The sequence below is a fragment of the Pongo pygmaeus genome, chromosome 18, assembly GCF_028885625.2.
Source record: "Pongo pygmaeus isolate AG05252 chromosome 18, NHGRI_mPonPyg2-v2.0_pri, whole genome shotgun sequence".
Taxonomy (NCBI): domain Eukaryota; kingdom Metazoa; phylum Chordata; class Mammalia; order Primates; family Hominidae; genus Pongo; species Pongo pygmaeus.
This window is the reverse complement of record NC_072391.2, coordinates 42,688,261-42,760,349: the sequence shown is the minus strand read 5'-3', so window position 1 is coordinate 42,760,349 and position 72,089 is coordinate 42,688,261. Positions and strand designations below refer to the sequence as shown.

The 72,089-nt window shown below is 39.3% G+C and overlaps 1 long non-coding RNA gene and 1 pseudogene across 1 annotated transcript; one reads left to right on the top strand and one right to left on the bottom strand.

Moving 5' to 3' along the window:
* Positions 1–18,036: 18,036 nt before the first annotated feature.
* LOC134738544 (uncharacterized) lies at positions 18,037–69,729 on the bottom strand. The gene is made up of 3 exons (XR_010124304.1): positions 69,586–69,729; positions 19,842–19,975; positions 18,037–19,007 (listed from the first exon to the last, which is right to left on the bottom strand). It is a non-coding gene; the product is annotated as an uncharacterized LOC134738544 (long non-coding RNA).
* Positions 44,991–46,139, top strand: LOC129015144 (angiogenic factor with G patch and FHA domains 1-like; annotated as a pseudogene).
* Positions 69,730–72,089: the final 2,360 nt, after the last annotated feature.

The following is a 72,089-nucleotide window of genomic DNA, read 5'->3' as shown; positions in this document are numbered from 1 at the left end:
CATAGTCATTGAAGATGTTCTTTGTCCTTGCTTTTGTTTTCCTTTTATTCATCAGCTTAGGATCTGATGGCATATGCTTTACATACTGAGAACATGTGATTTCTATATACACTTGACCCATAATGAGAAGGGTTGGGGAAAATGGCATCACGCGGTACTACACAGTGCTACACAGCACTAACTGGACCATTTTGCTCCATGAGGTGGGTCCCAATAGTCTCTTTAGCAGTACAAAGGGACAATCATAAGAGGTTGTACTTTATAAAACTAAAATCACAGAGTCTTTCATATATCCCTTGCAATGGACTATAAGGCCATGTAGTGAATACCATAGGGGAACAAATATGTTCCTCACTGATTCCCTTCCTTTCGGGAATTAGTTTGAATACAGTGTATATTATTATAGCATGGCTCATCTACATCCAAATTCTCTATTATGAGAAATGCCAAGAGAATCAAAATGTTTTGGTTTACATCAAGTGAGAAAGAATTTTTTTCTTTCACTAGAGACAGTGATAACTCTTGGCAAATTTGGGTAGCTTGAGTGAGTTGATAATTTTATTTTAATATTTATTTATATTTCCCTCTTAAGCTTCTCTCTGAATAAGTGGTAGGGTTCAGAGTGCGCAAACTCTTAAGGAGGTGATCTTTTCAGTAGTTCTTTCCATGGGAGGGAAAATGTTAAGTAAATTTGAACCTTGTTTGTATCACACATAGGGCAGAGAAATTAACTAGAACTAAGTAAATTTAACTAGCCTCTTTCCCAGAAGAGGGTTAGTGAGAGTGATCACATTGAGTTGTCTTGAGCTCTTCTCCACTGGCAGCTGAAAGTGATTTGCAAGAATCTTTGTCTCTGGTCTATTTTCTATGTTTTGCCATAAAACATAGTATGATGTCCACAGACCTAGCTTCCTTGTGATAGTGCATTTTATTCTAAACTAAAGCATTTTAACTGAAGAGCTGGAGAAGCTATGTTGTATGGCAACAAAATAAGTACAATTGTCTCCCTTTACCCATGGGGGGTATGTTCCAAGACCTGCAGTGAATGCCTGAGAGTTTGCACAGTACCAAACCCTATATATGCAATGTTTTTTCTATATATACATATCTGTGATAAAGTTTAATGTAAGATTTAGGCACAGTCTGAGCTTAACAACAATAACTAATAATAAAATAGAATGATGATAACAATATACTGTCATAGGGGAGTACCAACTATCTGGGCCAGTGGCATGGCGGTAAAATAATTTTCCAAGACAGTTAGAGAAAGGCAGATTCATTACAGAAGGTATGAAAATATGTTGCAAGAAGGCAATGGGCAGCCTGCAAAAGAAAAGCCTACTGCCAGGGATCAAAGGCTTGCTGGAAATTTTATAGGATGGTTCTTAGGCTGGCTGATAATGCCAAGGTAGCAGGGAAGGGATCTAACTTGCATTCTTCTGTCAGCTGAGGGGTTTGATACATTAAAGTGTTTGACGGTAAGCAGGAAATTTGTGACTTATATACGTTATCTGTGCTGGAGGGCCATATGTCCTGGGCCATAAAGAAAATGAGACCTATAACTTATTTGGTTCCTCTTTTTAAAAATAATTTCTGGACCATGAAAAAAGGAAGACATAGCTTATTTGTTGTATCTCTTTGCTTTCTTCTGGCCCTGCCAGCCTGACTCTTTTTTTTTTTTTCTAATCAGGACTTCACATATGCTATAAAAAAGTTTATATATATATATATATATATATTCTCCCTCAAACTATCTTCTTGTACTGTACTCACGCTTCTTATGAAGATGATGTGAGGTGATAAAATGCCTCTGTAATGGGATGAAGTGAGGTGAATGATATAGGCATGTGATGTAGTGTAAGGCTACCATTAACCTTCAGAAGGAGGATCATCTGCTTCCGGTAATCCTGGATTACTGAGCCTTGATGATGTCGTTGGTTGGATGTCAGGAGGAGATGAAGTCAGTGACTAATGGGCACATAGCATATACAGTGTAGATACACTAGATAAAGGGATGATTCATGTTGTGGATGGGAGTGAATGGGTTAGCTGGAGAGTCTATCATGCTACTCAAAACAGCACACAATATAAAACTTATGAATTGCTTATTGCTGGAATTTACCATTTAATATTTTTGGACCATGGGTGATGTATTAGTTTTTCTCACACTACTAATAAAGACATACCCAAGACTGGGTAATTTATAAAGGAAAGAGGTTTAATTGACTTGCAGTTCTTCAGGGCTGGGGAGGCCTCAGGAAACTTACAATCATGGTGGAAGGGGAAGCAAACACATCCTTTTTCACATGGCAAGAACAAGGAGAAGTGCAGAGCAAAGGGTAGAAAAAGCCCCTCATAGAACAATCAGATCTTGTGAGAACTCACTCACTCTCATGAGAACGAACAGCATGATAACTGCCCCCATGATTCAATTACCTCCCACAGGGTCCCTCCCATGACACATGGGGATTATGGGAACTACCGTTCTCAATGAGATTTGGGTGGGGACAGAGCGAAACTGTATCAGGTGACCATGCGTAACTAAAACCACGGAAAACAAAACCATAGATGTGATACTGTGAAATATGTATTTGATCTTTGAACCCTTTTCTTGGCATACAACTCCTAAAATCCTTTGAATCCCCAAAGTGATGTCCCTTTGTATGTGAATGATTCATTATGGCTGGCAGCCCCTAATGAGCTTCAGGATGGGGGCTGGTCACCAGAAAGACCAAGGCGTGATTAGAGGGTTAGGACTTCCAGCCCTGCCCTCCAACCCTCCAATCTCATGGGAAGAGGCGGGGGGTGCGAAGTTTAGTTGATCACCAATGATGAATGATTTATTCAGTCATGCCTATGTAATGAAACTTCTATAAAAATCCAAAAGGACTGGATCCAGAGAGCTTCTAGGTAGCTGAATATGTGGAGGTTACTGGAGGGTGGTGTACCCTTGGAGGGTAGGGAACTCTGCGCCCCTTCTCCCATGCTTCGCCCTATGAAATTCCTCATCTACATCCTTTGTAATATCCTTTACAATAAGCAGGAAATGTAAGTAAGTGGTTCCCTAAGTCCTGTGAACTACTCAAGCAAATTAATCAAACCCAAGGTGGAGGTTGTGAGAACCTTTAAGATAGTTGGTCAGAAGTTCTGAAACCCCAGGCTTGTGACTGGTTTGGGGAGGGGACAGCCTTGGGGACTGAGCCTTCAACGGTGGGATCTGACACTATCTCCAGCTAGACAACTTGGGAATGGAATTAGAAGACACCCAGCTGGTGTCTGCTGCAGAACTGATTGCTTGCTTGTTGGTGGGGATAAATCCCCCCTGCTCAACATTTGGTCAGAGATGTCTTCTGTGTTGGTGATTGTTGTTGTGGTGTGACAGCAGAGGAAAAATATGTTAAGTGTGTTTTTCACACATATCATGGATATGGGAGCATTACTGTATACTCTGTTCTAACTACTACTAGTTAATTAGTCCAGAAAGCATGTTCTTGAAGTTTGACTCAGTTTGTTAGTGATGCTAGTCAGTCTGATAGGGTTTGGTTAGCATTATGATTATTGTACACAGCAATTCATTTGTAGGTATCACATTTTGGCAAATCCCATTCTCTTTTTAATTTGACCGATACAAAGGAGGAGAAGTAAGAATTCTTAATGTAGTAACTGCCTGCCAATAGTAAATCAATATTAATTCTAGTATAGTCTCAAGGTATGGTCCTAAAAGAATACTTTGTGAAAAAAAAAAGAAAAGCCTAACGGATGCACAAAAGTGTACATGATTTCTTTTAATGAAGGCTGAGTCTCACTATGTTGCCCAGGCTGGTCGCAAACTCGTGAGCTACTTAAGTGATCCTCTGGCATCAGCCTCCTGAGTAGTTGGGATTACATGCATGTGCCACTGGGCCCTCTTATACTTTCAATATTCCGTGTTTTTCTATTGTTGACTTAAAATGCATTTTTTTCTTTAATAGTGGATGAGATTCCTGGAAATCCTGTAAAAAGGTAGGACTTACAGATTTTAAAAATATTATATGTTACCTGAGGGAATATAGAGAAAAGAAACTAATATCTGTTGAGTGTTGCACTCTGGGGTAGACACTATTTTATGTCCTTATCTCATCTCATATAGTTATCACAGCAGCTTTGAAAGGTTCTCTGTTATTATAACCTACTTTTTCCTAATTAGCTAACTGGTTCAGAGAGGTTGATTAATTGCCCCATGTCCCCATAGTTAACAAATAGCTGGCCCATGATTTGGCTGGCAGCCTGCCTGGCTCCCAAATCCCTTCTCTTGCCCCTCTGCATAGATTGGCAGAGAACTGTACGGCACTGGAATCAAGGTACGGGTCCAAACCATTTCAATTCAGAAAGTCAAATTTAGTGAACTCTCATTTATAGTTTTTCTTAGAAACCTGATTAGTCTAAGAGTTTGTTTTAATATATTTGGCAATTTCAGTGGTAATCAGTATCTTGTTTTTACCATCAAATATTTTAGGGCAGATCTCACTTAGCTATGGCCACAAGAGCATGGGTTTTACATAGACAAGACCAGTCACGTCCTAGAGAGGAATTATTTTGTTGTAAGTGAAGGCTATTTATGTTACATTTACTTATTATGTTAGTTATATTTAGCATCTAAATAGAGCCCATTTCTAATTGATTTCTCTACTTATTGACTCCCTAGTTTAGTTTCCCCTTTAGGCCACTACCCTGCCTAATTCTATGGGCTTTTTTTAAAGAGTCTTTTTTCTTCTTCCATGACTTTTCTATAATCTTTTCTTTAGTTGTTAACTTTCTTCTCTGCTTTCTGAGGTGTTTCTTTTGTTCTATTATGTTTCCATTTCTGCCAGCTAAGTATTCCCCATTTTTATATAGACAGAATCAAAAGCACACACAATTTCAGGATTTTAAGGAATCTTAGTGACTAATCAAAATACCCTCTAGTACTTCAACCTGTGTTTAACATTCTGGTGAAGTGGTTGTTCAGATGGAGAATCTGAAACTCAAAGAGATTAAGATGACTTATTTGGATATAGGAAGTGGCAGAAATGAGATTTGAACTCATTTCAAAGCCCATTACTCTTCCTTCTTTATCATCCTGTTAGTGAGTGTTCTAATAATAGAGAGGGGAAGTGGATCTAGTGAACACAGTGGATGAGCCTAGGAAGGGAATTATCTGGGGAAGCCAATGGAAGAGGAGAATTAAATTAATAGGGGAACACCATGTTTGAAGAGAAATGACACTGGGTTGGGTAGGAATAAGATTTTTAGAAAAGAGAAGTGAATATTGGGGTTTATGACAAGTTTTATAAAGATAAATTATAGTAATGAAGAAGACAGGATGTTGGGAGTTATCTAGAAAGGCATGTTTAAGTAGGTGGTTCAAGAGAGTCCTGAACAGGTTGCTGCTCTTTTGATTGTTTAATTAGAGTGACTGAGCAACTTCAAAGTTTCTATTGAGAGGTGTTAAAAGAATTTGAGCCATTGGGAAGAGTCTCTATAGCAGATTGAATTGTAGTATTATCTACTTCCACCCCAACTTATAGAGGGATGGCTCAGAGTCCCTTCAGTACTAGAGGACTGAAGATTCCTGCACTATATAGATCTGTGCCTCAGAGCATGTATCCTCTTACCTCTGCCTCCTTTCCCAATTCACCAATTGTCCTTCCCATTTCCATGTAAGGTAGGGCTGGGGTCAGATTGTCTGGCAAATCAGTCATGGACCTTCAGTTTGGTAGTTGATAACATGCCTATGCTGGGGAAGATGACTGAAATTCCATTTAGCTTGTTTTCTAGGAGCAGTAAAATTGAGAGCTCTGTCTTTTGGTCATTTTAGCCCACTCTTTTAGGAATTTGTGCTTTTACTGGCTGAAGATTTAAAGGTTGGAGACTGCCATAGAGACCTGCAGAAGGGAATCTGGAAGTGGGAGCCCATAGTAAGGAAGATATTTAGATCTTAGGGAAATACAGATACAACTACCAGGACTCTGTTTTTCCGGAAGTCTCTCTCCTTTGGTATCTGAGTGCCTATGGAGGCTTTTAAGGGCTTAGTACTTTATGTGACCCTGAACTTGGTAGAGTCTATATAGGGAAAATAATCAGATTTTATAATTAAGTTTTAATATTTCTGGGAAGAGTATTTTTAATAACAACATATACATTTGTCCTTTGACATTCATACATTTAGCTTTCAAGTATTTTAGGTGTGTCAGGGAAGATTCTGTACTATTTTAGGGAAAAGGGAAGCAATGGTGGCCTGCTTAAGTGGTTTCGAAGCAGAAGAACCAAGACTGCCATTTTCAAGTGACACAGATTTGACTTTGGACCAGAGATAGATCATGAAGAAGGTACAGTGGATCTTTTTACCTTATTTTAAGTTATCAGGTTTCTTCCAGTTCAGGTAACAAAAGTTATGTCAGCTGTTACTTGGATTTTAAGTTCTGCCTCCAGGACAAATAATTTGTGAAGCCCAATTATTCTCAGGCTCTACCAATATATTAGCTGTCATGATTTTTTTATGAAACTAAGGGTGAGTCTTCATGGACTGTTCCATAATTTTGGAGAGGAGGAAGTAGAAATAGGTAATTAAGATCTTTTCCACAACAGAAGCCAAATTTTAATTATATTAAGAGACATTATTTTAAATACAGATAGTTGTCGTTCCACAAGATTTACTCTTGATTTTTGTTTTGTTTTGGGAGGGCACCCAAGTATGAACCTTCAAATTGCTTAAAGAAATGAACGCACTCATTTTTGTAGTATATTTTTATTCCAAAGGCTTTTCAACAAACCATCTATTGACAACTCACGACCTATGGCAGCTAATGAAGAATTTGATTTTGATATTGAGATAAAGAGGTCTCTTGCAAAATTAATTTTCTCATTCTGAATCTAATTTTCTGTAACATTTACTCTTGAAATTTAGTAGTAATCTACTTATAATCGTATTATGTTGGTTATGGGAAGTTCATTAGAGAAAACTAGATGACTAAACATTTTTGAACCTTTTTTACTTTGATAAATAACAAAGACTTGGCAAGTATGTAGCGGGAGTGGAGGTGAAAAAAAGAATGGGCTCTAAAATACATAGTGACAGGAAAATTATATTAGGCAAAGCTTTCTCATAATAGAGCAAATTTGAAATTTGGTCAAGGTTGATTTGAATAAGTGTTCTCACTGTGTGTGGTTTTTAAATTGTACTAAGATGGCTTTTATAATACTTATGCCTAAGTAAATCTTTAATGGATCTAATTACTTATTATAGTAATCATGGAATCTCCTTGATGCCTTTTGGTTCAAAAACTGTACAGCAGATAGCATATACTTTTCTTTCTTAGACACATCATCTTAGTATTATATAGATAGTTTTCAGGTGTGAGCTTTTTTTCCTATTTCTGTCCTTGGTCATGTAACCAGACTAAAATAATATTAGAAATTGTGAAAATTTAGCTGGGTATGGTGGTGCATGCCTGCAGTCCAAGCTATTCAGGAGGCTGAGGTGGCAGAATTGCTTGAGCCCAGGAGTCTGAGACCAGCCTGGGCAACATGGCAAGAACCTGCCTCTGGTTTTTAAAAAATTGTGGAAATCTAGAAATTTACATTTTCTTCTCAAAATCTTTATTACAATGAGATTCCACTGTGTTTTCTATGTCATTTCATTAAGACTATATTTAAAGTTCTTCACCTAATTGAAGAATAGTTGCTTTTTCCAAAATAACAAGCAGTTCTAGAAGCACAGACTCTTAATAACCATATGGTGGGACTTAATTTCAGAATTATTTGTATTGTAGTTCTTAAAAATATCCAAACGAAATCTACATCACATACTAAAATTTCAAATTTCAGAAGTTTTTGTATTTATTTAGTAATCATTTAAAAACTCTTTTATTACTATGAGCTACTGGAGATTAGGGAACTTTTTTTGTATCCTGGAGTACTATGAATGAACAGACAAATGCATTTCTATATAATGGAATGTTAGCAATAATATAATATGCCTAACACATCTAATAAACCCATTCATTTATAAGATATAGCCTAAGTTTATATTCACTTTTAATATTTAGGATGTATAAATTCAGATGAGTTATGTTGAAAAATGTGTCATAAATAAGAAAATAAATTAGAAATAGATTATCAATAGGAAAGAGGGTTAAAGTGTTAGTATATTTTCTAGCGTCTTCCAGCTGTAAGCATAAATTAAGATTTTAGATTTAAAGTATTTAAACTTTTAAAAGCCCCAACCCATGTTCTACTAAATATATATTTTCAATCCATATATTACTGCTTAGAATTCTGATTAGTATTTTTCCTCCAAGTAGAAAGTTGATGGAATGTTTCTTTTTTCATTTTTCTCTCTCTGAGGTAGTAATGTTCCAGCTTTTAGGTAGTGATAGATGATCATGCTTAACTAATTGAATGTCTCATTTTACAGTATACAATTCAATTCTGTATCACAGAAATGTTTACCAAAAGCTAGTTATAAATACTACTCAGTATTATTGGAAATATACTATGAACCAAAGTCTCTGTTATACATCTACATTTCTCCATGTACCTTACTGTATGTGATGTTTTTTCCTTTTCCTTGGCTTTGGCTTTGTTCCTTGGCTTTCTTTCAAGCTCTTACCTGATCAATTGGTCAGGTTATGTCTTTTTGTTTGTTCCTTTCTTTCTCCCTCCTCCCCAGTCTTTTAAAAATGATTTATCCCAACCTATGTTTTTCCTCCTAGAAAACATTCTCTACAATATGTCTTCTTTCAATCCATGTGTGTCTTCACTGCCAGCATACTTAGTGTATCTTTCTACATAGTAGCATAGTAGCTATGTGAGTCTTTTATTCATCTATCATTGCCCTACAAGATTTGTTCTTTGTTTCTCTGTTTCTTGGAAGAAGTTGAATTTATACAATCATTTGTCCTTAGCTTTTTGAGAAACAGAATAGAAACAACTTATACTAAAGAATTAGAAAGCAACCCACAACAGCAGCTTAACAAATATGAAACTGAAGAGGGGGATGAAGGGGAAGAATTTATTACAGAGAGGCAAGATAAATGTAAAGATTGAGTAACAGAGTCAAGTTGAGTCAAATTATTATAAAAACACATCAGAAACTGTGAGATTTAATGAGCGCAGGAACTCGTTACATTATAAAATATGTTAGAAATTATTTTAAATGCAAATTAAGAAAAGAAAGACAGGTAATGAAAAAAAATTGCTGAGATTCCTCTGAATGTCTTATAGCTGATTTTTATGAAGAACTGAAAGAAAATATAAGGATGACTATGGTTAACATTAATCTACTATACATTTAAAAGAAAAGATAACTGAGGTGATGGGTACCCCAATTACCCTGATCTGACTATATGAATATATCAAATTATCACATTTACTTCAAAAATACACACATCTATTATGTGTCCATTTTTAAAAAGGAAATTTTTATCCTCACATCTTTGAATTTAGCAAAGTTATGTCTTATATTTGATCTAGTAAAAATTTGTTTATAAATAATGCACAGTGAAATCTGTTTTAGGCCTTATCAGATTTATTATGAATTCTTAATTTTTGACTCTTGCTTCTTGTTTAAGCTTTCTGACTTAGTGTTTGGCATATCCATGACTTAACTAATTTATCTTACTCTTTCATATAATCTTGATAGCTGTTTTAGATGTTTCTGACAATAAAGAAAGAAAATAAATAAATACATTTAATCTTTTCATTGGTTAAAACTTCTGGTTATATAAAGGTTAATTTTATCCATTCGATGAGAAAATAAATTTCAAGGTGTAATCCTCTTAAATAAATTCAGGGAAGAAGATGGAGGAATAGAAATTCCACTGTTCCCCACCACCACAAGGACACCAAGTTAACAACTATCTACACAGGGAAAAACAACTTCATAAGACCCAAAAGTAGGGTGAACATTCACAGTACTTAGTTTTAACTTCATGTCACTGAAAGAGGCACTGAAGAGATTTTTTAAAGTCCTGAATGGCTGACATCACCCCTCCCCCATCCCTAGCAGCCTGACATAGTGTGGATAGTGTCTCTGAGGGCTGGGGGAGGGAGAACACAGCAAGTGTGAGGCTGTGAACTCAGTGCTGTTCTGTTAGAGCAAAAAGGAAAATTAGACCAAACTCAGCTGATGTCCACCCATGGAGGGAGCATTTAAACCAGCCCTAGCCAGACGAAAATCACCAGTCCCAGTGGTCGGAACTTGAGTGCCTGTAAACCTTGCCACCAAGGGCTACAGCACTCTGTGTCTCCAAGCAACGTCAAAAGGCAGTCTAGTCCATAAGGACTGCAACTCACAGGGGTGTCCTAGTGCTGAACTAGGCCAAGAGACAACAAACTGGGTGGGGAAGATATGCCATATTGCGATACCAGCTGGGGTAGCCAAGAGAGTGTTGACATCAGCCCTCCCCTAACCTCAGGCTGCACAGCTGACAGCTCCGAAAAAGGCCTCTTCCTTCTGCTTGAGGAGAAGAGAGGAAAGAGTGTAGAGCACTTTGTTTTACATCTAAGATACCAGCTGAGCCACAGCAGCAAGATAGGGCACTGGTCAGAGTTGGGAGGCCCCCATTCCAGGCCCTGGCTCTCTGACAACATTTCTAGACACACCCTCGGCCAGAAGGGAACCCGCTGCCTTGAAAGAAAGGACCCAGTCCTGGATTGGCAGCATTCCTCACCTGCTGATTGAAGAGCACTTAGGCCCTTAATAACCAACGGTGACACCCAGGTACCACATCGAAGGCCTTGGGTGAGCCTCTGTGACTTGCTGGCCTGAGGTGAGACTCAGCATATAACCAACTGTGGTGGCTATGGGGCAAAATCTTTTCTGCTTAAGAAAAGCAGAAGGAAAAATAAAGGGGACTTTGTCTTGCACCTTAGGCACCAGCACGGCCATGGGGGTGGGGGGTAGAGCACCAAGTGGGCTCTCGAAATTCCCTGATTCTAAGAATTGACTCTTGGATGGCATTTTTGGACATGCTCTGGTCCAGAGGGGAGCCCACAGCCTTGAAGGGTGAGTCCCAGGCCAGGCAGCATTTATGACAAGCTGACTTGAGAGACCTTGGGCCTTAAGAGAACATGGACAGTAGTCTAGCAATACTTCTCATGGCCTGAGGTAATGGTGGCTATGGGGTGAGGCTCCCCCCAACTCTTTCCATGCCTTGGGACATGGGCCATGGGTTTTCAAGATAGAGAGACCAGTGAGGAAGCACCTTTTCCTGCAGCACCTACTGCTGTCCTGGCCACTCAGTAGTCATTACTCATGAGCCTCACACAGCAGCTGGCAGAGATGTGGCAATTTGACAGATCTGCCCATATCCTCAATAAACCACTAATGTTCATCTTTATTAGAGCCAGTCTTATAAAAACTGAATTTCATCTATTTTAAGAAATATCGGCTGGATGTGGTGGCTTAAGCCTGTCATCCTGGCACTTTTGTAGGCCAAGGAAGGTGGATCACCTGAGTCCAAGAGTTTGAGACCAGCCTGGTCAACATGGTGAAACCCCATCTCTACTAAAAGTACAAAAATTAGCCAGGTGTGGTGACACATGCCTGTAGTCCCAGCTACTTGGGAGGCTGAGGTATAACAATCACTTGAATCTGGGAGGTGGAGGTTGCGGTGAGCTGAAATCACACCACTGCAATCCAGTCTGGGCAAAAGAGTGAGACTCGATCTCAAAAAAAAAAAAGGAAAGAAAGAAAGTTTTTTTCAATGGGATAATAACAGAGAACTTTTTAAACCTGGAGAAAGATATTAATATCCAAGTCCAAGAAGGTCATAGAATATCAAGCAGATTTAACCTGAAGAAGACTATCTCAGAGTATTTATTAACCAAACTGCCAAAGGTCAAGGATAAAGAAAGGATTGTCAAAGCAAGAAGAGAAAAGAAACAACAGATAATGGAGCTGCAATGCATCTGGAATCTGATTTTTCAGTGGAAACCTCCTTACAGGCCATGAGAGTGTGGCATGACATATTTAAAGTGCAAAAATCCTCAATGGAATATTTGCAAACTGAATTCAACAATATATTAGAAATATCATTTATCACAACCAAGTGGGATTCATCCCTGAGATGCAAGGATGGTTCAACATATGCAAATCAATCAACAGAATGAAGGATAAAAACCATATGATAATTTTAATTGATGCCAAAAAAGCATTTTGTAAAATTCAACATCCCTTCATGATAAAAACCCTCAACTGGATATGGAAGGAGCATACCTCAACAATAAAAGCCATATGTGACAGACCCACAGCTAGTATCATACTGAATGGGGAACCTAAATTTGGGTTTCCTTTAAGATGTGGAACACGACAAGAATGCTCACTGTCATCACTGTTATTCAAAATAGTACTGGAAGTTCTAGCCAGCGCGATCAGACAAGAGAAAGATATAAAGGACATCCAATTGAAAAGGAGAAAGTCAAATTATCCTTGTTTATAGATGATATGATCTTATATGTGACAAAACCTAAAGATTCCACAAGTAAACTGTTAGAACTGATAAATGAATTCAGTAAAGTTGCAGGATACAAAAATGGGTAGCATTTCTAGACGCCAACAGTGAACAGTATGAAACAGAAATAAGAAAGTAATCTTATTTACAACAGCTACATGTAAAATTAAATACCTAGGAACTAACTTAACCCAAGAAGTGAAATATATCTACAAGGAAAACTGTAAAACATTGGTAAAAAAATGGAATAGAACACCAAAAAATGGAAAATATTCTATGTTCATGAATTGGAAGAAACAATATTGTTAAAAGTTTCATACTACCCCAAAGAATCTACAGATTCAATCCAATTCTCATCAAATTATCAATTACATTCCTCATAGAAATAGAAAAAACTAACCTAAAATTTGTATGGAACCATAAAAGACCCAGAGTAGCCAAAGCTATCCTATGTAAAAATAAGAAATGTGGAGAAATCACATTACCTGACTTTAAATTATACTGTAGAGCTATAGTAATCAAAACATCATAGTACTGTCATAAAAGCAGACACATGGTATTGTCATAAAAGCAGACAAATGCAACAGAATAGAGAACCCAGAAACAAAGCCACATACCTACAGTGAACATATATTTGAAAAAGGCACCAAGAACATACATTGGGGGAAAAGGCAGTCTCTTCAATAAATGGTGCTGGGAAAACTGGGTATCTATATGCAGAAGAATGAAACTAGACCACTATGTTTTTTGTTTGTTTGTTTTTGTTTTTTGTCTTGTTTTGTTTGTTTTTGAGATGGAGTCTGGATCTGTCACCCAGGATGGAGTTCAGTGGTGCAATCTCAGCTCACTGCAACCTCTGCCTCCCAGGTTCAAGTGATTTTCTTGCCTCAGCCTCCCAAGTAGCTGGGATTAGAGGCACCCACCACTATGCCTGGCTAATTTTTCCATTTTTAGTAGAGAAGGGGTTTCACCATGTTGGTCAGGCTGGTGTCAAACTCCTGACCTCAGGTAATCTGCCCTCCTCAGCCTCTCAAAATGCTGGGATTACAGGCGTGAGCCACTGCACCTGGCCTAGACCCCTATCTCTCACCATATACAAAAGCCAAATAAAAATGGATTAAATACTTAAATCTAAGACCTCAAACTATGAAACTGGTATAAGAAAACATTGGGGAAATCTCTAGGACAATAGTCTAAGTAAAAATTTCTTGAGCAATACCCCACAAGCACAGGCAACAAAAGCAAAAAAGGACAAATGTGATCATATCAAGTTAAACAACTTCTGCACAGCAAAGGATACAGTCAACAAAATGAAGAGACAATTCACAGAATGGGAGAAAATGTTTGCAAACTATGCATCTGACAAGGGATTAATAACCAGAATATGTAAGAAGTTCAAACAACTCTATAGAAAAAAAATGTAATAATCCAATCAAAAAATGGGCAAAAGATTTGAACAAACATTTCTCAAAAGAAAACATACAAATGGAAAAGTGGCATATTAAAAGGTACTCAGCATCATTGATCATCAGAGAAATGTAAATCAAAACTACAATGAGATATTATTTCACCTAGGCTCAAATGGCTTATATCCTAAAGACAGGCAACAACAAATGCTGGTGAGGATGTGAAGAAAAGGGAACCCTTGTACACTATAGATGGGAATGTAAATTAGTACGACCACTATGGAGAACAGTTCAGACATGCATCAAAAAAAGTAAAAATTGAGCTACAATGTGATCCAGCAATCCCACTGCTGTGTATATATCCAAAAGAAAGGAAATCAGCATATCAAAGAGATAGCTGCACTCCTATATTTGTTGCAGCACAATTTACAACAGCTAAGATTTGGAAGCAACCTAAGATTCCATCAACAGATGAATGGATAAAGAAAATATGGTACAGATATACAATGGAGTACTATTTAGCCATAAAAAAGAATGAGATCCAGTCATTTGCAACATCGTGGATGGAACTGGAAATTGTTAAGTGAAAGAAGCCTGACACAGAAAGACAAACAAACATTGGAGGTTTTCACTTGTTTCTGGGTTCTAAAAATCAAAACAATTGAACTTGTGGGCATAGAGTAGAAGGATGTTTACCAGAGGCTGGGAAGGGTAGTGGGGTTTGGCAGGAGTTGGTGATGGTTAATGGGTACAAAAAATAGAAAGGATGAATATGACCTACTATTGTTAGCACAATAAGGTGAGTATAGTCAATAATAATTGTATATTTTTAAATAACTTAAAGAATGTAATTGGATTGCCTATAACTCACAGGATAAATGCTTGAGAGGACAGTTACTCCATTTTCCATGATGTGCTTATTTCACATTGCATGCCTGTATCAAAACATCTCATGTACCTTATAAATACGTATTGATATGTGCATAATGTACCTATTACGTACCCACAAAAATAAATAAAAATGTTAAAGTAAATGAAATAAATTTAGAAATTATTTCTGTAGGTATTCTGATTTCTAATAATACTGGTATATAATAGACACACACGCACACATCAAAATGCAACCAAAATTTATGATCTTCTAAAATAAACTACCTGTTATCATAGGATTATAAGAAAGTTGAGATTTCCAAGAAAGTATGAACAGTTATCTCTAGAAGATGATTTTCTAATTTTAAAAATATCTCTGGCAATAAAACATTTTGTGTTATTGTCACGAAGTTGTATTAACTTTAGCATTCATTAGTTGTTAAATCTTATACATAAATTCTTGTATCTGTAAAACTCAGGAATTCTGCTAACTTAATTTTTGTGTGTGGAGAATGGGGTCTTACTATGTTGCCCAGGGAGGTCTCAAACACCTGGACTCAAGCTATCCTCTCGCCTCTGCCTCCATAAGTGTTGGGATTAAAGATGTGAGCCACCATGCCTGGCCTGACTTGATTTTTTTAGTCCCCGTTTTCCCTTCTCACGTGAATATGGGGTCCTGCTTGAGCAGCATCTTGAGTTGATGTTTTAGAATTACATCTTTTCATTCAATTTAAAATGCATATTACCATAATATTTCAGAAATAAATATTTGCATATATTAGTAAAAGTATATTTTATATCCTTGAAACAAATGTTGAAATATATAATTGAAATTTTGAATCCCAAGATTTTTTTCTCCTCTTGCTTTCATTTTCAAAATTTCAGAGAAGGTATAGTTTTGCATGATTTAATTCTGTGAGTTTAGTATAATTTAAAAATATTCCGCCTCTTCACATTATATGCTTTTCTTGAGTAAGGTCATCCACTCTTGCTTTCTGGGTGCCTCAAATTTGTTATGTCCCACACTGAAGACATTGTCCTTGACCCTTTCCTGATGTTTTGTAATCTACTCTGTCATCTGGTTTCATCATCCTAAGAAATAACACCTAGTAAGTAGCACCAAAACATTGAAGCAGGAAAATTTCTACATTTCAGCCCTTTCTCAAACCATCAGTTCAGTCACTTGCAAATTCTGTATTTTCTACCTGCTTAACATTTTTTATATCTCATTATCATAATCCAGTCTCTGACTCATAATTTTGAAATACTCTTGTTTAATTTCCCCCACGCCATGTTCATCTCTATCTTTTTGTTGCTGCCATGGGGACTTTTACAAAAATATATTTATAATGATATATAACTCATCTTCTTTTGAGTGGTTTCCCATTACATGATGGGGAAAGTTCACACTCATGTGTGGCCCATATCTTTTGTGGTTTGGCCTGATTCTCGCATTTTATATCTCCATTCCATTCCCTCTGACTATGTTCCACTTTTACTGCATTATTTTGGTAAACTTCATTTGCCCTATCATTTCATGCCTCATCTTTTTGAGCATGCTTCTCTGTCTAGAAACGCTTCCTACTCTCACTGTGTACTTGGTCTATGTTTCAAAATATGACTCTATCTTTGCAGCATTTCCTGAGCTTCCCAAGTAGAACTGACTGTTCTCTTCCTTGTGCCTGTACTGTACTACATTCACTTTAGTTGTAGAACTCATGGATTACACTTTTCTTTTTTTATTACCTTTTATATATCTCTACCCTCACTGAAATATAAGGCAGGATCTGACTTTTGTTTATATTTTTAGCTTCTCCCCATATATTGCTTATGATTTGATAAACACAGCACATTTTTGTTGTCTTACTGACAGAGTGGGTGAGTGAGTAAATACAATGTTTTCTGAAGTTGCTGTTCTTTTCTTTCTAATAGGAGAAAGCAACAGAGCCAGCAAATGGAAAAAGACAAAATGGTATGGGTATTGTTAAGAGTGCTCCACAAGATCACACAAATAATGAAAATTTAATTTTGATTCAAAAAATGTTAGAGGTGGTAAGTTAGTGAATATCTCTGAAAAAAGTGTATTAAGTATTTTCAATAGAAAAACCACCAAACTATGAAGATCCAAACATAATATTCATTTCTTTTCCACAATTTTTTTCTATCTTTTTTTGTACTACCAACTTTTCCCTGAAACTACTTCAGTTCCTCAATTCCCTGGAATTCTTTTTTCTTTTTCTTTTTGCTATTACTTTTGTTTCACTGAAATATTTATGGGTGAAGACAAACTTGTATAGGTATATAAAATTCATAGTGATAAATTTTCTCATGAATGTATCTGTGTATAACATTTTATAGATATGTCATTCACAGTAAAATCTGGACAAAAGGAAGATATACAATCACATTTGGACAGCAAGGTATTATCTATTGTTATTGCTGCAGTTATTATTTTAGAAAAGAAGCATTCAGTGATGTTACAACATGAAAGAGAATGCTTTCACTTCACTTTTGCACCTCTGCATATGCCCATAAATAATTATTTTCTGGCCAGGCACGGTGGTTGATGCTTGTAATCCCAGCACTTTGGGAGCCCAAGGCGGGTGGATCACCTGAGGTCATGAGTTCAAGACCAGCCTGGTCAACATGGCAAAACCCAGTCTCTACTAAAAAAAAATACAAAAATTAGCTGGATGTAGTGGTGTGCACCTGTAATCCCAGCTAACTGGGAGGCTGAGGCAGAAGAATCACTTGAATTCAGGAGATGGAGGTTGCAGTGAGCCGAGATTGCGCCACTGCACTCCAGCCTGGTCAACAAAGAAAGACTCTGTCTCAAAAAAAATATTTTCTTCCATTATCAGCCCATAATTAGTACAGTAATTATGTATAAAGTATATCACAGCTGCATAGTACAATTCTGTTAATTTGGAGGATTTATGCAAAAAGCCAGTGTCATATAGTGCAAAAAAGATAAGGGTTAGAAGTCACAAGGAATCAATTTGGGCTTTAAGGTTAAGTTTATCTAGAAACTCAAAAAATTGTTCCATGTCAATATATGGCCAAATGTATGATTCTATGTTCTACTTGGATGTGTAAAAGTGCTAATGAGATTCAGAGAGAAAGAGTTTGGACTGTAGTTTTGTACAACTTGAAATCTGAAAAGACAATGCCTGGGACTTAAACTACTACTGTATTTGGACTGACTAGTATAGATCTGAAAAAAAAAATTCAGAAGAAGCAAAAGCATTGGGAGTTGTAAATAAGTGAAGCTATAAACACAGTAGTTTGGTTTAGTGGTGTTTTATTAAGTATAAATCATATTCCAAAAAAGAAAACTTTGAGTAGCTTTATGGTACTCAATAGAAGACTATTCTAAGGTGACAACAGTAGAAAGAGATGAAGGGGCCTGGCTCCTTAGGAGCAGTTGCTGTATCGTGATACCAGTACCAAGTTGGTCAAAAGACATGTTGTTATCCTCATGCTTTTACTTACTAGCTATGAATTTCTGGTAAAAATTATTTAACCTATTTGAATGTCGAGTGATGCCCTTCATATAAAGAGTACTAGTATGTACCTCTTAGGCATGTGTAATGAATAAATGCACTAAAAATTGGAAAGCATTTGGTAAACCTGAAAGTGTGTACACTAATGTATAATAAAGTGATCCACAGGGGTATTCGGTGGCTCAATAAGTATTGAGGATGCTTCATGTAAACCTGGAGGACAATAAAATGACAGTAGCATCAAGAAAAGTTTGGGAAAGTCAAAGTGGGCATGTGGATTTCTAGTTTGGGGAACATGGAGTTTCAGCAGACTATTACTAGAGAAATCTAGGAATCTAGTGGTTTGGTGCTTGAGACATTCCCATGGGAATTTAAGTGTTTTTGACCTTGAGTGAATTTCTGCTGTTGAGCACCAACTCTGCTAGGCAACTAGAGACTGAATATAGATGATGGGGGCTTAGGTTACAGCAGCAAGAAGAGAAAAACAAGTAAATAACCCAGTCTTATAAGTTGAATGTGCTCCCTATAAAGAAAACAGAGAAGACAGATTAGAGATTATTGGAGAGGTTTGTAGTTAGCACGGGGATGGGAGTGGCAGTAAAGTTCTGTAGTCAGAGGAGATGTTTCTGCATGTGACATTGAAACTGTCAACTAAAGGATGAAAGGAGCCAGCCATGGGAAAGTCTAGGAGGAGGACATTCTGGATGGAGAGGAAACAATGGATCTCATCTGTTCATCATTTTCTTGTTAACATCCTGGAATGACCAGAAAGTGGGGTTACCATCATCATCTTCATCATCATCATTATTTTTATTAGTATAATGTGTAGAAAAGAAAATGTGAAATTTAGTTGCCTGGCACATTTTAAATGCTTTACAAATGAATGTTCTGAATGTTCCTGTTCTGCTTTTCTTTTTTTTTTTTTGAGACGGAGTTTCACTCTTCTCGCCCAGGCTGGAGTGCAATGGAACAATCTCGGCTCACTGCACTCTCTGCCTCCCAGGTTCAGGGGATTCTCCTACCTCAGCCTCCAGAGTAGCTGGGATTACAGGAGCGTGCCACCACACCCAGCTAATTTTTATATTTTTAGTAGAGGCAGGGTTTTGCCATGTTGGCCTGGCGGGTCTCGAACTCCTGACCACAGGTGATCCACCCACCTTGGCCTCCCAAAGTGCTGAGATTACAGGCATGAGCCACCACCCCCAGCCTTGTTCTGCTTTTTATACTAAAGCTTGATATACTTTGTTGAAGCTTTTTTTCATTGAGATAGTGTTGCTTACTATATCTAATATTTGCTTACTTATATGTAGACATAAACTAAAGGTTTTCTCATCGCTTTGTTGTTTTATTCAACCATCTTTTCTATCAGTAAAAATAATATCAAAGACTGTGTGGATTTCTCCAACCCTTTGTTTACCTAAATTAATTGGCTTCTACCATGCTCTGTTTAAACACAACATGACACATGCCACAGTTTCTTATTGTGCTGTCTTAACATTTACATTTTCTGTAACTAGAAATCTTTTAAATATTTAATGCATTAAGTGTAATACCAAGTGTATTATGTAGCATTTTAAATGGTCTCTTACCTTTGGTTGGAAATGTAGGGTAGAGTTAGGTATTTTGAAGTTAGTCTCTTGCTGCAATGGGCACATAAGTTATTATTTGGTCTGTGAATATATTTCTTGTAGCCTTTTAGTCTGGGTGTGCAGAGGCAGTAGCCCTGTGAAGATAAAAGATAAGGTTGATTTAGAGAGCCTATCTAGGTAAGCTTCTCTATTGAATAATTTAGGTTCTCAACACATGCTTTTCTTATTTTGAAGTTATCTGAATGAAAAACACCTTCTTTAAAAGAAAGTGTTTGGGAAATCTTTATGTAACTACTACTTCTTTTTCATCTTCTTGAAACTCATTGTTGTTATTAATTTTTACAGAAGATCTCCAAGAGTCACACAGAGAACGGTGGCAGTCATGTATCTGGGGCTATAGACTGTAAGACAAAACATATAGTAAATGGGCAAGAAGAAGGTAAAAACTGTATATCATAGAATAAGTCAATTGACAGTATGTCTCTTTAAAAACACGAGCACTAGTATATTCTAATAGCCAGAGAAAACTTCTTAAAATGACTTCTTCTTTTTTTATATTTTTTTGAGATGGAATTTCACTCTTATTGCCCGGGCTGAAGTGCGATGGTGCGTTCTCAGCTCACCGCCACCCCCACCTCCCAGGTTCAAGCGATTGTCCTGCCTCAGCCTTCCGAGTAGTTGGGATTACAGGCACACGCCACCATGCCTGGCTAATTTTTTTGGTATTTTTTTCTATATGCTTCATTTTCATTCTTTAAGCCCTAGTGCCTGACACATAGCAGAACTCCATAAATAATTGCTAGGTAAAATACATAAAGGCTGGTTATACGAAGATGATTTGCAAGTTGTCTCCTATTGTGTAGGAGCAAAGGGGACAGTCATGTAAAGCAATAATGTACAGTTCAGGTGGTAAAGATGCAGTAGAAAAATCAATAAAATACTAAGGCAGCCCCAAGGAAAGAGACACCTGTTTATCTGGGGAATAAAGATATTAATTTAAAAAATCACCAGAATCAAGGAAGACTTCACATAGCCACCTATTTTAAAAGAAGAAAATAAATTTGTCAGAATAGTAAAGGAATACATTTCACATATTAGGAACAAGGTGCACATCGATAAAAGTGTAAACAGTCATTTTGGAAATCATCAATAAGGTACTACCATGAAGTAGAGAATAATATACCACATTACTATGTAAGGATGTTTCTACTAAATTTTTAAGTATATTTTTAATTTTTAATTTTTTGTGTACAAGGTACGTGTATATATGGAGTACATGAGATATTTTGATACAGGCATACAAGGTATCATAATCACATCACGGTAAATAGGATATCCATCACTTCAAGGATTTATCCTTTGTGTTAAAAACAATCCAATTATCGTGTTTTAGTTATTTTTAAATGTACAATTAAGTTCCTATTGACTTTAGCCACACTGTTGAGCTGTCAAATACTAGATCTTATTCATTCTATTTTTTGGCGCCCATTAACCATCCCCTCATCCTCCCCCAACACTGCCCCACCATCCTTCACAGCCTGTGGTAATCATTATTATACTCTATCTCCATTAGTTCAATTGTTTTAATTTTTAGTTTTCAAAAATAAATGAAAATATGCAAAGTTGGTTCTTCTGTGCCTTGCTTATTTCAGTCAGCATAATGACCACCAGTTCCATCCATGCTGTTGTAAATGACAGGATGTAATTGTTTTTCATGGCCAATTAGTACTATATTGTGTATATGTACCACAATTTCTTTTATTTTATTTTATTATTATTATATTTTAAGTTTTAGGGTACATGTGCACAATGTGCAGGTTAGTTACATATGTATACATGTGCCATGCTGGTGTGCTGCACCCATTAACTCGTCATTTAGCATTAGGTATATCTCCTAATGCTATCCCTCCCCCCTCCCCCCACCCCACAACAGTCCCCAGAGTGTGATGTTCCCCTTCCTGTGTCCATGTGTTCTCATTGTTCAATTCCCACCTATGAGTGAGAATACGCGGTGTTTGGTTTTTTGTTCTTGCGATAGTTTACTGAGAATGATGATTTCCAATTTCATCCATGTCCCTACAAAGGACATGAACTCATCATTTTTTATGGCTGCATAGTATTCCATGGTGTATATGTGCCACATTTTCTTAATCCAGTCTATCATTGTTGGCCATTTGGGTTGGTTCCAAGTCTTTGCTATTGTGAATAGTGCCACAATAAACATATGTGTGCATGTGTCTTTATAGCAGCATGATTTATAGTTCAGGAAACGACAGGTGTACCACAATTTCTTTATCCATTTGTCTGTTGTGAAAGACTTAGGTTGCTTCCAAATCTTGCCTATTGTGAATGGTGCTGCAATAAACATGGGAGTGCAGATATCTCTTTGATATACTCACTTCCTTTCTTTTGGGTATATACCCAGCAGTGAGATGGCTGGATCATATGGTAGCTCTACTTTTAGTATTCTGAGGAACCTCCAAACTATTGTTCATAGTCGTTGTACTAATTTACATTCCCACCAACAGCATACAAGGTTTCCTTTTTCTCCACATCCGCATCAGCATTTGCTATTGCCTGTCTTTTCGCTATAAGCCATGTTAGCTGGGGTGAGATGACATCTCATTGTAGTTTTGATTTGCATCTCTCTGATGTTGAGAACATTTTCATATGCATGTTTGCCATTTGTATGTCTTCTTTTGAAAAATGTCTATTCAGATCTTTTGCCCTTTTTTAAATTGAATTATTAGATTTTTCCCATAGAGTCATTTGAGCTCTTTGTGTATTCCGGTTATTAATCCCTTGTCAGATAGGTAGTTTGCAAATATTTTCTCCCATTCTGCGGGTTGTCTGTTCCCTTTGTTGATTGTATCCTTTACTGTACAGAAGCATTTTAACTTGATGTGATCCCATTTATCTCTTTTTGCTTTTGTTGTCTGTGCTTGTAGGATATTACTGAAAAAATGCCCACAATGATGTCCTGGAGAGTTTCCCCAATGTTTTCTTCTAGTAGTTTTATAGCTCGAAGTCTTAGTTTTAAGTCTTTAATCCATTTTGATTTGCTTTTTGTATAGGGTGAGAGATAGGGGTCTAGTTTCATTCTTCCGCATATGGATATCCAGTTTTCCCAGCACCATTTATTGAAGAGACTGTCTTCTTCCCCAGTGTGTGAACTCAAACATGAGTTCACTGTAGGTATGTGGATTTGTTTCTGGCGTCTGGCTTCTGTACTGTGTTGTGTTGGTCTATATGTCTGTTTTTAGGCCAGTGCCATGCTGTTTTGGTTACTATAGCTCTGCAGTATAATTTGGAGTCAGGTAATGTGATTCCTCCAGTTTCTTTCTTTTTGCTCTAGATAGCTTTGGCAATCCTGGGCCTTTTGTGGTTCCATATACATTTTAGGACAGTTTTTTCTATTGCTATGAGGAATGTCATTGGTATTTTAATAGGGATTGCATTGAATCTGTAGATTGCTTTGGGTAGTATGAACATTTTAAAAATACTGATTCTTCCAGTTTATGAACATGAAATATCTTTTCATTATTTGGTGTTTGCTCAGTTTCTTTCACCAAAGACTTACAGTTTTCATTGTAGAGATCTTGCACTTCTTTGATTATGTTAATTCTTAGGTATTTAATTTTATTTGTAGCTCTTGTAAATGAGATAGATTACTTACTTGATTTTATTTTCAGATTGTTCACTTTTGGCATCTAAAAATGCTACTGATTTTTGTATGTTGATTTTGTATCCCGCAACTTTATTGAGTTTATCAGTTCTAATAGTTTTTAATGAAGTGTTTAGGTTTTCCAAATGTAAGATTATATCATTATATCATTTGACTTCTTCCTTTCCTATTTAGATGTTATTCATTTCTATCTCTTGTCTAGTTGCTCTAGCTAGAACTTCCAGTACTACATTGGTGACAGTGGACATTATTGTCATGTTCCAGATCTTAGAGGAAAGACTTTCAGGATTTCCCCTTTATGATACTAGCTATGGGTCTGTTGTATATGACTTTTGTTGTGTTGAGGTATGTTCTTTCTATATACCCAGTTTTTTGAGGGTTTTTATTATAAGAGGATGTTGAATTTTTACCAAATGCTTTTTTGTGTATCAGTTGAAATGATCATGTGATTGTCATTCTTCATTCTATTGATATGCTATATCACACTGATTGATTTGCATATATTGAATCATCTTTTCATTCCTGAGATACATTTTACATGGTTATGAAGAATAATTTTTGAAATCTGTTGTTGAATTTGTTTTGCTAGTATTGGTTGAGGATTTTTTGCATCGATGTTTATCAGAGATATTGGTGTGTAGTTTTCTTTTTTTGATGTGTGTTTGTCTCATTTTGGTATCAGGGTAATACTGGCATTGTATAATGGGTTTGGAATTATTCCCTTCACTTCTGTCTTTCAGAATAGCTTGAGTAGCATTGGTATTACTTCTTCTTTAAATGCTTGGTAATATTTAGCAGTGAAGCCATCAGGTCCCAGGCTTTGCTGGGAGACTTTGCTGGGTCCCCTAGACTTTGCTGGCTTCAATTGCATTACTTAGTCTGTTCAGGTTTTGAATTTCTTCATGGTTCAATCTTGGCGGGTCATGTGTGTCTAGGGATTTATTCATTTATTATAGGTTTTCCAATTTATTGGCATATAGTTTTTCACAGTAACCTCTAACGATCTTTGAATTTCTGCAGTATCAGTTGTAATGACTGCTTTTCCTTTTTATTTTTTTTTAATTTTAAGTTCTGGGATACATGTGGAGAATGTGCAGGTTTGTTACATAGGTAAATGTGTGCCATGGTGGTTTGCTGCACCTATGAAGCTGTCACCTAGGTATTAAGCCCTGCATGCATTAGCCATTTGTCCTGATGCACTCCCTCCTGTCCTCCTGCTGAGAGGCCCTGGTGTGTGTTGTTCCCCTCCCTGTGTCCATGTGTTCTCATTGTTTAACTTCCACTTATGAGTAAGAACATGCGATGTTTGGTTTTCTCTGTCTGTGTTAGTTTGCTGAGGATAATGGCTTCCAGCTTCATCCAGGTCCCTGCAAAGGACACAATCTCATTCCTTTTTCTGGCTGCATAGTGCTTCATGGCATATATATACCACATTTTCTTTATCCAGTCTATCACTGATGGGCATTTGCATAGGTTTCATGTCTTTGCTATTGTGAATAATGCTGCAGTAAACATACATGTGCATGTATCTTTATAAAAGAATGATTTGTGTTCCTTTGAGTATTTACCCAGTAACGAGATTGCTGGGTCAAGTGGTATTTCTGGTTCTAGATCCTCGAGGAATCACCACACTGTCTTCCACAGGGGCTGAACTAATTTGCATTCCCACCAACGGTGTAAAAGTGTTCCTATTTCTCTGCAGTCTTGCCAGCATCTGTTGTTTCTTGACTTTTTAATAATTGCCATTCTAACTGGCATGAGATGGTATCTCATTGTGGTTTTGATTTGTATTTCTCTAATGATCAGTGATGTTGAGCTTTTATTTCCTATGTTTGTTGGCTGCATAAATGTCTTCTTTTGAGAAACATGTGTTCATGTTCTTTGCCCACTTTTTGATGGGGCTGTTTTTTCTTATAAGTTTGTTTAAGTCCCTTGTAAATTCTGGATATTAGACCTTTGTCAGATGGGTAGATTGCAAAAATTTTCTCCCATTCTGTAGGTTGCCTGTTCATCTGATGATAGTTTCTTCTGCTGTGCAGAAGCTCTTTAGTTTAATTAGATCCCATTTGTCAATTTTAGCTTTTGTTGCAATTGCTTTTGGTGATTTCATCATAAAATTTTTGCCCATGCCTATTTCCTGAATGGTGTTGCCTAGATTTTCTTCCAGGGTTTTTATAGTTTTGGGTGTTACATTTAAGCTCAATACATTTACATTAAGCTCAATAATGCGTACAGTTGGATATAGAGACTGGAAAAATAGACACTGGAGACTCAGAAAGATGGGAGGTTGGTAGATGGGTTAGAAATGAGAAAATTCCTAATTGGGAGAATGAGCACCGTTCAGATGATTGTTATACCAAAAGCCCATACTTCATCACTACGCAATATGTCCCTGACATGAAACTTCATTTGTACTGTCTAACATATTAATAAAGAGAAAAAAACTAACTTTTATCAAGACAGTGGAATGAATAAACCTTATAATTTTCATAAATACTCAGGCAGAAAATTAATGTTAATAAAAATAAAACAATAAAAATTTTAATAAAAATTTAATAAAAATAAATAAAAATTAATATATGTATATATACGAGCCAGAGTCTCGCTCTGTCACCCTGGCTGGAGTGCAGTGACATGATCTTGGCTTACTGCAACCTCTGCCTCCTGAGTTCAAGTGATTCTCCTGCCTCAGCCTTCTGAGTAGCTGGGATTACAGGCGCCTGCCACCTTACCAAGCTAATTTTTGTATTTTTAGTAGAGACAGGGTTTCATCATATTGGTCAGGCTGGTCTCAAACTCCTGACCTCAGGTAATCCACCTGCCTCAGTCTCCCAAAGTGCTGGGATTACAGGCATGAGCCACCGTGCCTGACCAATAATATTGTATTTTAAGAACGGTATAAAAAGATAATTTTATGAATTAGTTAGTACTTAGCACAGAAAATATGCAACGCAAGCTTCTAAGCCATTAGATATTTGTAGACAGAATATCTAACAGTGTAAAATAAATAAGCCATTAGATATTTGTAGACAGAATATCTAACAGTGTAAAATAAGATTCATTGGCAATGACAAATTGACATATTTTCAATCATATTAGATGATATTAAAACCATTATAACGTTTACTGTTTTGTTGCATAATAAAGGATCATAATTTTAAATAACTTCATTAAAAATTTGACAAATTAGGCATATAGATAAATGGGCAGCATGTTGACCAGTAAACACAGGATACACATTATTTTCAAACCACACAAAATTATTTTATTTTTATTTATTTATTTATTTTTGGTGGGGGGAGTAGCTTTATTGGCTGGGGATATACTGGGTTCCTCTCCCTGGGAGGTGGGGTCCTCCCCTGGTCACCCGCGGCAGTGATCCAGGAGGCGCCATGCAATTCAGTGCTGGGGTCAGTTGGGGACCGGGCCTTGGAAAAGGCTAACTGTGCAGGGAAGCAGTAGCTGCGGCGTCCTCACCGCCCTCTCCGCCCTGCTGCACTGGGTCTCCTGGTGCTCGGAGCCTGCGTCTCTATAGGGCAATGACCCATCAGGCTCGGAACCTTCGCAGAACCTAGTTTGACGCAGGCCAGACATCTCCGCTTCCTTCCCTTGGAATGGACTTCGCACTCCTGTTTCTTCCAGACCTTCCTCCTGCCGCTTGTCTGCCTGAGCTTAAATTCCAGTTTCAAAGTGTTCCAGCTGGGAAGAGCGTATCCACGTCGCTGTCCACACGATTCTCCTGGAAGGCCCCCTGCCCCGGGCGGGTGGATTCCTCCAGGGCCACCTGCAGGCCCCGCCTGCGCTGGGCTCCGGGAGCTCTGCCCCGCCCACGCTCCCGCGCCCACCCACAGGGCCAGCAGGATCCGTAGCTATCGCTTGCTTCCACTGTGGGTCACCCCGGCCCTGCCAAGCGCATGTGCGCCCCTCAGCTCTCCGAGCCCTCCGGGAGCTGCCTCCTCCCCTGCCCTTCCCCTGGGTGGCTATGCCGGCAGAACTTTGGGCAGACATCAAAGAACCGGGAAATGTCTCTTTCTCCAAATTCACTTTGGTGTCTCCACTCCCTCCCATCCTGCCTTCACTGTTCCCTGGGGACTGCAGTTTTAGCAAAGTTCTCGGCCCCGGGAGGGAAGCCGTCCTGTTTCCCACTCCCACCCTTCAACCCTTTTCTGGCCCATTGTCTCTCCCCACTGGGTCTTCCACACGACACCTTATCCTCCCTACTGTCCCTGGAGCCCTTCTCTTATTCTTCCGCTCAGCCTCTTCCCTGACTGTTTCTCCCTCCCCATCCTGAATCTGCCAGTTCCCACTGAGTGCTCCCCCCATCCCGGGGCCCAGGCAAAACCCACACAATCATTTTAAATGGGAACATTTGAATTCCACTGAATTCATGAAAGCAGAAACCCATCTGGTTATATTTTAAAGGATTATGAATTGATAATAGCAGCTATCAATTTAAAGTTTAACCAGGGTAAAGAATACCCACCATTTTAACAACAACAACAATGAAACCCTAGCTAACAACTAGCTAACAAACTAGATCAGTAAAATTGCAGGATACAATATTAACATGAAAATCAGTTTCAGTTTTACACAGTAACAACAAAATACCTGAAAAAGCAATAAAGAAAACAATTCCATTTAAAATATTATGAAATAGAATGGAATAATTAATTCATTAAATAGAATGAGTTTAACCAAGAAAATTAAAGATCTGCATACTGGGCCAGGCGCGGTGGCTCACGCCTGTAATCCCAGCACTTTGGGACGCCGAGGCGGGTGGATCATGAGGTCAGGAGTTCGAGACCAGCCTGACCAACATGGGGAAACCCCGTCTCTACTAAAAATACAAAAATTAGCCGGTGGTGGTGGTCTCTGTCCTGTAATCCTAGCCACTCAGGAGGCTGAGGCAGGAGAATCACTTGAACCCGGGAGGCAGAGGTTGCAGTGAGCTGAGATTGGACCACTGCACTCCAGCCTGGGTGACAGACCTAGACATCGTCTCAAAAAAAAAAAAAAAAAAAATTCTGCATACTGAACACTATAAAATGTTGATGAAAGAAATAGAAGAATACAAAATGGGAACTATATCTTGTGTTCATGGATTCTAAAAATTAATATTGTTAAAATATCTATACTGGACAAAGTCATCTACAAAGTTAAAGAAATTTCTATCAAAATTTTAATGCCTTTAAAATAAATGTAGGATAAACAATCCTAAAATTAGTATGGAGCCATGAAAGACTCCAAATAGCCAAATACTGTGAAGAACAAAAAGGCTGAAAGCCTGAAACTTCCTGATTTCAAACTATATTACAAAGCTATAGTCATTTAAATAGTATAGAGCCTACTTAAGAACCAATGAAACAGAATAGAGGACCCAGAAATAAACTCACACATGTACAGTCAACTGATCCTACAGAATTAGGAAAAGATAGACACATCAAGAAATGCTGTAGAAAAAACTAGGTATGCACACACAAAAAGTGAACCCTTTTCTTGTATCATCACAAAAATGAGTTTAAAATAAAGACTTAAACATAATAACTGAAATCACGAATCCTCTTAAAAAAAATTAGGGAAAAAGCTCCTTGACACTGGTTGTGGCAATGATGTTTTGGATTGTACTACACAAAGAACACAAGCAACAAAAGCAAAAATTAAAAAAATGGTACTATATCAAAGTAAGAAGTTTCTGAATGATAAAAGAAAGAATCAACAAAATATAAAGACAATATATGGGATGGGAGAAAATATTTGTAAACCATATGTAGGATAATATGTTACTATTCAAAATATATATAATGCTAATCAATATCCAAAAAAACACCTACAGCACAACAAAACAAAAACTAATTCCCTGATTAATTGGGTAAAATATCCATTTTTCCAAAGACATACAAATGGCCAGCAGGTATATAAAAAGTTTCTCAACATCACTAATTATCAGAATAATTAAAATCAAAATCAAAATGAGAAATTACCTTATCATGGTGTTGGGATAGCTCTTATCAAGGTGTCAAAAGAACAAAGTATTAGGGTGCACAGAAAGGAGAATATTTGCACACAGTTACTGAGCATGTCCATTGGTGCAGCCTTCATAAAACAAACAAACAAACAAAAAACAGTATGGAGTTTCCTTAACATTTTTAAAGTAGAAGTACCATTAATCCCAATTTGGAGTATATAGCCAACGGAAATAAAATAAGTATAGCAAAGGGCATCTGCACTCCTCTGATACAAATAAATGGATAAACTGTAAGAGAGAGATAATTTCAGCTTTAATAAGGAATGGAATGCTTTCATTTACAACAATATTGATGAACCTTGAAGACCTAAATGAGATAAGCAAAATACAGAAAGAAAAATATTGCATGATCTCATTTGTATGTAGAATTTTTCTTTCTTACAAAAAAGAAAGAAACAGAGAAGAAAGTAGTTAGGATGGGCTAGGAAATGGGGAAAGGCAGAGTGATAACCATTGAAGGGTGCAAGCCTTCAGTTATATAATGAAAAACTGCTGGGGACCTAATGTGCAGAATGGTGACTATAGTTAATAATAACTATACATTAGTTAAAATTTGTTACTAAAGTAGACCTCAGGTGCTTTCACCACACACACACTGAAATGTATAAAGTAACTATGTGAGGTGTTAGATATGTTAACCAGCTTCATTGAGATAATTTAAAGATGTATACACATCTCAAAGCACTCTATTGTACATCCTAAATAGATACACTTTTCAATGTGTAAATCATAGCTCAACAAATGTGGAAAAAAATTAAGAGTAATCCGCAGGTCACATCTAGCCACAGGTAAACTTTATTTAAAACTCTCTTGGCCACTGTTTCTGGCTCAACCCCGGAATGACCAGAGCACTTCTGGCCCCTTGACTTTGATGCTCTTCCTGCTGTTCCTGTACCCACGGATGGCCAGGCACGGTGGCTCACGCCTGTAATCCCAGCACTTTGGGAGGCCAAGGTGGGCGGATCACCTGAGGTCAGGAGTTGAAGACCAGCCAGGCAAACATGGCGAAATCCTGTCTCTACTAAAATTATAAAAATTAGCCAGGCCTGGTGGCATGTGCCTGTAATCCCAGCTACTCAAGAGGCTGAGACAAGAGAATCGCTTGAACCCAGGAAGCAGAGATTACAGTGAGCCGATATCGAACCACTGCATTCCAGCTTGGGTGACAGAGTGAGATTCTGTCTCAAAAAAATAAAAAATAAAAAAAAATAAAAGCCAAAGGTTTAAAACACTTGATCAAAATAGGATCACAGATCACCATGAAGTAATAGTCATTCACTTAGCCAAAATGATAATTTAAAAAAAAAAATTTTAAACAAAGTCCTTTTTTTTTTTATAGAAAAGATTAAGTTTTCTAGTCAAAAGACCTGAGTAAGAAAGCATGAGCCATATTATATGTCCTCTCTACTTTCTCATTATTTAAATTTATTCAAAAGGTGAGCAAAAATATTATACTGTGTTATTAATACTACATAAAATTTTTGTTGAAAAGAAAATCAAATTTTACTTTTTTATTAATGTATTATGAATATTAAAGCTAATTTTAATAAAATCTTATAAAAAATCTGTCATTTTTGACCACACTAGTTTTCCATAATTATTTTAAAATCTCTTTTAATTAAATTTTATAATTATATTTTAGTTTTATCTACGTTCATTTTATTCTTTCAATCTGAAACAACCTTTAAGTAATTTCAAACTGGACAAAAATATTATAAAAACACATTTTATGCCTTTATAACTTTATTCATCAAAAATATATCTTGCTTTTATCTTTTTTTTTTCTTTTTTTTGAGACGAAGTCTCGCTCTGTTGACCAAGCTGGAGTGAACTGGCACAATCCCTGCTCTCTGCGACCTCCACCTCCAGGGTTCAAGCAATTCTCATGCTTCAGCCTCCCTCCCGAGTACCTGGGATTACAGGAGCCCAACACTACGCCCGGCTAATTTTTGTATTTTTAGTAGAGACAGGGTTTCACCATGTTGGCCAGGCTGGTCTTGAAGTCCTGACCTCAAGTCATCTGCCTGCCTCAGCCTCCCAAAGTGCTGGGATGAGAGGGGTGAGCCACCGCACACGACCTTTTTTTTTTTTAATCTACTCTTTATGCAGACTTATTCTTCTTACATTTAGTGGTTTTAATTATATTTAGGAATTACATTAACTATTAATTATCCAAATTTTTAGTGAAATGTCTAGGAAGTAATTTTGAACTTTTATGTGTCAGTATTTGCAGATAAAAAAATTTATATTATTTAAAAACATTTTTTCCCTTTTTCTTTTTCTTTTTTAAATGGAATTTTGCTCTTATTGCCTAGGCTGGAGTGCAATGGCGCCATCTCAGCTCACCGCAACCTCCGCCTCCTGGGTTCAAGTGATTCTCCTGCCTCAGCCTCCCGATTAGCTGTGATTACAGGCATGTGCCACCATGCCCGGCTACTAAAATTCTATATTTTTAGTAGAGACAGGGTTTCTCCATGTTGGTCAGGCTGGTCTCGAACTCTCGACCTCAGGTGATTCACCCGCCTCGGCCTCCCAAAGTGCTGAGATTACAGGCGTGAGCCACTGTGCCTGGCAGAAAAAAAAAAAAAAAAAAAATTATTAAATTTTCTACTTACTAACTTACATAATTATATTTAGCTTTTTAAATACTAGATAAAAATACGATGCTAGCCAGGCACAGTGGCTCATGTTTCATGTCCTCTTTCTCAGTCCCAGATTTCTGGGAGGCCAAAGCAGACAGATTGCTTAAGCTTAAGATTACAAGAACAGCCTTGGCAAAATGGTGAGACCCTATCTCTATAAATAATTCAAAAATTAGCTAGGTGTGGTGGTGTGTGCCTTTAGTCCCAACTACTCAGCAGGCTGAGCTGAAAGGATCAACTGAGTCCAGGAGGTAGAGACTGCAGTGGGCTGTAATCATGCCACTGTACTTCAACCTTGGCGACAGAGACCCTGTCTCAAGAAAAAAGATGCCAAAGCATAGAAACTTAAACTTACATTTAATAATTCATGTTTTAGGCTGAGCGTGACGGCTCACGCCTGTAATCCCGGAACTTTGGGATGCCAAGGTGGGTGGATCACCTGAGGTCAGGAGTTTGAGACCAGCCTGGCCAACTTGGTGAAACTCCATCTCTACTAAAAATACAAACATTAGCTGGGCATGGTGGCAGGTGCCTGTAATCACAACTACTGGGGAAGCTGAGGCAGGAGAATCACTCGAGCCTTGGAGGCAGAAGTTGCAGTAAGCTGAGATCACACCATTGCACTCCAGCCTGGGTGACAGAGTGAGACTCCATCTCAAAAAAAAAAAAAAAAAAAAAAAAAAATTAAGGTTTCGGTATTTTAACATACAAATGACTCATAGATTTTATGATCATTATTAAATTAACATAACATTACTTTAAGACTTTAAGATTCTAAATTATTAAAAAAGATTTTGAAACTATGACATAGGTACCCTTTCTAATGCTTTTCCCAGTCATCTTGGGTCTCAAGTAGGCATGTGACACATAAAATGGCTCCGAAGGTCAGCGCCTGGCAGAGTCCTACATTTACATACTAGGTATAGCGCTCAGGATAGAAGCTGGATCCAACCTCTTAAAGAATAGCCAGAAGGCAAAGCTGGGAAAGAGAAGAAGAGGCCATATTAGCCTTCATTGTCTTGTAGCTGCTGGTCTAGGCACTGAGAACTTGTTACCAGGTCTCAACATGGCTACCTATCCTGACACCTAAATCCAGAGGTTCAAAACCAAAAATTTAAGTTCACAGTCAAATCAAGCAAGTATCAAATTACATATAACTGATTATTTTGAAGTCATTTCTACTTTTGCCAACAATTTAAAAGCTGGCTTTAGCCGGGTGCAGTGGCTCACGCCTGTAATCCCAGCACTTTGGGAGACTGAGGGGGGCAGATCACCTGATCACCTGAGGTCAGGAGTTTGAGACCAGCCTAACCAATATGGAGAAACCCCCGTCTCTACTAAAAATATAAAATTAGCCAGGTGTGGTGGCGCATGCCTGTAATCCGAGCTACTTGGGAGGCTGAGGCAGGAGAATCACTTGAACCGGGGAGGCAGATGTTGCAATGAGCCGAGATGGCACTGTTGCACTCCATCCTGGGCAACAGGAGAGAAACTCCATCTCAAAAAAAAAAAAAGAAAAACTTGCCGTATTTACCAAATATTGTCACATTTATGTAACACATATAGACATAAAAACACACAGATAGAGGCAGATCTTATAGCTTACCCAAGCAATTCACATTTGCTGGCTTTTAAATACTTTGCTTTTCCCATTCAGCATATCAGTCTTCCAATTACCTGTCTCATTGCTCTATGTAATTGTTAACTAGGCAACAAACTTGGTGTTTCTAAAGGAACAACTCAGGTGAAACAAAAAAAAATGTATATTTCAAAAGCACAGAGCTAACACTTTAGGCTAAAATGCTGTATCATTTGTTCAACCAAATAACATGGTGTAAGTAAAAGTATAGTTAAGACAAGATGGTCAGGAAAGTACCATGTCATGTATAAATTTAAAACAGTAGTACATGTTTCTAATGTAAGGTAGGCACCTTCCAAATAGAGATTTCCTTTACAGGTGTAAATTTCTTTTACAAAAAGATTTCAGGACAGCCAGTTAAATTCCAGAAAGACATGTATTAGTTTAATAGGTAGGATTTCTGACCTAGCTACTGTTTCTTAGCTATAATTTTATGGAGTTTAGGGTGAAGCCCATTAAGGTATAGAGCAAGGAAACTAATTCTCTTTCTCTGAACTCAGCATGAATAAATATGAAAAATAAGCAAGCCTACTTTAGCTGAGGGTCTACTTTTTACAAACACTTTATCTAGCTTAGCTTTCTTTTCACATTCAGAGAGAAACTACAATGAAGCAAAAAGTTCAGCATATTTGCTTTTTTTTTTTTTGTATTTTTAGTAGAGACGAGGTTTCACCACATTAGCCAGGATGATCTCGATCTCCTGACCTCGTGATCCACCCACCTCGGTCTCCCAAAGTGCTGGGATTAGAGGCGTGAGCCACTGCGCCCGGCTGCTTTTTTTTTTTGGAGACAAAGTTTCGCTCTTGTTGCCCAAGCTGTAGTGCAATGGTGCGATCTTGTCCTCTGGAGTAGCTGGGATTACTGGTGCGTGGCACCACACCGGGCTAATTTTTTGTATTTTTAGTAGAAAGGGGATTTCACAATGTTAGCCAGGCTGGTCTTGGACTCCTGACCTCAGATGATCCGCCCACCTCAGCCTCAAAAAGTGCTGAGATTACAGGCATGAGCCAACGCATATGGCCCATATTTGCTTTTTTAAAATCAATTAGTCTCTTAAGCCTTTAATTTGCCTTTTATAAAGCCTTTTTTTAAAAAAATGCAATAAAACTATTGGAATTTCTTCAAGCTTCTGTACATCAACAGTTAACCTTTTTAAAGTCCTCATTTTCAAACACACTCCTTACAAAACAATGTTGTTTATTCGGAACATTCCATTGAAATTTTAGATTACCTTTAGTAAGATTTTGCCATTTTTATAAATGTTTGCTGCTTCTGTGGCAGGCCAGGTCTCCAGGTTGCTAAAACCAGAGCAGTCAGCCTTCACCAACACCTTACTGTAACTCTGATGAATGTATAAGTTAAACATTAAAGAACTGGAGAAATTGGTGCCTCAGTTCAAAGGCTAGAATGTAAAAACAATTCTACAAATACCTTGCCTGGGCTTTCTCAGACTTTAGAGTTTAATTTAAATAATGGAAGCATTCTTGCACACCTTGTACCGGGACCCATTTTAGAGTAAGTAATTGTTTCTAAGCTCTGAAGTAATTTTCCAGACCACAGGCCCTACTTAAAAATTAGAAAGAGTGAAACACTTTAGCTTGTAGGTGCACTTCCGCATATAGGCATATGGTTTGAATGTATATAAGCATTGGCGAAGAAGCCTGTAACTTCGAGTTGGTCTAGTGAGTTACTCTGACTGTCTCTCTGTAGCCGGTTGTAGAAATAAGCTCTTCTTTCTCCGTTTTTCTGCATCTCGTTATTGGACCATGAGAACAAGCAACCAGATCCCTGTTTAGTCTGGGAAATCTTCCAGGGTCTAATAGTTATAAAAGTAAATGTATTCATAGCTGAAAGGTAAACTACTCAATCCTTAAAAAATTAAAAATTTCATTGTACCTTAAATTGTAACTGCCCAAGGGGTTCTTTCTGCCCACTTCACAAAGACCACTGCACTGTAGTAAAGAAAGTGCCCAATAGACACGAGGCAGTCATTCTACATAGGAGACAGAGTTTGTACTTATCATCTCATCTAGGCGGGCGCGTTGGCTCACGCCTGTAATGCCAGCACTTTGGGAGGTCAAGGCGTGTGGATCACCTGAGGTCAGGAGTTTGAGACCAGCCTGGCGAAACTCAAAAAAAAAAAAAAAATCATGTCATCTAAATCCTATAGGTGAAGGTTTTTTTTTGTTTGTATTTTTTGTTTTTTGAGATGGAGTTTCACTCTTGTCGCCCAGGCTACAGTGCAACGGCACGATATCCGCTCACTGCAACCTCCGCCTCCCAGGTTAAAGCGATTCTCCTGCCTCAGCCTCCAGAGTACCTGAGATTACAGGCACCCGCCACCACAAGCGTGATTTTTGTATTTTTAGTAGAGATGGGGTTTCCTCGTGTTAACCAGGTTGGTCTCCAGCTCCTGACCTCAGGTGATTCGCCTGCCTCGGCCTCCCAAAGTGCTGGGATTACAGGCGTGAGCCACTGCGCCAAGCCGTGAGTCGTCTTTCAAAGGCAGTTTCGATAAAGAGTAAGTTGGTCAGGTAATGGGTGCTTGCTGCTGATTAGCTGGAGTGGAGATAAAATTAAAGGAGGTCAAAAATATAAGAGGTCAAAGCTGTCTTTCTGTAGGTTGAATAGCTTGTGGGTGGGGCCACAGGAGCTGGGTTGGTTAGTCTAGGAGAAACCATCAGGACCAGATGAAACCATGGGGATAAGACATGCATAAAACTTGTAGAGATATCTCAAAAGGCCAGTCTTAAGTTCTATAGCAGTGACGATGTTTGCAGGAGCAATTGGGGATGTTGCATATTTTATAACCTCCAGAATAATGGCTGACTTCCTTCATGTCTGAGCCCTGGCAGGACACAGGCTTCCCTCTTCCCACCAAGCCTGATGGCCTCCCATTAGCTTTACAAAAGTTGAGTTCAGGGCCAAGAACTATAAGAATTTTATAAGAAATTTCATAAGAAAATTGAGTTAAATTTTGTAACTCAATTTTCTTATAAAATTACCTAACAAAATTTTATGTTATTATATATAATAACATCTGAATTATGATACAATACATTGTGATGTCACAATACATGCAAATTATGATGTCATAATATTTTGTGGTGTCGCAATATGTACAAATTATGTTGTAATATATTGTGATGTCAAGATACATATGAATAATGTCATAACATTATAAAGTTACAATACATACAAATTATGATGTCATATTTTGTGATATCATCATATATACAAACTATGATGTTATAATATACTGTGATGTCATAATACATATGAATTAGTATGCCATAATATATTATGATGTCATAATATATATAAATTATGATATAATGTATTGTGATGTCATATCGTTTATTTATTATATTTTTGATGTTACAATAACAAAATTTTGTCAGGTAATTTCATAAGAATTGATACAATTTCATAAGAATATACAATTTCATAAGAATTGTAATACAATTAGCATATAAAGACGCTTACAATCATCGTGAAAGATGATGGAGGAGCAGGCATCTCATATGGTAGGAATGGGAACAAGAAAGACGGGGGAGGAATATGCCTCACATTTAAACCACCAGATCTCGTGAGTACTCACCATGACAAAGACAGCAGAGAGCCATGAGGAATCCACATCCCCATTACTCAACCACATCCCACTAGGCCCCACCTGTACCATTAGGGACTAAAATTCAATAGGAGATTTTGTGGGGACCGCTAAACTATATCATATGACCATTATCAAAACAGATGAGACATTCATGGTTTCTACTATTTGGATGCTTTCATTCCAGAGCAAATGGATAAATGATTGAATCCAGCATTCTGTGGTCAGAAGAGAGAAGGAAGGTGTACAGGGGACTTTTGCTGTATTTGTTCCACTTCCCGTATGTTGTTGTTGTGAGTTCTGATGTTACCACCTGAAGGGCTATTCATGGACAGAAGAATTACTGCTATTATTGTGATTATTCCTATTTTTTTACCTTAGTAAAAACATATATTTTAGAAAATATAAATTTTTTAATAAAAATGTAATTTTCATAAAAAACCCTAAGAGTTTTGGTTAAATTCCTTGTTATTGTGTGTTATAAAAAGTGACAGGGTAATGGCTAAAATAGATTGAAATTACAAAAACTCTAGGAGTCAAGTTTCTACTGGGCAGGCTTAGGAAAGAAAAAACTGGAAATACTTCACCAGCATAGACATCAGGAATATGGGGCTCACTTTCTGTCCCAGCCCTGCCCAGATTCACCCTTTTCTAAGGCCTCATCTAGGTCTGGCCTCATCCTAGAATCTCTTCTTACAGAACTAATTAAAGGAGACCAGAAATTTGAGTGCTGACTCCTGCTGCCTCTCCTGAGCTGGGGTCCACAATTTCCTGAAAATAAAAAGCAGATAAATGAGAGCAAATAATTATCTATTTGTGGGCCACAATTTCTTTTTCATTGAAGCCAGTGCTTCTAGAGATATCCCACCAAGCTGATTTCTGCAGATCCAGTACTTGTTCTACAAGGCACAAGAAAATCAATATAAATAACAAAATTCCCTCTGAATAGTTCACCGTTTCTTTCTGTATCCCTGTCATGTGTCTATATAGCTTTTAGTCTACACATTTTCTTTTTAAAGCCAATAATTTTAAAAATGAAAGAAAAAAATAGAAATGCTGGGCCCTTCATTTAAATCCTAAGAATTAAAGAACACTTAGCACCCAACTCCCAGGGAGCTATGAGGATTAACTCACATCATGTGATGTTTCCAGCACAGTGCTCTGTAACAGACTTCTGAACACATAGTACACGCTCAACAAACTTTGTATTAACTCATGTGTACATGTTTTCCAAATGCAGACTTAGTCAAACATTGATGCCTTCTCTAGCATCAATGTAAACTTTAAAGAGACAGCAGAGAATAACATGGTTGTCAATGGCGATGGGTGGTTTCCACTTTGGTCAAAAATTATTTATCTTGTGGCAAGAGTGCTGGGTGTCAGGCACTCTGTGTGCTGTACCTACTTTCTCTAGCTGAGTGCTACTACAATGGATGTAATGGAAGAAACATCAGCATTAAAAGGAAACTTTTTAAAGAAGCCAATTCATGGACCCCTTCCAAACCTGCAGAATCACATTACTAAGAGAGAGGCCTAGAATCAGAAATGATTTATATGTACATTGAAACTTGAGAGCCAATGCTTAGCTGAGTGGCTCTCAGCCTAGGCAGCCAACCAAAATCACATGACCGCTTTAAAGAAATACCATCACCTGTGCCCTCCCAACAGATTCTGTCTGTTGATCTTGGTGGGAGCATCCATATGGTTTTAATTAGGAAGTCAAATTGTCCCTCTTTGATGATTACATAATGTATCTAGAAAAATCTAAAGACCACCAAAAAACTTTTAGATTGGATAAATAAATTCAATAATATTTCAGGATACAAAAATCAATGTAAAAAAAAAAGTAGTAGCATTTTTGTACACTAATAATGAACAAACTGAGAACCAGATTAAAAAGTCTATTCTTTTTACAATAACTACAAAAAAGGTAAAATAACTAGAAATACAATTAATCAACTAGGCTGAAGATTTCTACAAGGAAAACTACAAAACACTGATGAAATAAATTGTCCATGACACAGACAAATGAGAAAAACATTTCATGCTCATGGATTGGAAGAATTATTACCATTAAAATGACCATACTGCCCCAAACAATCTACATATTAAATGCAATTGCTACAAAAGTGCCAATGTTATTTTTCATAGAATTAGAAAAAAATTAAATTCATATGGAACCATATACTAGAAGGCGTTAATAACCAAAACAGCATGGTACTGATATAAATAGATGCATAGATCAATGTGATAGAGAACCTAGAAATAAAGCCACATACCTACACACAACTGGTCTTTTACAAAGTTGACAAAAACATATGCTGAAAAAATGACATCCTATTCAATATATTGTACTGGAAAAAATTATATTGCCATATGCAGAAGTATGAAATTGAACCCCTCACTCTCACCACGTACAAAAATCAACTCAATATGGATTAAAACACTAAAGCATAAGACCCAAAATGATAAAAATTCTAGAAGAAACCCTATGATAAACTGTTCTGGACATTGACCTGGACAAAGAATTCATGACTAAGATATCAAAAGCAGATGCAACAATAACAAATATACACAAATGGAACTTAATTAAACTAAAAAGCTCCCGAAAAGAAGCTTTTAATTAACAGGTGAGCGGACAATTTATAGAATTAAAAAAAAATTGTGAACTATGCATGTGACAAAGAACTAATGTCCAAAATATACAAGGAAATCAAACAACAAGAATAAAACAAGTAACCACATTAAAAAGCAGGCAAAGACCAGGAGCAGGTAATTTTCAAAAAGAAGACAATGATGGCCAAGAAGCACGTAAAAAATGTTCAACATTGCCAATGATCAGTGAAATGCCAATTAAAAACCACAATGACATACCATTTTACACCATTCATAATGGCTAATTATTAAAGTGCAGAAAAATGACATATATTGGCAAGGATACACAGAAAATATATCATTTATACATTGTTTATGGGATTGTAAATTTCTACAACCTCTACGGAAAACAGTATGGAGATTTCTCAAAAAACTAAAAATAGAACTTTCATTTGACCCAGCACTCCCTCTACTTGGTATATAACCAAAGAAAAATAATCCAATACATAAAGAAGATACACACATTCATATATTTATTTCAGCACTATTCACAATAGCAAGGATATGGAGTCAATTTATATTTATCAATTGATGATTGAATAAAGAAAATGTGTCATACATTTATGCCATGGAACATTACTCAGTTATAAAGAATAAAATCAAGTATTTTGCAGCAAAGTGAATGGAACTGGAGGCCATTATTGTAAGTGAAATAACTCAGAAAATCAAATACTGCATTTTCTCACTTATAAGTGGGAGCTCAATAATGCGTACACTTGGATATAGAGACTGAAAAAATAGACACCGGAGACTCAGAAAGATGGGAGGTTTCTCACTTATAAGTGGGAGCTCAATAATGCGTACGCTTGGATATAGAGACTGAAAAAATAGACACCGGAGACTCAGAAAGATGGGAGGTTGGTAGAGGAGTTAGAAATGAGAAAATACCTAATAGGGACAATAAGCACTGTTCAGATGATTGTTACACCAAAAACCCATACTTCATCAATATGCAACATGTCCATGTAGTGAAACTGCATTTGTATCCTCTAACATATTAATAAAGAAAAAAACAAACTTTCATCAAGAGGGCAGACCGAATAGACCTCATACATTTCATAAATATTTAGATTAGGCAGAAAAATAATTTTAATAAAAATAAATTTAAAATAATATTGTATTTTAAGAATGGTATAAAAAGATAATTTGATGAATTAGAGTAGCTAGTACTTAACACATACAATATGTTAAGCAAGATTCTAAGCCATTAGATATTTGTAGAAAGAATATCTGACAGTGTAAAATAAATAACACAAAGATTCATTGGCAATGACAAATTGACATATTTTAATCATATAAGATGATATTAAAACCATTATAAAATTTACTGTTTTGTTTCATAATAAAGGATTATAAATGTAAACTAACTTCGTTAAAAAGTTTGACTAATTAGGCACATAGATAAATGGGCAGCATGTTGAGCAGTAACAGAGGATATACATTATTTTCAAAGAACCAGCACAATTTTAAAATTTATTTTAATTTATTCTTTTGGGGGTGGCGGGAGTAGCTTTATTAGCTGGGGATATAGTGGGGTCCTCTCCCTGGGAGGTGGGGTCTTTCACTAGTCACCCCCGCCAGTAGTCCAGGGGGCACCGTGAAATTCAGTGCTGGGCTCAGCTGGGGGCCGGGCCTTGGGAAGGCGAACTGTGCAAGGAAGCAGTAGCTGTGGGGTAGTCACCGCCAGCTCCGCCCTGTTGCACTGGGTCCCTGCTGCTCCTCAGGCTCCCACCGAACCTGCGTCTCTATAGGCCAGTGACCCAACAGGCCCAGAACCTTCTCCTCAGAGCCCAGTTTGACGTAGACCAGGCATTTCCGCTTCCTTCCCTTGGGCTGGACTTTGCACTTGGGTTTTTTCCAGTCCTTCTTCCGCTGCCTGTCTGCCTGAGCTTAAATTCCAGCCTCACAAATGTTCCAACTGGGAAGGGCATGTCCACGTCGCCGTCCACACTGGTCTCCCGGAAGGCCACTGCATGGGTGGGTGGATTCCTCCAGGGCCAACTGCAGGCCCCAGCTCTGGGCCCCGGGAGCTCGGCCCCGCTTAGGGCCCCCGCGCCCACACACGGGGACATCGGAATCCGCAGCTGTCGCTTGCTTCCACCGTCAACCCTGCCATGCGAAGCGAGTGTGAGCCCCTCAGCAATCCGAGCCCGCCAGGAGCGGCCTACTCCCTTGCCCTGGCCCTGGGGGACCGTGCCCGCAAAACGCTGAGCAGAAGCGAATGAACGGGGAAATGTCCCTTTCTCCACATTGACCTCAGGGTCCGCCTGGTCCTCGCCACTCTCTCCCACCCTGCTCACAGTGATCATTGGGCCCTGCAGTTTTGAAAAGTGCCCTGCCCTCTGTGCCAGGAAACAGTCCTGTTGCCCACTCCCACCCTTCACCCCATTTCTGGCCCTCTCTCCCCACTGTGTCTCCGACACGACCCCCTCTCCTCCCTGCTGTACCCTGAGCCCCTCTCTGCTTCTCCCTCTCAGCCTCCTCCCTGCCCGCTTCTCCCTCCCCATCCTGAATCTCCCGGCTCCCATGGGGTGCCCCCCTCATGCCGGGGCCCAGGCAAAACAGACAAAATTATTTTAAGTGGTAACATTTGAATTCCACTGAATTCATGACAGCAGAAATTTATTTGGTCATATTTTAAAGAAATATGAAATGATAACAGCAACTATCAATTTAAAGTGTAACTAGGGTTAAGAATACCCACCGTTTTATCAACAGCAATAACAACAACATCCTGTTATAGCTAACAAACTAATTCAGTAGAGTTGCAGGATAAAATATTAACATGAAAATAATTTGCATTTTGATACAGTAACAACAAAATATCTGAAAAAGGAATAATGCAAACAATTCCATTTACAATATTATCAAATAGAATGAAATACTTAATTCATTAAATAGAATGAGTTTAACCAAGAAAATTAAAGATCTACATACTGAAAACTATAAAAGGTTGATAAAAGAAATGGAAAAATACAAAATAGGAACTATATACTGTGTTCATGGATTCTAAGAATTAATATTGTTAAAATATATATACTACACAAAGTTATCTACAGAGTTAAAGAAATTTCTCTCAAAATTTTAATGCCATTAAAATAAATGTAGAACAAACAATTATAAAATTAGTATGGAGCCACAAAAGACCCCAAATGGCCAAATACTGAGAACAACAAACAGGCTGAAAGCCTCACACTTCCTGATTTCAAACTATATTACAAAGCTATAGTCATCAAAATAATGTAGTACCTACATAAAAAGCAATGGAATAGAATAGAGGACCCAGAAATAAACTGACACATACACAGTCAACTGGTTCCAAAGAATTAGGAAAGAAATAGAAAACTACATCAAGAAATGGTGTACAAAAAACTATACATGTGCACACAGAAACTGAGCCCTACTCTGATGTCATCCCAAAAATGAGTTTACCATAAATTGAAGACTTAAGACATAAGAACTGAAATCATGGATCCTCTTAAAAAAAAAAAAAAAAAAAAGCAGGGAAAAAGCTCCTTGATACTTCTCTTGGCAATGATGTTTTGGATTCAAAACAAAGAACACAGGCAACAAAAGCAAAAACAAAAACATGGAACTATATCAAAGTAAAAAGTTTCTGCACAATAAAGGAAACAATCAACAAAATACAAAGGCGATATATGGGATGGGAGAAGATATTTGTAAACCATATGTAGGATGATATGTTACTATCCAAAATATAGATCACATTAATCAATACAAAAAAAAAACAACAGCAGAACAAAACAAAAACCAATTCCATTATTAATTGGGTAAAATATCTAAATAGCTATTTTTCCAAAGACTTACAAATGGACAGCAGGTATACAAAAAAATTATCAACATCACTAATTATCAGAGTAATTGAAATCACAATCACAATGAGATATCACCTTAATGTGGTGTTAGGATTGCTATTATCAAAAAGTCAAAAGATAAGTGTTAGGGTGCAAAGAAAAGAGAATATTTGTACACTATTGCTGAGCATGTCCATTAGTGCAGCCATTATTAAAAAAAAAACAGTATGGAGATTCGTTAAAATTTTAGATGTACCATTAATCCCTGTTAGGAGGATGTAGCCAAGGGACATAAAATCAGTATTGCCAAGGGTATCTGCAATCCTCTGATACAAATAAATGAATAAACTGTGTGAGAAAGATAATTTCAGCTGTAATAAAGAAATTCTTTCATTTACAACAATATTGATAAAGCTTAAAGATATTATGCTAAGTGAAATAAGTGAAATACGGAAAGACAAATACTGCATGTTTTCATTTGTATGTGGAATCTGAAAGAAGAAGAAAGGAAGAAAGAAAGAGGGGGAGGGGGAGGGGGAGGGGAATCGTAGTTACCATGAGCTAGGAAGTGGGGAAAAGTGGGGAGATATCCATCAAAGGGTGCATACCATCAGTTATGTAATAAAAACTGCTGGGGAATTAATGTGCAGAATGGTGACTATAGTGAGTAATAACGTGTACTTGAAATTCTCTACAAAAGCAGATCTCAGGTGCTCTCACCACATACACACAAATATATAAAGTAACTATGTGAGGTGATAGATATGTTAACCTGCTTAATCAAGATAATCTAAAGAAGTATACACAACTTAAAGCACTCTGTTGTACACCCTAAATATATACACTTTTCAATGTGTAAATCATAGCTCAATAAATGTGGGAAAAAAATTAAGAGTAATCAGCAGGTCCTATCCAGCCACATGTATACTTTATTTAAAACTCTCTTGGTCACTGTTTCCGGCTCAAGCCAGGAAGGGCCCCAGCGCTTCTGGCCCCTTGACTTCTCCTTCGCTCCTCCTGTTCTTCCTGCAGCTGGGGAAGATGTACTAGTTCCCAGGAGTTTTCTGGTTTGCAAGCCATGCAGATCGAGCAGGGCCATCAGCCATCCCTTGCTCGTTGCCTACTGCCTTGTTTGGCTCCAGGCAATGTGCGTCAGGAAGTCCTGGCGTGGGCGACAGCAGCAATCCTGGCGAGGCTGCCTTTTGTTGCCTGTACTCCCTTGGCTTCTGGTTCCGCAGGCATCCATTACGGGCCCCAGCGCAGCCCTGCTTACACTACCAGTGAAAGGAACGTAACTGCCGAAGATACTGAGCAGGAAAAAGAAAAAAAATGGCCCCCGTGTATTACAGTAATTGTCGTTGGATCACCTGTGTTGTATATAGGGTCACTGTCTATCATTACTGCTATAAAACCTGTTACAATTGAAAGAGAAAATGATCTGGAGCATACTCTTTGAATCTCTGAAGCTGGTATCAGTAAGTTTCATGCAGAAATTTATTTTGACCATGACTTACAAAGTTATGTCCTTGTAGATCAAGGCGGTCAAAATGGAACAATTGCTAATGGAAAACGGATTGTTTAGCTGAAAACCAAATGTGACCCTATGTACTTGAGCATTGACATGAAGTGAAAATTGGAGAGATTGTGTTACCCTTTCACAGTCACCCTGGCTGTGATACCTGGGATGGGTGTGAACCATGGCAGATTAGAGCTCACCCTTGTGTTGATAAAAAAAGATGAATTGTTAATTGGACCAACACTAAGTAAGGAGGAAAAAGAGTTGGAAATAAGAAAATAATTAAAGAAAATATAAGCAAAATATGTTTACAGAAACAGATTACAAAGATGAATAGACATTGAAGAATCTAAAATTTAAAAATAGAGCTGGAAAACATAGTGAGCAGATTGGAAGTGAAATAACTTTCCAAAGAGATGATGATCTTGCATCTGTTCACTCTGAAATTACTGAATGCAACAAAAGTCAGATGATTTTGGAGAAGATGGGTTGGATAAAAGGAGACGGCCTGGAGAAGGATGGTTGGCAATGAAAACTCTGATTCAACTTCAGCTTCAGTGAACACTCCTAGGCTTGGGAACAAGCAACCCATCCTCAACTGAAGATACTCACCTTCTAGAATTGGATAGGTTTGCTGAAAATTTCCCAGAAACTAAACCTTAAAAAGATGACCAAGGGACCATGACTTGGGTAAAGGGGACTGTAGAGTGAAGGCTAATCACAAGAGAAATCTCAAGATTTTTTAAAAATAGAGTTGGAAAATCTTATTTTATTTTATTTTATCCTCTTATTTTATTTTATTTTATTTTATTTTATTTTTTCAAAACTCTACTCCCCAAAAGAGTATGTGGCACAGAGGAACTGTGTCACAGTTTACCCCTTCCTGATTCAGAAATGTGTAAGAAAGCTTGCTATACAGCTTTTTCTTTTTTTCTTTTTTTTTCTTTTTATTATTATTATTATTACATGTGCGCAATGTGCAGGTAAGTTACATATGTATACATGTGTCATGCTGGTGCGCTGCACCCACTAACTCGTCATCTAGCACTAGGTATATCACCCAATGCTATCCCTCCCCCCTCCCCCCACCCCACAACAGTCCCCAGAGTGTGATGTTCCCCTTCCTGTGTCCATGTGTTCTCATTGTTCAATTCCCACCTATGAGTGAGAATATGCGGTGTTTGGTTTTTTGTTCTTGCGATAGTTTACTGAGAATGATGATTTCCAATTTCATCCATGTCCCTACAAAGGACATGAACTCATCATTTTTTATGGCTGCATAGTATTCCATGCTGTATATGTGCCACATTTTCTTAATCCAGTCTATCATTGTTGGCCATTTGGGTTGGTTCCAAGTCTTTGCTATTGTGAATAGTGCCACAATAAACATACGTGTGCATGTGTCTTTATAGCAGCATGATTTATAGTCCTTTGGGTATATACCCAGTAATGGGATGGCTGGGTCAAATGGAATTTCTAGTTCTAGATCCCTGAGGAATTGCCACACTGACTTCCACAATGGTTGAACTAGTTTATAGTCCCACCAACAGTGTCAAAGTGTTCCTATTTCTCCACATCCTCTCCAGCACCTGTTGTTTCCTGACTTTTTAATGATTGGCATTCTAACTGGTGTGAGACGGTATCTCATTGTGGTTTTGATTTGCATTTCTCTGATGGCCAGTGATGGTGAGCATTTTTTCATGTGTTTTTTGGCTGCATAAATGTCTTCTTTTGAGAAGTGTCTGCTCATGTCCTTCGCCCACTTTTTGATGGGGTTGTTTGTTTTTTTCTTGTAAATTTGTTTGAGTTCATTGTAGATTCTGGATATTAGCCCTTTGTCAGATGAGTAGGTTGCGAAAATTTTGTCCCATTTTGTAGGTTGACTGTTCGCTCTGATGGTAGTTTCCTTTGCTGTGCAGAAGCTCTTTAGTTTAATTAAATCCCATTTGTCAATTTTGGCTTTTGTTGCCATTGCTTTTGGTGTTTTAGACATGAAGTCCTTGCCATGAGGTACAAGGAGGAGCTGGTACCATTCCTTCTGAAACTATTCCAATCAATAGAAAAAGAGGGAATCCTCCCAAACTCATTTTATGAGGCCAGCATCATCCTGATACCAAAGCCTGGCAGAGACACAACAAAAAAAGAGAATTTTAGACCAATATCCTTGATGAACATTGATGCAAAAATCCTCAATAAAATACTGGCAAACCAAATCCAGCAGCACATCAAAAAGCTTATCCACCATGATCAAGTGGGCTTCATCCCTGGGATGCAAGGCTGGTTCAATATACGCAAATCAATAAATGTAATCCAGCATATAAACAGAACCAAAGACAAAAACCACATGATTATCTCAATAGATGCAGAAAAGGCCTTTGACAAAATTCAACAACCCTTCATGCTAAAAACTCTCAATAAATTAGGTATTGATGGGACGTATCTCAAAATAATAAGAGCTATCTATGACAAACCCACAGCCAATATCATACTGAATGGGCAAAAACTGGAAGCATTCCCTTTGAAAACTGGCACAAGACAGGGATGCCCTCTCTCACCACTTCTATTCAACATAATGTTGGAAGTTCTGGCCAGGGCAATTAGGCAAGAGAAGGAAATCAAGAGTATTCAATTAGGAAAAGAGGAAGTCAAATTGTCCCTGTTTGCAGATGACATGATAGTATATCTAGAAAACCCCATTGTCTCAGCCCAAAATCTCCTTAAGCTGATAAGCAACTTCAGCAAAGTCTCAGGATACAAAATCAATGTACAAAAATCACAAGCTATACAGCTTTTTAAAACCACTTTTTTTTTTTGAGATGGAGTCTCGCTCTGTCGCCCAGGCTGGAGTGCAGTGGCATAATTTCAGCTCACTGCAAGCTCTGCCTCCCAGGTTCACACCATTCTCCTGCCTCAGCCTCCCAAGTAGCTGGGACTACAGGTGCCCGCCACCATGCCTGGCTAATTTTTTGTATTTTTAGTAGAGATGCGGTTTCACTGTGTTAGCCAGGATGGTCTCAATCTCCTGACCTCGTGATCTGCCTGCCTCGGCCTCCCAAAGTGCTGGGATTACAGGCGTGAGCCACTGCGCCCAGCTAAAACCACTTATTTAAACTAATAAATAGTGAGTGAATCAAGTTATGCAGTAAATGGACTAAAGTTTACAGGTCACAAATGACTTTATCAAACTTCATGATTTCATTTGTCATTTACAACAGCCACATAAGCAAAAAGCCACATAAGCAAAATTCATATAACCACTAATGACTTAAATGTACATTTATCTTAGTCTCCATGTATTCACAGGAAGACACACAGCAAAAGAAACATCAAATGTTTATAAAAATAAATCTGACTGTATGCATTCTTGTTAATACAATTTAGAACCTAGATAAAAGAACCTCTTATCCTGGAAATAGCCTAAATAATATTATTGAAGAACTAATGAACAGGTAACATACTACAGAAAATTCACCTGTTATTGTTTTCTTCTGTGAAGAATCTATTGATTTGTAGTATATATTTAGCATTTATATTTGCTTTGTGTCATACCAAATGAGATATTTAGATATGAGCAACTGAGTACAGTGTTGAAATAATGTGCTGGCATTTGTAGTTTTTAAAAATATTATTGCAGGCAATGGAGTTGTGCCAGAGAAATGTGATTTCTAGTACAAAAAGGGAATACTTAGCCAGGGCCTCAAGTTTAATATATTTATTGGAAATGTCCTCAATTGCAATACACACATTCCAACATTAAATAAAAACTTTTTTCAATAAATTCTGAATTAAACAAAAATTCAAATGATGCTTCTTATGGAGTTAAGGAAGTGCTAATGAAGTAGAATGGCAATTGAAGCCAAAAGATCTGAATACAGGTAAATAATTTTACCCATATTAGTTTTATGTTAGAAAGAAACAATAATTCTGACCATATACTATTTACTGCAGTGAAGTATTTCAGAAATTTGTGCATAATACATAATTAATTTTCTAATGGTAAAAAAGTAATCACATTCTACAAATTATTACAATATGGTCTCTTGAAAAGAACAGTATTTCAAATGAAGAAACTTGGAATTTCTCACAAGGTGGTGATCTACGCCTAGAAAACCTATGTAAAATATTATACTCGTGTGCCACTATTGGTATTTCTGCTTTTCAGGAAAATAACATGTTATAAAAACTTAATGAAGATATCTAAAATCACCAAGAAGTTACAACAATTCACAAAATGCCTGATATAGTTGAAAGACAATTATGGAAACGTCTCAGGATCAGAAGTAAATAAAGGTAATGATCCAGAGAAGTGTCAACCTCAGGCCAGTGCTCCATTCAAATGCACCTGATTACAACGATGTCAAATCTGTGTGGGTTGTTCAGCTTTTGACAGGCAAATGGAATAAACATAGATCAACTGCCTGCTGGTATCTGTAGTGTGCTGTCTTCTATATGTGAGTACTAAATTATAAATTATGTTGCACAAAAGGAGATAAGCTACTAGTGTGAAGCATTAGATAAATTATATGGCACATGAAACTCAGATATGTGGTTTATATTTAAATGTTTGCCAATAAAATGAAAAAACAAGAAACCAAAAGAATATGGAAAATAACTATGAGCTTGTGAAGTCATATTTGAAAAAGAGGCAAATGGGAAGTAAACTATTGAAAATTTAGTTAAAAAGTTTCATGTAGAGCATACAAATTACACATTAAAATAGACTGTAAACTGAAATATTGAGCACAATTAATGTAGTCATATGCTTTTTAGAAGGCAAATGATTACAAAATATAAATTATTTATATATGAAGATTAGATGAGAAGAAATGTAAAACATTTAATGGTTTTACTATACTATGGAAACAGGAAGGCAATATTCAGAAATCGGTGACTCATAAGTTTCAGAAATGGAAAACAAGACATGAATCCTATAAAAATTTAGAGCATAATGTGTCAAAAAAGATAAATTAAGAAATACTTAAAAGAAATGATGATTTTGGTTATTGTGAATAATGCTTCAATAAACATGGTAGTGCAATTATCTTTTTGACATACTGATTTTATTTCCTTTTGATATATACTCAGTGCTGAGATTGCTGGGTCAAATATATGGTAGTTCTATTTATGATTTCTTGGAAAACCTCCATGCTGTTTTCCCTAAGGGCTGTACCAATGTACATTCTCACCAACAGTGTATAAGTGCCTTCATTCATCTTCATTCATCTACAGATGAATGAAGAAAATGTTACACACACACACACACACACACGAATAATGTTCAGTAATAAATTGAACTTCTGTCATTTATGGCAACGTGGGTGAACCTAGAGGGCATTATGTTAAGTGAAATATGCCAGTCACAGAGAGAAAAAAGACTACATAATGTCACTCATATGTAAAATCTAAAAAAGTTGATCTCATAGAAGTAGAGAGTAGAATGGTGGTTACCAGAGGCTAGGGAAAGTGAAGGGATGAAGAAATGGGGAGAGTGTTGTCAAAGTTACAGTTAAACAGGTAGAGTAAATACTGGGGTTCTATTACACAGTAGGATGACTATAGTTTCTTTGCTCACCACTAAGAGAAACACACAGGATCTAGACATGTCTGTTGGAGCCAGGCTTGTCCTGGGAAAGTGGATGTGCTGAGCAGGAGCCCTGGGGATGGAGGGCAGGTGAGATGGGGCTCCAAGGGAGATGCAGCCAGGGACAGGGCCTGGCCCACTCAGGCTGGCAGGGCTTTCTGAAGGCCAGGAAAGATGGCCCAGAACACTGAAGGTTCAAGCGGACCATCTGAGCCAAAGATCTGTGCTGGTGGCACTGATGCTCAGTAGCCCTGAAAATGGGGGCCTGATTATCCCTCAGGATATCAGTAACTGGAGGCAGGTGGCTGGTGGATGAGGTAGAGAGCTGCCTAATGCCAATGCAAGAGTCCACTGTCTGGCAGACTGGAGAGAACCTCTGCAGTGCTGACCCTAATGCTGTCAGTCTTTGGGTTTGTCAAGATAGGCATGTGGATCTCTGTGGCCATGCCCATCTACCAGAGCCTTATCTCCTCATTCTGCAGAAGTGTAGGACAGTGGAGACTGGATAGGGCTTGAATGGCAGGCCCCCTAAAAAGACAGTGTGTCATGAACTTTGGCCTCTCCTCTCCTCTCTGAGCAGAAAAAGATGACCACCTCTGTCCTGTATTCTCACAGCACCCAGCATTGGTGCAGGGCTCTTGGTGATCACCTCCCACGGCTCTGCCTTCCCAACCTTGCACACTTCTCAGGCAGGGCAGATATCAGGCCACTATAATCTTGGCACAGCAAGAGGAGGAGAGAGCCAGAAGAGGGCCAGGGTGGTGGAGGCATGGGCTGCGCACTCACTAGTGCCCAAGACCCAGGCTGCATGACTGTGCTGCAGTCCAAGGGGTACTTGGTGTGGGTCCTGGCACCCTTCAGGGGCCTGGATCAGCTGCTGTGGCTGCAGCTTCCTCCAATTCTTGAGCAATGGCGGTATGTATCATTTCCAAAGGTTTTCAGACAATCCCTGGTGACCCCTGGTGAGGGGTGATTATCTTGGCGATCTCCAGCAGGGCCCGTGGCCTTGCCCCTAGGCAGCACCCAGCAATCTCCGTGGCCACCCATGCACTAAGCATTTGCGATGGGCTTCTTTCTGGATGCTAGGCTTCTCCACCTCACCCTCCATCTTCCTCACCCGGGTACTTCTGGCCATCCTCCTTGTTATCACAATGGGACTACTGGGTGCTGGAGACTCGGAAACCGCCATGCAGACCTCGAGTCCTTCCCAGGCCCAGCCAACAGGGCGGCAAATCCAGGAGAAAAGTCTTTTTCCGTCTCCTGAAAGACCAGAAGAGACCTGTGCACCTGGAAGTTGTGCCCCAGTGCAGGCTGCAGGAGCAGCTCACAAGGCCGGAACGTGGGGCGCTTCCTGGTCTGCCCTTTTTTCTGGATGCTAGGGCTTGCCCAGCCAAGGTCGCCCTTCGGGACAGGGAATCAGAGCTTTGCGTGGCTGCCTTCCCTCACTAGGACAGTGTCGTAGAGAATCGCGTGGCTGAGGCTTTCCTGCCGGCTGCAGTGCCTGCCCCTTTAGGCATCCCGCAGAAAAACCTTCCCTGCAAGTAATCCACCTTGTCCTGCTTGCCAGCTTCCTCATCACCTGGTTATTCCAAAGAAAACAATCTACAGTGGAATGACCAAGTTCTGCAAACAGGCAAATGCAACGAATCTGTGGAAAGTCCGTTTGTCATCTAGATTTTTTTTTTTTTTTGAGACGGAGTTTCACTCTTTTTTTTTTTTTAATTATTATTATACTTTAAGTTTTAGGGTACATGTGCACAATATGCAGGTTAGTTACATATGTATACATGTGCCATGCTGGTGCGCTGCACCCATTAACTTGCCATTTAGCATTAGGTATACCTTCTAATGCTGTCCCTCCCCCCTCCCCCCACCCCACAACAGTCCCCAGAGTGTGATGTTCCCCTTCCTGTGTCCATGTGTTCTCATTGTTCAATTCCCATCTATGAGTGAGAACATGCGGTATTTGGTTTTTTGTCCTTGCGATAGTTTACTGAGAATGATGATTTCCAATTTCATCCATGTCCCTACAAAGGACAGGAACTCATCATTTTTTAATGGCTGCATAGTATTCCATGGTGTATATGTGCCACATTTTCTTAATCCAGTCTATCATTGTTGGACGTTTGGGTTGGTTCCAAGTCTTTGCTATTGTGAATAGTGCCGCAATAAACATACGTGTGCATGTGTCTTTATAGCAGCATGATTTATAGTCCTTTGGGTATATACCCAGTAATGGGATGGCTGAGTCAAATGGCATTTCTAGTTCTAGATCCCTGAGGAATCGCCACACTGACTTCCACAATGGTTGAACTAGTTTACAGTCCCACCAACAGTGTCAAAGTGTTCCTATTTCTCCACATCCTCTCCAGCACCTGTTGTTTCCTGACTTTTTAATGATTGGCATTCTAACTGGTATGAGATGGTATCTCATTGTGGTTTTGATTTGCATTTCTCTGATGGCCAGTGATGAGGAGCATTTTTTCATGTGTCTTTTGGCTGCATAAATGTCTTCTTTTGAGAAGCGTCTGTTCATATCCTTCACCCACTTTTTGATGGGGTTGTTTGTTTTTTTCTTGTAAATTTGTTGGAGTTCATTGTAGATTCTGGATATTAGCCCTTTGTCAGATGAGTAGGTTGCGAAAATTTTCTCCCATTTTGTAGGTTGCCTGTTCACTCTGATAGTAGTTTCTTTTGCTGTGCAGAAGCTCTTTAGTTTAATTAGATCCCATTTGTCAATTTTGGCTTTTGTTGCCATTGCTTTTGGTGTTTTAGACATGAAGTCCTTGCCCATGCCTATGTCCTGAATGGTAATGCCTAGGTTTTCTTCTAGGGTTTTTATGGTTTTAGGTCTAGCGTTTAAGTCTTTACTCTTGTTGCCCAGGTTGGAGTGCAATGGCGCGATCTCGGCTCACTGCAACTTTGCCTCCTGGGTTCAAGTGATTCTCCTGCCTCAGCTTCCCGAGTAGCTGGGATTACAGGCATGCACCACCATGCCAGCTAATTCTGTATTTTCAGTATAGACAGGCTTTCTCTATGTTGGTCAGGCTGGTCTTGAACTCCCCACCTCAGGTGATCCACCTGCCTTGGCCTCTCAAAGTGCTGGGATTACAGGCATGAGCCACCGCGCCTGGACAGTCATCTAGATTTCAAAAAATACACATTTTCCTTTCTTGTTATATTCAGTAGTGCATGAAGCTGATATTATAATAGGTATGCAATTCAGACTAAACTGATTGAAGGGTGAATTTGTATTCTAAGGTATTTTGTGGTGTCAAATTTGTTTGTTCCCATCCCCAGGATCCCCTTAAAGCTGAATAGTTATCATTGAGAGGGGAGGTAGAAAGAAACTAGCTAGGCAGTTAGGGCAAAGAGTCCTGGGCAGAATGATTCTTCTAACAAAAAGCAGCCCAAGAATTCACCTCTCTTTCACAAAGAGCAGCCTGGAAGATCAGGCTGCAATCATAGATAAGGAAGTTGGAAGCTTGCATGGGTGGGGATGCCTGCAGCTGCACCCATAGAAGGGACCACCTTGTGCCAGACATATTCAGCATGGGGGGCTCCACCCCCCTTTTTAGCACATGCAGAGTAGGGAAGAGATGAGCAACTTAGACAAGCTCAGGCTAAGAACTTGCCTGCATAATAAAAATTTGGGGTGTGAATTGCCAAATTCACAGTGGCTGAGATTCTCGGAGACTGAGATTCATGCTCTATGCAGATAACACACTTGGTCGTAACTGGTTTTTCATGCCCTGTGTGGATAAGATACCCCCTCCCAATAACTCCTCTATAAAAATCACTGCATTTCAGCACAGAATAGCAACTCTTTTTCAGGGCCCTTCTCTCCAGCAGACACCTGTTCGTTCTCTCTCTCTCTCTCTCTTTCTCTCTCTCTCTTTCTTGACAGATTCTCACTCTGTCACACAGGCTGGAGTTCAGTGGTGCAATCTCGGCTTACTGCAACTTTTACCTCCCAGGTTCAAGTGATTCTCTTGCCTCATCCTCCTGTTCCTTTCTTTCACCTAGTAAACATTTGCTCTAACCTCACCCTTAGCATGTCTGCATCCTTGATTTCCTCAGTTGTGAAACCAAGAAGTTCAGTTGTCACCCCTGACCATGAGGCCACTTCATCATGTCTTGTCTCATTGCTTCTTGGGACATGGAACATTCGATGAAAATGTGTCCAAAAGAACATTTCATAAAGTGCTGTCTCTTCCAATCTTCAAGCAATGTGGGAAACTACCCATGATACATGAAAAACTTTTGGCCAAAATGCATAATTTATAATACAAAATTAATGCTATAAATTATTCTATGCATGTGTATTATGGCCATTTGGACATCATCACACATTGCCACATTTAGTAAGAAGGACTTCTGAACTTGCGGCTATTAGGAAGCTTAAGTTCTGCATACTGTCACCTATGGAAGTTAGTTCTCCCTGCATTTCTCCAAAGCAACCTTGAAATGTCTATCTTGTATAAAATTTCTATACAACCCTAGTGAGATTCACCCTTCTGGCCCCACCTTCACAGCACTAGTACCAATGGAAACACACCTGCTCATGCTTCCCCCAATTTTCTTGGATTCATAAACATTTAGTGACAGAGTGGAAAGAAGGTACTGAAGCAAAGACTGAGGCCTTCTGGGTGGGTGTGTAAAGATCTCCTGCAGCCTGGACATCCTTACAATAAATTGGTTGTAGGTCAGGCTAAAAAAAAAAATGGAAATTATTCTCTTTCTTTAAGAAATGCACAGGATCTAGACGGGTCTGCTGAAGCCAGGCTTATCCTGGGAAAGTGAGAAGTGCTGAGCAAGAGCCCTGGCAATGGAGGGTGGGTGAGATTTGGTCTAGGGTCAGGGCTTGGCACACTGAGGCTGGCAGGGGCCTTCTGAAGGCCAGGAGAGATGGCCCAGGACACAAGACTGAAGCAACCCATCTGAGCCAAAGATCTCTTTATGTATTCCTGAATCTCAGTATCCTTGCCAACGTGGGTGACATCAGTCCTGGGTATCAGAGACACTGGAGGCTGGCAGCTGGTGTGGGGCAGGAGGCCTGTCCACCATGCAGGCACAATTTCACCGGCAGGCCAACTGCAGGGAGTGGATAAAGAGAGTTCTGTTTGGGACTCTGCTTTCTTGGTTCATCAATGAGGTGAAGTCTCTGGCATAGTCTCAAACACAGCTTGTGAGATAGCAATTTCAGTGTAGCTAGGGAAAGTTGGCACTGCTCAACCAGGTCTCCCAAGACACCATGTCCATTTTCCACCACAGCTGTGCCTGGATGGGGATGTGGACACCCATAGAGTCCAGCAGATGGGACTCCGGTAAGTGGTGGTCTTGGTGTGTGGCAAGAAGGCAGCTCGGGCAGGCCCTCTAAGTGGAAGGAGGAGCCAGGCTTTCCTATGAAGCCCTGGGCAAGTCACCACCCTCTTTGGGCTTCTGTTTACTCATCTGGAAAATGCAGGATGCATGTTGTGCAGGCCTCACAGGTTCATGATAAGGTGCAAAGGAGGAAAGAAATTTGAGAGTCCTTGTGCCTGCCTCTTCCTGAGAGGGATGATGGTGAGAACAGTGGTGGTAGCCACATGCAACTGAGCTCTCAAGAGGCCCTGTGAGGAAGGTGTTGTTCCCATCACACTTCCTAAATGAAAAAACAGTCTCAGGGAGGCCTGACTACATTCCCAAAGTTACACAGGCAGTGAGTGTTGAAGCTGGGAGTAAATCTAGAATTAGGGCTCACTGGAGGTGGTGGGAGCATAGCACCAGATGACTCAGGTGGTTATTTAAGATCTGAGGTCATGGGGGCTGGGGTGTAACTTGGTGAGGGAAGCACAGTCTCACTAATCCTGTTTCTGACTCTGCTAGGTAGGAACCTTTTTAAAGAGTCCAGATGGGGCTGCAGTAGCAGGTGAGTAGGCCTGTGGCAGAGAGAGGCTCCAGGGAGCCAAGGAAAGGGCTCCTCCCTCCCAGCTTAAGTTCTCCACTGCAAAAGAGCAGGGTGTTTTCCTCCTCCATCCCTGCCCTCCTGTGGCCACAGTGCTTGAAATGCCTTCATTAGAGAGACCAGAGAAAAAGCCTGGGAGAGCTGGACTCAGAGTGGATTTCGTGACGAGTGAGGCTGGGGATGACCTGATTTGTGACTTATTAAAATCCCACCATGGAGGAAACTAGGAGGTGGTTGATGTCTTTGGAGGCCAGCTGTGGAAAGAGGAGGGAAAAATTTCATGCAAGGGGGCTGAGGGTCCTTGGCTGCTCCAAGGAGACTTGGGTAGGGACATCAAGGAGCCATGGGTTGGCGAGAGTTCAAAGCACAGGGCTTGTGCGTGAAGCTGAGAATTTGTGCTCATCACTGCTACCACCTTGATGGCACAGGGTGCTGTGCCCTCTTTTGGCATACTTCTCAGTGACTAGCTGATGCTGGAAGTTGACAAAGAGGATTATATGGATGTGAGCGAGACTGGGGCAGGCAGGCAGGATTGGAACCAGGATCCTGAAGTTTATGTGGACAGAGTCCTGGACTGAGCCCTGAGATTGCAGCACTCAGCGAACCTCCTTTCCTGAGAACCTGCCAGATGCCCCTGTGAATGAAGGTGTCAGGTCCATCTTATCTCTGAGTGATGGAGGCTCCAGCAAAGACACTAGTCCCTGTTCTTGAGTAGTGAAGCTACAGAGCTGAGTCAGCCTCTGCCTTAGGTGGTTCCCATTGGAGAAGAGTGAAATTGGGACCCTCCTAAGACAGACAGTTCCTAAGTGGTTGAGTACCTTCTTTGTTTCCAAGGCATCAGTTTCCCTGTCTGTCATCACAGAGAATCAGGGCAAAAATCACTGAGCCTCAATGTCCCTTCTATAGAGCCCAGAAACTGATGCAGGTCCATGTCCTGACCCTGATGGCCCTGGTGGTGGGGCAGCATGGGAAGTATAGAAGATGAAGGCTAGTCATGGACTAGGGGGCCTTTCTGAGGGATCTTGGCTGTCTACCTTCTAGGAAAATATAATTAACACTAAGTAAAGGAGAAACGTGAGCAGCTAGGGCCCTCGCTTTGAGGGAGGGTGGGGATGTGATATTCAGAGACCACCCTGGGGAGGACACTCCCTGGCTCCATCCTCTGCATCTTATTTTCTGTTGGGATTTTCTATTGGGAAGGTTTGATACACAGATAAGGAGGAGACCCATCCCAATGGAGGGTTTGATTAGGGTACTATAATTAATAATAAATTCTGAGAGGAGGGACTGTTTATATCCAACTCTGAGAACAGGTGGGGGCTGCATGGGATTTGAGGGGAGGATGGGGCCCCTTAAGAGAAAAGCCCCAGAGATTGGCCCCTGCCCCCTCCCTCCCCAACAAGTCCCCTTTATCATCTTCCACCCAGGACATATCAGAATCTTGCCCTTCCTTCTGTCTCCAGATCAAAGTCCTCCAAGAAATGCAGCTGCTTCCATGACAAGAGATAATTATCTTCTTCTGAATGGGGAGGAATTTGGGGTTTGGTTCCAATCCATGAAGTGGCACAGTCAGAATAAAAGGTGAGGGCCAGCAGATTACCAAAGGGTAGGAGAAGACTCTATCTTGCAGCCACCTTCAGAGAGACTGTGGCCATGGCTCCCTGGTCAACATTAGGCCCTGTTTTCTGGGGACCCCTGAGCAGGCAGTCGGAAGCCTGAGGTGTGGCTCCTGGTAGCCTCACAGCTGCCACTATTTCCTGAAGCTCCTACTTGTTTTGTCAGCTAAGCTCCCATCCCATTAGGCCACAAACATCCTCAAGACCAAGAACAGGCCATGGTAAATCTCAGGGACACTGAGTGCCTGGGCTGGCAGGGGCAGAGTGCCTCAGGGCTCAGTGACATTTTGGCTGAGCATGGGCTTTGGGAGTCAGACAGCTGCACTGGGCTCCCAGCTGCACCGTGACCAGCCCTGTGGGGCCTCAGTGCTCTGGAACCTGAGACACAATAGTCATAAATTTTACACACCCTTCTAACTGCTTTTTCTTTTTTCTCTGTCTTTCTCTATAATCACCATGTAGTACTGATCTCTGTTTATTTAAATTAATAAACATGTTATACAGTGTGTATTATTATTTGTCATGATTTTTTACTGCATTGTATGATTCTACTCATATGAGGTATTCATGGTAGTTCCATTCATAAAAACACAAAGAAGAGTAGTTCCCAGGGGCTAAAAGGGTGGTATAGGGGAACTGTTTAACAGGAACAGAATTTCAGTTTTGTAAAATGAATAAAATTCCTTATGAATGTGGATGATAGTTGCAGAAAAATATGAGTAATTGTTCTGACCTGCACATTTAAAAATTGTTAAAATGGTTAATTTTATGTATATTTTACCACAATGTAAAAGATGACAGTTTAAAATGAACAGACTATGGATATATGCAACAACATAAATGAATATCACAATAGAATCTTGCATTAAAAAAAGATGTAAAGTATCCATACTGTATAATTTCATTTATATTAAATTCAAAAATTAAAACTGAGGTTCTGGCTTCCACTAATGGTGAAGTAGCTAGCTAAACTATTACTCTCATAGAGAAAAATGATGAATCCTGGGTAAAATAGTATATGTCATTATAGAATCACTTGTATATAGAATACATATATATACATATATATTATATATATACATATATATTCCATATATGTATTCTATATATACGTATTCTATATATGTATTTTATATGTATTCTATATATGTGTGTGTATATATATGTATTCTATATACAAATGCTTCTATAATGATATATACATATATATGTATAAGAAATGAACGAGGATTTCAGCTGTGCCCTCCATAGGAGACATAAGTATTGAGGTTGGAATCCAGCCCAATTAACACCCTCTTTATAAAACAACACTCTTCAAAGGGACACAATGGATCCCACTGACTCCACAACTCTTGTATAACAGTCTCTAGTGAACAATTTTCAAATTCATGAGATGCATTAAGACACGTTAAAATGTAATACATACACAAAATAAAAGCAGGCAGTAGACATCTTCAAGATGTCCAAGATGTGATCAGCAGACAAGAATTTGAATGCAGGTATTATAAATATACTCATGGGGGTGAAGAAAAATATCCTCATAAATAAACAGATGTGGAACCTCAGCAGAGAAATAAAAAATAGCCAAGTAGAAAAATAAGAAATAAAAATAATAATTTTGAGCTTATCTATAAATCAGAAACAGAAGACACAGCAATAGAAATTATCCAATGTGAAAATGGAAGTTAAAAAAATGTTTAAAGAAAATGAACAGAGCCTTACAGACCTGTGGGATAATTGAGTCTGAGAAAAGGGGAGAGACCGAAAAAAATTAAATGGAGTACAAAAGTAAATCAGCAAAATGTAAAAAAGATAAACAGAGCCTTAAAGACCCATGGAATGATTGAGTCTGAGATAAAGAGGAGACAGAAGAATTAGATGGGGTACAAAAGTAAATCAACAACTAATACCTGAAAACTTCCAAAAAGTGTTCAAAAACCTAAATTTTTATATTCAAACGTCCACAACCCACACCCTGCAAAAATACAAATAAAACCACACCAAGACCATATTGTGATTTAGGAAACTGGCAGGGCAGGACTTTCAATTGACTTGATATGATTTATAATTTTTACTATTTATAAGAATGGAAATCGGTTCTCTTTCAAGTTTTTTTCTTAGAGAAAGTCTGACATGTGAGGCACAGACAGCAGTTTTTAAAGGCAGATGACTTTCCAGCCTCGTCTTAAATGTTCATTTTTTTACCTTAGAAATTATTTAAATTTGTTTCTTTCAAATCTTGCAGTAATATTGATGCTCCAGAGACATGCTCCACGGAGATTCTGCTTTTGTGAGTCCGCCGCGCACAGAGCTGAAACTGTGCCTACTCCAGTTTCAGAAGTGTGCAGTCGTGGAGTCCTTAATCTGAAAACTTAATGGAAACGTTAATTAAGAGAATGATCACTGTTTACTTCTATCACCAAACTATTAAAAGTGGTCCAACTGGAGTATTTAAAAAAAAAAGATGTTAAAAGATTTTCCAAGGGAGCCCTATTCAGGGCAGAAACGCAGACACTGTCCCTGACCTCACCACACAAACTCCCCTCATGTGTTGGGAGGGACCAAGGGGCGCTCTGGCCGTGCTGACCTGCGTTAATCACTGCCAGGAGGTCCACATTAGGACCCCAAGGCCTGGGAAGCAGCGTGGGTGGTGTCAGAGAAGTGGTGAATGTGGTTTCCAAAGGGGTGAAGTGGTCCCTCCCTATGACTGTTTCCTGACTTGATGCAGCAGGGTCAGACCCTTCCCCTGGGACGTTTTCTCCTCTTTATTACGGTGACGGGAGCATCCCTCTGTGAGAGGCCCAACCCAGGTGTGGGCCCTGCCGCTAGCCCAGGGGTCCAAGGGGCGCTCCTCGGGTGCAGAGGAGGATTTGTGACAGCCCAGAGAACAGAGGAAATGGTGGTTTTGAAAAGGCAAATGGCAGGCGACCAGAAACAGGATGTTTTCATTTATGGCAGTGAACTGGGGGTTTCAGACACTCACGAGGGGCTTCTCCAGAGGAACACAAGAAGCCTGATAACTGGCGGGTCCGAGTCGGTTACCCACCCCTAGGGACCATTGCACTGCGCTTGTCTGAAAGGGCAGAACCACTACCCCAACTCTAGTGACGGGCTGCACTGCGCATGTCTGAAAGGACAGGCCTCTTAACCTCACCCCTAGGGATGGGTTGCACTGGGGAAGTCTGAAACGCCGTGACAAGGGGAGGGGCGAGAGGGGGCGGGGCTGAGGGGAGTCAGGGCGAGAAAAGGGGCGGGGCAACTCTGCGGAGGAGGCCATGAGAGGCGACCTGCCTTTTGTTGGTATGCAAGAAATCAAACTTGGAACATGACAAGCGCGAATCCCGCATTGCTGGGAGACAGCGTGTCACAATTGCAAGGTGAAAGTAGCCATCCTAGCTCCACCTTCTCCCCAGGCAGTAGATATTTGGGAAGAGCCAGGCTTCCCTCCGCAGGGCGATGCAGGGAGCTGAACCGTCTTCAGGCATTCCGGGAGTCGCAGTGTCTGTTCCGCTCCCCGCCTGTTGGTGGCAGGACGGAGAGTCTGCGCTACCAGCCTGCTCTGGGCTGGCGGGGTGCCCTGGGGCTGCAGCAGGACAATACCAGATTAAGACGCAAGCGGAGGCGGGACACAGTCCTGGAGGGAGGGGCCGGGCGGTGTGGGCCTCTTCCTTTGCAAAGTTTTGCGGGCCATTGATTCCGTGCCAAACCCTGGCCAAGGGGATTGAGTCAGGAGAGGAACTTGGGCAGGTCTGGGCTGGGCAGTGAGGAGGATGTGTTGCTGCGAAGTGCACCCTGCCTTTGCCCAAATCGGGAGTATCTAATCCCCACTCACCCGACTTCCCACTGCTTAGCTCGATTTTCCCTCCCACCCACACCTAGGGTCTTTTCAGAGCTTTGCGCCTCTTCCAGCCCCTGAAGCCACCGGCTTTCCTAAGTGGTCTGAGTTGGTTACCCACCCCTAGGGACCATTGCGCTGCACTTGTCTGAGGGGAGTAGGGGCGAGAAAAGCGGCGGGGCGCGCCCATCGCCCGGCCGAGGAGCATTACAGTGGCTACTCTGCGGCGGAGGCCATGAGAGGCGACTGGTCTGAGGTCCCAGACGCAGTCCGCTATGCTGCTGCCCTCAGCTCTCTCCAAGCAGAGCGCAAGTTCAGGCGCCTTTGAAAGACTCCCACCTCCTGGCCTGGGGATTCACACGTTCAGAGCTTTGCAGGGAGTGACCATGGCCTATGGCTTCATGAAAAAGTCACCCTCAACAGCGCCTTTTTTTCGCAGATGTGGACGTGGAGACATGAGGGAGGGTAATCATTGGGTTACCAAGGTGCTGCTAAGAGCAGAGGAGAAAACCCCAATTCCCAGCCATGTGTCTGGTGTGATATTTCACCAACCCATTTAAGTGTGGAGGCCTCCAAATATCTACCTAAATGAGTATGATAGTTGAGGCATTTTACACTTAAAATCACTGGCCTCATGTCAACTGAAGCCTGACTGGTTAGTGTCTCAAAGACACAGATGATGACCTGATCCCTCAGGAACAGATGGTGCTCCATCTTTGTGGGAGTTATACAATTCAAGTTATACAGCACTTGGTTGGGGGTCTTTGAAACCTGTCAGGTATCACATCTCTGCTTTGGGTGAAACATTCATCACCCACAGTAGTCAAGGATGTGCCTTTACTTGCTGGGGATGATCCGTTGAAACTTTATATCTAGACAATGGAAATATTCAGGAGCATTTCTGCCTTCATGTAGCCACTTAATAATTGACAGCTTAAGGTCCTTTGTCCTTAGGGACAGTTCCTTTGATTCCTGGATGGTGCCAGCTTTCATGCTGTTAAATCTAATCTGTAAAGACTTGAGCGTTAATCTCCAGGAAAATAAGGCCTTGTTCTTTCTCATTTAAATGCCCTCCTTTTTTTTCCTCTTGTATAGTGTTCTAAGTAGGATTTCCAATACTGTGTTGAAATAAGTAGTGAGAGTGGGCATATTTATCTTAGAATAAATCTTAGAAAAAAGATTCCAACATTTTACCATTGACTATAATGTTAGCTATAGGCTTGTCCTATAGCTAATGAAGAATGTAACTCATTATTGTGAGGTATATTCTTTCTATACTTAATTTGTTATAAATTTTATTAGGAATGAATTTTAAATTTTGTCAAAGTAATTTTAGGCATACACAAAAATAGTCAAGATTTTTAATCTTTTTATTGTGTAAATAAGGTGTATGGCATTTATTGATTTCCACATATTAAAATATTCTTGCATCCCAGGAGTAAATCCAAATTGATTGTAATAAATGATCCATTTAAAGTGCTTTTGAATTTCATTTGCAACGACTTTGTGGATGATTTTGCATCTATGTTCACCTGGGATAGTGGCGTGTAATTGTTTTTCTTGTAATGTCCATCTCTGGCTTTGGTATCAGGGTAATGCTGGCTTCATAAAGTGAGTTTGGAAGTATTCCTCCTTCAATTTTTTCGAAGATTTGATTCTTGCTAAATGTTTGGTATAATTCAGCAGTCAAATAATCAGATTTAAACTTCTTACTCATTACTGATATATTCATATTTTCTATTTCTTTATGTTTCAGTCTTGGTAGGTTGTACATGTCTAGAAATTTATTCATGTCTTCTACCTTATTCAATTTTTTGGGATATCATTGTACATAGGAGTCTATGTACATAGCAGTCTTATGACCTTTTGTATTTCTGTTTTACCATTTGTAATGTCTTCCCTTTAATTCTGATTTAATTTATTTGAGCACTTTTTTCTTAGTCTAGCTAAAGATATGTCAATTTTACGTTTTCAAAAAAAACAAACTCTTACTTTTTTTTGTACATTTCCTGTTGTTTTTCTACTCTCCATTATATTAATTTCTGCTCTGACTTTTTAAATTAATTTCATCATCTGGTAACTTTCGGATAAGTTCATTCTCTTCTAGTTTCTTCAGTTGTACCATTATTTGTTTATTTGTGATCTGTCTTCTCTTTTGATGAAGGTATTTACTGCCACTCAGTCTCATTGGGATTAGCACCCATATACACTATGGTAATTTTGTTTGGGTACTTCAAACTCCTAATCCTAAGATTACACCTTTTGCATACCAGTAAGCAGCAGTGCAGAAAGCTCACATGATGAGAAGGGTTTCACAGTGAGATAATTGCCCCTCATGTTTTGGGAGGGGCTAATATCAAATGCTCTTTTTCCTTTTTATTACTTATCTGTGCCTGAACCATAAGGCACAAGGAATATGCACCTCATCATGAGAGTGCACATGGCAGCAGCAAAGGAAGCAGCAGCTCAGAAAAGACAAGGCCACCATTGTTGCTTGCATGACAGTAGCACTTGTTAGAGCAATAGAGCAACATGAGTCACTGAGCAACTGAGCAAATTCTCTCCAAAGTAAAAGTCCCTTTTGTTTCTGCAATTTTACAAATGAACATCCCTTGCCCTGCCTTGAGAGTGTGCAATAATAAACAATGTTCAAATAGCTACCCAGCCATTTAGTAATGATAACCAGACCAGATGAAGTGACCACAGGGATATAGCCTGACTATAATCAGGTAATCAGGACTGAAGTGCTGACTCATTAAATTGCTGTGTTTTCACTGCCTTGACAGGCAAGTGTGTTGCAAACTGCCTGCCAAACACAGGCTAAACCTGATGACACATCATGCTGGAGCAGAGTCAATTGTCCACTTAGGTCTAGATGATGAGTGTGCTTTAGTGCGGTAGGGAAGGCAACTCATGATAAAGGCCACAAACTGCTATTTAGACCAAAGCAAAAGCCCACCACCAACTGGTGGCTCTGACTGAGCTGACTTTTAATATATCATGAAACCAGTATGCCAAAAGCAGTTAAAGTTGAGCAGATGTCCTCAGTCATAGTTGATTAATCCAGTACGTTTTGTGAATTGTTTGATTAGCCTCCCCTTTACCCCATTGGTGAAGGAGAAATTAGCACTCTAGGGCTACTGGAACAGTTAAAGCCATGGCACCAATTATTGGACAGATGAGACTGACTGCAGTTATTCATTACATATAATCATGGAAGGAGGAAAGTACTGTAAGGTAAACAGACCCACACAAGGATTGCACTTGGGAGCAGAGAGAACAAACAGGAGGTGTCAGAGGAAGGTTTTGTAGTATTAAGAGGGTGAGATGCTCCTGGTTCCCAATGGAAGCTCTTATTGGTTAGTCTAAATAATTCTGTGATCTTTGGGGAAGCTAAAACACATTATACCACCAACTGCTAAGACTAAAGTAACATACTATAATAGTATAATTCTAGAATGTACTATATACTATAATAGTAATTACAGTATGTTCTCACTTTGTTGATAGATTCTGGGAAACTGTTTCTTTAAGTAAAACAATGTACTATATCATGAAACCAATTTTACCATTGGCTAACTGAGGTAAACAAGAGTTAATTTTCTATGGTATATAGTATTTTGTTTCACTTAAAGTCAGTTTCCAAGAACCTATCAATGACGTTAAGTGAGCACTTACTGAACATGTATTTTAGTGACGTGTAATAGAAAGTAGCTATATAAAATATACTATATAAAATATAATATTCATGTACAAAACTACACTTTGTGCTACACATTACAGTCATGAACCATATAACAATATTCTAGAAATTGACAGACCACATATATGAACTTGTTTTGTCATGAGTAGGTATATGTAAACCTACCTTTACAGGCCAAGGGAGTTGAGAGGTTGAAGAAAGAGGCTGATAAATCAAGTTTCTCAGAAAGAAACAACTAAGAGGGATTTATGAATAGAAGCTATGTCTCAGATGGCTGAAGATGGTGGATCCCCGCACTGTTACCCTCCAAACCCAGACACTTATCACAGGAAAGGAATGTGTAGGACAATTGAAATCACTATATAAATTTGCCTAAGGGTAGGATTTATGCTAAGTACTTGTTAACAATAACATCAAGGTTGTTTTGGCTTAAGGGTGGGGCTTACAGAAACAGTAGGTTTCTATTGGGGAACCAGCCCCCAATATTTCAACAGAGGTTCTTTTCTATTTTCCCTAAGTGTTGGCCGGTATGAGAAATAAAGAGAAAGAACACAAAAGAGAGAAATTTTAAAGCTGGGTGTCCGGGGGAGACATCACATGTCGGCAGGTTCCGTGATGCCCCCTGAGCCGCAAAACCAGCAAGTTTTTATTGGTGATTTTCAAAGGGGAGGGAGTGTATGAATAGGGTGTGGGTCACAGAGATCACATGCTACAAAGGCAATAAAATATCACAAGGCAAATGGGCAGGGCAAGGTCACAAGGCCAGGGCAAAACTAGAATTGCTGATGAAGTTTCATGTCCCACTGTGCACCCATTGTCATTGATAAACATCTTAACAGAAAACAGGGTTCAAGAGCAGAGAACCGGTCTGACTAGAATTCACCAGGTTGGAATTTCCTAATCCTAGCAAGCCTGGGGGCACTGCAGGAGACCAGGGCGTGTTTTTCATCCCTATCTACAACTGCATAAGGCAGACACTCCCAGAGCAGCCATTTTAGAGGCCGCCCCTGGGAATACATTCTTTTCCCAGGGCTAATTATTAATAGCCCTTACTGGGGAAAGAATTCAGCAATATTTCTCTTACCCGTTTTCAGCAATAAGAGAAATATGACTTTGTCCTGCCCGGCTCCCAGGCAGTCAGACCTAATGGTTATCTCCCTTATTCCCTGAACATTGCTGTTATCCTCTTCTTTTTTCAAGGTACCCAGATTTCATATTGTTCAAACACACATGCTTTACGAACAATTTGTGAAGTTAACGCAGTCATCACAGGGTCCTGAGGCGACATACATCCTCACCTTATGAAGATGATGGGATTAAGAGATTAAAGTAAAGACAGGCATAGGAAATTATAAGAGCATTGATTAGGGAAGTGATAAATGTCCATGAAATCTTCACAATTTATGTTCAGAGATTGCAGTAAAGACAGGCATTAGAAATTATAAAAGCACTAATTTGGGGAACTAATAAATGTCCATGAAATCTTCACAATTTATGTTCTTCTGCTGTGGCTTCAGCCGGTCCCTCCATTCAGGGTCCCTGACTTCCTGCAACAGATTTCAATATATAACATAGGTGCTTGAAACACCTCAAAAAAACATTAGCGGGAGTACCTGTGTCATAATTTTAATTTTTTTAGGGATTTAAAATCTTAAAGTCTTGTTATGTTAAACTAAGTAATCTTAGGTTTCTCACTAAAAAATAGCATTGCTAAGCATTCAAATAATAGTTAATATGTGTAATTAAAATTACTGGTTGTAAAAAATCTACTTACAAAGTGTATTAAAACTTAAGATGTGTTTTCAGTAAAATAAAATTTGTTACAATGACATTTAGATGTACTTTCTACTAAAAATAATTTTGTCTAATTTAGAGGTTAATGGTTATTTAAAAATATAAAATAATAAAACAAAATCTAAAAGTTACAAAATAATTATTAATAAAAACTTCCGTTAATTTTTTGTAAACTACAAGGAAAATCAAGTGACTCTAACAAAATAAAAATGGTTCTGATAAAATAATTGTAATAAAATAAAAATAACATTAAAACAAAAGTCTTAATGTGTCAGGAGTGACTTCTTCCTAACACACTGTTTCTAGATTTGTGCAGGGCAAGATTTTTCTCATCATTCTGGTCACATCATAAATGCCCAGCTCTCTCTTACAACATCCTACTTTATTTTCATTATATCACTTGCTTTTTTGTTATATGTACTTGCTTTAGTGTTTTTTCCAGCTAGCCTCACCTCCTGGGGGTTAGAGACACTTGGTAATTTTTAGAAACACATGATTGGCCCACCAGGACACCTAGCACAGAGTGAATGCTGAAGGCAGAGTTGCTGAAAAAATAAGATTAATCTCTCTGGAAAGGAGGAGTACAAACAAGCTTCCTAGATCTGCTAAAGAATATCAATGCCTGTCAAAGACCTGGGGTGGACAGAACACAACCAACAAACTGCTCAGAGCCTTAGGGACATGCCTAGAGCCACTGGTTTAACTTAAAAACAAAAACAAGGCTGAAATGAGAGTGGTTTGGTTACTAGACTGGAGAAATGTATGGAAGAGTGAAGACTGAGGGCCTTTGGTTATCTCTGAAGTTATTGATGGAGTCCTTGAGCTGATGTGCCATCAGTATTGAGGATATTAGTAATAACACCAATGATATTAATTATAATACCAATAATAATTCTTGCAAATGGCCCGGCATGTGACAGGACTTGCATTCATTTCAAGAGTGTGACTCTGTTGAATCCTCAAGACAGATCTATGAAGTGGGTGCTCTTATCCCCGCTGTGCTGGAGACTGACCTCACACAGGCCAGATGCAGCAGGTCTCCATTGAGATCACACAGCTGGTGTGCTGCAAAACCCCACCAACCTCCTCACTGCTCTTGCATTCCTACAGCATCACACTTCTTCTTATTTGGGAATTTCCATGCTCTGTGTCTGAGTGTCAGTGCTAATATGACCCAGTGGGAGGAGTGTGTCAGTACTTCTGAGGATGCCCAGGCTCTACCAAGTTTCCTGACCCATACTCTTAGGAAAATACTAGATCATTTGGATGTTCTCCCAAAGCCTGTTCTCCCATTCTTTTCTGTCTCAGAAAGGGCCTCACCATATCTCTGGAAATTTTCTTAACTTCACTAACGTGTAGCAGTAGTCTTGAAGACCCTTTTTCCTTTCAAGCAACAAACCAACAGGTCCTATAGCCACTATAGCCTCGTGTGCAAATGTATCCCCAGTCCACCTACTTCATTCTGATTCCACATCACCCAGTCTAAGCCATTATCACTTTTACCTGACCTGTGACAAAAGGGTCCTTGTTTCCATATTCACCCTCTTTAGAATGCATTATCCATAAAGCTGCTGGAAAAAGCTTTTAAACATATGAATCTGATTGTGCCTCTTGCTTAAAACCCTCCAGTGGCTTCTCACCATATAGGGAATTAAATCACCGTCAAGTTTGCTTATCTCACCGGAACTCTGCGAGTTCACCTCCTCTGCTTGCTTTCCATGCCCCCTCCTTGCCGTCACTGGTCTCTGCTTCCTCAAACTCACCCTGCTGGCTCCCATTTCAGGACTATTGCTCAATAAAATCATCTGCTTGGAATTTTCTACCCCAGAATCTTTGTATGTCATTCCTTCTGTTGCTAGGTTACTGGGATCTCAATGTAAACATTATGTCCTCACAGAGGCTGCTGTGAGCTGAATTGTGTGTTTCCCAAAATTTGTATGTAGACACCCTAACCCCCAGTACCTAAGAATGTGACCATATTTGAAGAAAGTGTCATCAAAGAGGTAATTACATTAAAATGAGGTCTTTGGGGATGCAGGTGGGGTGGTGGGGAGGTCACATTATACAAAATTTCAGTAAGGAAGAATAAGTGCAAGAGATCTGTTGCACTTGGTGACTACAGTTAATGTAATCTGTTCTTGAACATTGCTAAGATAGTAGATTTTGAGTGTTCTCATAACAAAAGCATGATGGGTATGTGAGGTAACACATATGCCAGTTAGCTTGAGTTAGCCATTCCACAGTGTGTGCATATTTCAAAACAGTACCATAAATGTAGACAATTTTTTTATCGGTTACAATAAAAAAGTTTTAAAATGAGGGCCTTAGGGTGGGTCCTAATCCAATCTAAGTGATGTCTCCCTGAAGGAAGAGATAAGGTATCAGGGGAAATTCAGCCAGATATCGGGCAAAATTCACCCCCGATATTTCACATAGGTTCTATTCTATTTTCCCTAAGTATTGGCCAGTTTGAGAAATAAAGGGACAGAGTACAAAAGAGAGAAATTTTAAAGCTTGGCGTCCGGGGGAGACATCACATGTCAGTAGGTTCCGTGATGCCTCACAAGCCGCAAAACCAGCAAGTTTTTATTAGGGATTTCCAAAAGGGAAGGGAGTGTACGAACAGGGTGTGGGTCACAGAAATCACGTACTTCACAAGGGAATAGAATATTCCCTTGTGAAGGCAAATGGAGGCAGGGCGAGATCACAGGACCACAGGACCGGGGCAAATTAAAATTCCTAATGAAGTTTTGGGCACCATTGTCATTGATAACATCTTATCAGGAGACAGTGTTTGAGAGCAAAAGGTCGAACCAAAATTTATTAGGTGGGAATTTCCTCATCCTAATAAGCCTGGGAGCGCTATGGGAAACTGGGGCTTATTTCATCCCTACAGCTCAACCATAGAAGATGGCCACACCCAAGGGGGCCATTTTAGAGGCCCACCCTCAGTGGCGCATTCTCTTTCTCAGGGATGTTCCTTGCTGAGAAAAGAATTCAGCAATATTTCTCCCATTTGCTTTTGAAAGAAGAGAAATATGGCTCTATTCCGCCCGGCTCACCAGTGGTCAGAGTTTAAGGTTATCTCTCTTGTTCCCTGAACATTGCTGTTTTCCTGTTCTTTTTTCAAGGTGCCCAGATTTCATATTGTCCAAACACACATGCTCTACAATGTGTGCAGTTAATGCAATTATCACAGGGTTCTGAGGCAACATACATCCTCCTCAGCTCACAGGATTAAGAGACTAAAGTAAAGACAGGCATAAGAAATCACAAGGGTATTGATTGGAGAAGTGATAACTGTCCATGAACTCTTCACAATTTGTGTTTAGAGATTGCAGTAAAGACAGGCATAAGAAATTATAAAAGTATTAATTTGGGGAACTAATAAATGCCCATGAAATCTTCACAATCCATATTCTTCTGCCATGGCTTCAGCCGGTCCCTCCGCTTGGGGTCCCTGACTTCCCGCAACAATAAGGATACAAATGTGCACACAGAGAAATGGCCACATGAGGACACAAGGAGAAGGTGGCCACTTACAAGCCCAGGAGAGAGGCCTCAGGGAAAACACACCCTACTCACACCTTGATCTTGGACTTCATCCTCCAGATGAAGTCCTTCACCCTCCTTCATCAGTTGGAAGCTTTTGATTCTGAATACTCTTCGAATGCTGGAAGGTACAAAGGTGAGGGGACAGCATAGACCTCAGGGTGAAAAGTTTAAAGAGAATAATATCTTCCCATTGCCCTGTTCTATCCTCTACACACACCTGTGCCAGCCTTTATTGGTCTTGTGTATTCCCCTGGCTTGAGGATAGTGTAACTTGTAAATCTGTGTTTACATACAGGATAACATAAAACAAAGGTAAACAATAAAATAAAAACAAACAGCAAAACTCAACTAGTAGTGTTTGGGCAGGGTGACAGTGAAGACAGGAGGGACACATAACAATGGAGGTGGAACTTTTTGAGCTAAATCAAAGTCCTGTTGTGTTTCTACATAGAATCTACAGTAGCAATTGTCAGGTTAGGTGTTTTTATCCTTGCCTGTCCCATAAGTGCCAGAGGGGATTATTCTAAACTGGGTGAGGAACAGGTAGCGAAGTGTAAGTGAGACAAACTTCCCTGCCATTTGCCAAAGTAGCAGAGCAGAATGTATCATGAATGCCTCTACTCTCTGATG